This window comes from Euleptes europaea, chromosome 15 (genome assembly GCF_029931775.1).
Source record: "Euleptes europaea isolate rEulEur1 chromosome 15, rEulEur1.hap1, whole genome shotgun sequence".
Taxonomy (NCBI): domain Eukaryota; kingdom Metazoa; phylum Chordata; class Lepidosauria; order Squamata; family Sphaerodactylidae; genus Euleptes; species Euleptes europaea.
This window is the reverse complement of record NC_079326.1, coordinates 15,115,165-15,187,253: the sequence shown is the minus strand read 5'-3', so window position 1 is coordinate 15,187,253 and position 72,089 is coordinate 15,115,165.

The window sequence follows — 72,089 nt, the reverse complement described above, 5'->3', positions numbered from 1 at the left end:
ATGAAATCTGAATGCAGAACCTAAATTGCCTATAATGCACTTCTGATTTAAAATGACTGACTTCCACCATTACCAACATTCATATATGACACATTCCAGACTAAAATAAGACCTTAGCACTACCTGCAAAAAAAAAGAGCATCTGAGCTCAGGTAATGACCTCACGGAACCTTAAAGGATGAATAGTTTTCCTGCAGACTGCATGTTAAGCTTCTACAAATGTATCGTACTCAAACCCCCAAACAATTTAGAAATCTATATGACTTTGAAAATTATGGAAATAATTTGCTCCTATTGAAGATGCTTTTAAAACGAAGCCTATTGTTTGTTTAATAATTTTCATAGATCATTGTAAAACATTTCTTAAGCCCACACATTAGTAGTAATCAAGAATTCGACATTTAAAATAATTGGTTGAGAACAGTAGCAAAAGAAGTATACAGGGTTACTAATATACACCAGGGTTTAAGCTGACATGAATTTTTATCTTAATTATCAGACAAATTTGTACTCCCACTATTTAATTCAATTTGCATGCATCGGTAGGCACTTATTAAAGGTAATATTACATCTGTCATTTTAAGACTGGTGAGAATTTTATCATATGAGCTGCACGAAACAGCCACTCTGTTATGTAATGAACTCCTTTGTAAAGCTTAAAATAATCAGTATTTGCATCCTAATTAACTATTTGGAGGAGGAGAGGAGAAATGTTTTTGCAGCACAATTACAAAGCTTACATTAATTGCTATGCAGATGTTTGTCTCTTGCAAACTATTTGAGTGCAGCACTTTTGTGTAAATAGTCGAGTTTATATTAATATTGCACACCGAAAGAAAATAAATGCAGCCATAAAGGTAAGTAAGTACTTACTTATTTACATAAAGGTGACATAATATCCCATTGTCGTGCACATCTCTCTTTTGGGTAAAAGACATGAGTAAAACAATTGTGTAACAATTCCATTGAATCATACAATAGCTTTACCACATCTTCTAGTGACAAGCCAACACTGGAAAAAGCAGGGTTTCTTTCCGTGGGCAAAATAACAAGATTGTACTCATATTATACTGGCAAAAGATCTGCTAAACGGCATGTAAATATGAGACTACATGGTGTCAAAAATATTAACAATACAGAAAAGTTCCAAGTCAGTGATGTGTACTGGAAAGTGTTTTACAAGGTTGTCAGAAGCAGTTGCAAAAATCGTCTGGAGAAAGCATACCTTTAAAAATATAGCTGTATTGAAAGGAACAGAAAAATCCTAACAGTAAAACAAGCAGAAGAACAGGATCAGGTGAGTTATGTGTGAATGTGTATAATGATTTCCCATTGTGACATTTTGAGCTACCATCATAATCAATGATTGACTTAACAACAGGTAGCTTCCCTGTAAGAAGGCTGATGGGAAGGCAAAAGAGGAAACCTGGTCTGGGCTTAATTCAGTTCAGGTCTCAGCACTACCACTTCTTCTCAGTGCTATGGCTGAATGTGAAAGTTCACAACTGAGATAGTGATAGATGTGTGTGAGGAACTGATGCTAAGGTGGAGCAGTCACCCAGGTTAGTTATACTCAAGCAGTAACCAGTTGGGCTCATGTCCCACTTGTTGATTGCAACCAGGGAACCGATTATTTGCTAAGCCATGCAGATGTATCCAAACAAACTTGGTTTATTCTGTTTGCATGATTAGATGGCCTTCTTGCAGCTGCCACCCTTTTGCTATCACTATTTCCAGTGTTCCATAATTAAAAAGAAACAAAATCCTTTTGAGCATTTGAAGTTGTGCCTTACTATTTAGATGCATCTGTGTGTCTGTGGTGCCTGCCCAAGAACCAGCTAATATTGTGATTTGTTCAGTTCCTATAATCACTTCATAAATATATGATGCTGACCTGGTAGGCACAAAAAGCAGGCAATGTTCATTTAAAGGATGCATCTTACAGTGCAAACACAGCAAAAAGATGTACCTCAAGTTATTCCATGCTTGACAAATAGACAATTGTAATCACCTGACCATGAACGTGTGAAATGCTTGCCTTTTATCTATTAATTGAGAAGATTTAGTCGAATTTGTTATTTGTTCCTTAAAGTTTTTTCCAAGGCATAAGCCAGCTCTGGACCAGAAGGGGCTAATGTATCAGCACTAAGCTGTTTGACATGATGGTGATGATGAATTTTGACAAAAGTCAAAGCTGCAATCCAACCAGGAGTTCACCTCACATGTAGCTGAGGAAGGTAAGTTTGCCAGGGGAATGTACTTATGTTGAAATTCTCAGCATATATAACCCATCACTTTTGGGGTTTTTTTTTCCAAAGGCATTGCTATTTCTCATCTTCCTGACACTTCTGTTGCACTGTGGCCACTCCATAAAGAGCATTTCTTGTTTGCCTCCATGTTGCAGCAAAAAGATATTGCCAGGAACAGGCTAGGGCAGAGCAGCAGAGGTGGGGGGTTCAGAGAAATCAAATTCCAGGTCACTAGGAGGTCCAGAAAGCCCGTCAAGATACCAATAGTGTGTTGCTTTAAAGTCAATGCCCCACTACTGATAGGGAGGGATGGGGAGGAAATGGGACCTTGGGCAAATCACTACCTGTCACATTGACCAATGACAGAATTATTGTGGGGATAAAATGAGAGGACCATATCCACTGCCCTGAGCTCTTTGAGGGAAGGCTGGGATATAAATGTGAGGAAAGGAATGAGATAAAATGTATGGCACAATAGAGACAACCAATTTCTAGCCCACTCATGCTTACAGCAAGTCATTTCATTTGTTTGGATTAGGTCTAGGTGGTATGAGATAAGCCCTAATGGAAATCTTGTTTGAGACCCATAGTGGCTTTCAGAAGCCCTGGCTTTGGCGAAATATAATACAGTAGTTATCAATCAGTGCAGTGAGACAAAATATATACAATGGGAATGGATCATATATAAGGAGTTCCATTCATAGTTCAGAAAAACTCTGCTGAGCTGGCAGTACTTGTATGTACATGGAACTGGGTGACCTATCTTCAGGGCTCCCCCTTTCCAGCACATCCTAGCTTCCATCCAGCAGGAGCTGTAGCAAATACTTTGCATGTGTGTTCAACAAGGAACTGGATCGGCATCTCCAGATCACAGCCAGAGAACTGAAGGAGGAAGAGAGCCGCATGAGGGAGAAAACACACACACAGAGTCCAGATTCCTCCCAGCAAGGCCTCAGTTTTATCTTGCATAAGAATGGCACTATTAAAACACATGAACTGTGGTAGCAGCCCGGTTCCCAAGCATTGCCAAACCTTAGCTGCTTGTACTGATCATGGAAGACCTTACACATTGCACCCTTACTGAACAAAAAACTATAGGAATTTTTCTAGATTTCTAGAACTGACTGCCACAAGATGTAGCAAGGGCACGAGCTGTGGAAAGGGATTAGAAGGTTTCATGTAGGTTTGCCAGGACCCTCTTTGCCCCTGGTGGGAGGTTTTAGGGGCGGAGCCTGAGGAGGGTGGGGTTTGGGGAGGGGCTTCAATGCCATAGAGTCCAATGGCCAAAGTGGCCATTTTCTCCAGGTGAACTGATTTCTATTGGCTGGAGATCAGTTGTAATAGCAGGAGATCTCCAGCTAGTACCTGGAGGTTGGCAACCCTAGTTTCATGGAAGATAGATTTATCAGTTTTCATTAGCCATGATGGTTACATGGAACATCCATATTCAGAGGCAGAAAAGCTGAACATCTCAGGAATGAGGGATGAATTTGTTTTATTTTATATACTTCATTTATAGTCTGCCTTTCTGGTTGAGGCTCAAAGCAGAGGTTGACTTCTTGTGCATGTATGTTTCCAAGAGGCATCTACTGGCCAGTGTGGAAAACAGGATGCTGCATTGAGATAAACCCTTGGTCTGATTCAGCGGGCTCTTTTCTTTTATATACGAATGATAATGTGCGTTTTGAATGGTGGTGGAAAGTTCCGTCACGTTGCAGCGGACTTATGGCCACCCCAGTAGGGTTTTCAAGGCAAGAGACATTCAGAGGTGGTTTGCCATTGTCTGCCTCTGCATTGCGACCCTGGACATCCTCAGTGGTCTCCCATCCAAATACTAACCAGAGCCGACCTTGCTTAGCTTCCAAGATCTGACGAGATCAGGCTAGCCTGGGCTATCCAGGTCAGGGTTTTGTTTGTGTGTGTTAAGTGCCGTCAAGTCGCTTCCGACTCATGGCGACCCTATAAAAGAAAGTCCTCCAAAATATCCTGTCTTTGACAGCCTTGCTCAGATCTTGCAAATTGAAGGCTGTGGCTTCCTTTATTGAGTCCATCCATCTCTTGTTGGGTCTTCCTCTTTTCCTGCTGCCCTCAACTTTTCCTAGCATGACTGTCTTTTCCAGTCTCTTGTCATCTCATGACGTGACCAAAATATGAGGTTTTAGAATGCAAGTATTAAATATACCAAACAGAAGATGGGGGGAGGGGAATCACAAAGCCGAATGCTCATACTTTTATTAACAAAGATGTGCATTGGGAGAGAAGAAGAGTCTGACCCACTTCTAGTGTTGTTTTAAAAAGCTGAGTTAAGATCTTTAATATCTGTTTGTCACTTTCCTCAAGTTTTGGGAAATCTCTCCAAAACTGTTTCCACTCAGTTCAATGGGCAAACATATTTCTGGCTGCAGCTTCTTCTGCCCTCACCAAATTCAAATGAAAGTCGCAGGGGCCAAAATAAAATAAGCTCACACAAAGGGTCCTTCCTCAGATTTCAGGAAGACAGAAGGCATATCTATTCAGAGGAGGCCTAAGGAGGCAAGAATTTGCCTTCTTTCCTAGGTTCCTCAAGAGTCAGTTGAAGTAAGGTGAAGGAGGTTTGAACTGGCTAAGCTCTTTCTCTCCCAACCATCCAAAGCTGCTTTGCCCTGCTTTGCTCCATTTCTCCCAGCATAGTGGAACCTGCCCAGGAGAAGATATGCTTTAAGCAAAATACTGTGAGGTAAAATGTGGTGGGGGAGCAGGGTTAGCTCTCCTTGCCTACATCCTATGTTTATATTTTGAAATACCCTGCTTCTTGAAACATGAACCTGTGAAAATAGAGTCAATTAAAATATAATTTTAAAGTCCAAAAGATCTCCAGTTACAAAACAGCAGTTCTCTCTTGCACTGAGAGGTGATTTGATTCTTTATCATCACTAGGGTTGCCAACCTCCTTTCCTTTCCTTTCCTTTCCTTTCCTTTCCTTTCCTTTCCTTTCCTTTCCTTCCTTTTATCCCTTAGAAGCTCCTTGATCAATTGATCTTGAGCAGCATATATCTAGTGTTGGAGGGATATAAGGACTGAAACAAATCTTGCCACTGACAATGTAGCCTTGGGGTCCCTATCGCTTAGTAAAAAAGGCATTACGTTGGTCACAGAGGCATTGGATTTGTATGTTAAAAGGGGGGAAATATAGTGCGATCGAAGTTCCTCGTAAAAGCGGCATTCCAAAAGGGCATGGGCTAATGAGTCAATGGAGCCAGAAGAGCAAGGGCAGATCCTGTCTGAGTATGGTATATTCAAGTTGCCAACCTCCAGGTGGTGGTTGGAGATCGCCAGCTATTACAACTGATCTCCAGTGACAGAGATCAGTTCCCCTGGAGAAAAATGGCCACTTTGCCAATTGAATTCTATGGCATTGAAGTTCCTCCCCTCTCCAAACCCCACCCTCCTCAGGCTCCACCCCCAAATCTCCAGGTATTTCCCATCCTGGAACTGGCAACCCTAATCATCGCATCTCTCTCTTACATTCCTCTGTGTGGTTGTGTGTGTGTGTGTTTGCTATTTACTATCATGGGAGATAAATATGTTTCTGCTCCCCTCCACACACACACATCGGCCTTACAAGCCTGCTGGAAGGTATAGACAAAGCTTTGTGTGTGTAAAGTGCCGTCAAGTCGCAGCCGACTTATGACAACCCCTTTTGGGGTTTTCATGGCAAGAGACTAACAGAGGTGGTTTGCCAGTGCCTTCCTCTGCACAGCAACCCTGGACTTCCTTGGTGGTCTCCCATCCAAATACTAACCAGGGCTGACCCTGCTTAGCTTCTGAGATCTGACAAGATCAGGCTAGCCTGGGCCATCCAGGTCAGGGCATAGACAAAGCTTTACCCCTAACTAACATGGATTCAAATAGAGACAAATAAAGGGCCAGAGTTTTTATAGAATCAGAGAGCCCTCTCAAAGCCAGCAAGAAGGTGCAACGATTGGTGGATAACTGAAATGCTGTTGTGCACAGAAATGCCAATTGGGAGAATCCTTTTTGGCAGGACAATTGGCTAATTCTCTTGTGGGACTATGTCCCTATCAGGCATATATCTGCTGAGTCATTATATCCCGGTGCTTTGGAAACTGAAGCCAAAATAACAGTCAGATGAGAAAGTTCACTGCTACCCCAAATGTCACAAATAATTCTGTTTGGATTTGGAGCATTTACTGTGTTTATGAACAGGCAGGGTTCAGGTCAGATCTTGACTAGTAAATTTCCTACTGCACTTTGCTACTATTTACCAACGGTGCAGAAAAGGCTTAAACGTTCCCCAACTGAATATGGATGCAGATGGATCTCTCCCTTTCTTTCCTCCATCGGTCTAATGTTCTCATAACCCATTCACTCCTCAATCTCCCTGGAGGATTGATTGCATTAATAAAATGCGGCAATTATCATATGCGACTCTTAAAAATTATGCTAGATGCTGACTCTGTACAGAAGTAGAAGCTGGAAAATAATACCTATGCCATTCTTTTGTGATTCATGCTTACCACTCGGAGAGACAATTACTCTGAGATTCTTTACTATGCACTGGCTGGTAAAATGTAGGCCTTAAAGCATTTGGCTCTAAAAGATCAGTTTTAATGCAGTGACTGCTGAAGTTTTAATCTGATCAAGAAAAGGGACAAAAGAATGAATGATTTGCCTGGTATCTAGGAAGTCTTGGAGAAAATGCTGAACAATATGACAAAGGAAAGGGGGACTGAACAGTCACTCGATGTTTTGTCAAAGAGCAGTCCATCAATCTCAACCCCCCCCCAATTGTGAAGAGAACAGGTTTTTCATGCCTGTGCATTGGGAGGATGCCAAATGTGTGTTGCCATTTGATGGTAAGAATCAGTGTACACCTGTTCCTACCAGCTGCCAACATAACCTATGTCAGAAGGATATGTCATCGCCGCGCTAATTCCAAACTGCTCGCTCCTTCTATGTGACAGACAGCAAAGACAGAAAGAGGAACTTGGGGACCAAAAGAGGAGGAGTTTACACTGCCATTTTAGGGACACAGATGTGTGAGGAGTGTGATAAAAAGGAGGAAACATCTGAGGGAATACGCTCAAACAAAAAAGCAAATGTCATTTGCATTATGTAATTACGGACAACCATTGAGTGCATTGTAATAACACTCAGTAGGGCAATGTTAAACCTACTGCGAGTGCTAAAAGGGCTTCAGCTTGGAAAAAGGTCAGTGTGAATTAGTATATATTTGCAGATTAATTCTCAGTGTTCCTTCATAAATTTTGTAGGTTAATGGGAGTGGAGTGGAGCAGGGCTGACACTAATTCAATTCAAATAGCACCAATTCAGAGCGGACTATCTACTAATTTGTTGCAATAATTTGTGGCTTGGAACATAGAAATATATGTGGAAATATACATGGGTGTGCATGTTTATTGGTGGTGTCTTTGTCGAGCACATTAAAGTCATTTTTCTCCCTTTTTAGCCACTGTCCAAAGCGAGAACATAAAGCCCTTAAAAACAAAGACAATTGTTCTAGTAGTCCGTAACAGAACTATGAACTATTTATTTATTCAAAATCATACTATCAAATGCTCAGGTGTACACATATAGGTAAGGCCTTTAGTTCCCACCTTGCTACCAGTCTCCTTGTGCAAATAAATGACTTGCTTTGTGACATGGAAGTAAATGATGCTGTAATGCACTGTAAAAACAACAGTTATAAGAGTGGTGCAGCTTAGCTCAATCAAAATGGTTTTCTGCCCCTCCTCTTGCCCCTGCTGTATGGCAGCAGCAGAAAGTCCAAGACTTTGCACCTTGTTTAAAAGAACAATATTATTAGAAGAGATTATCAAACATCAGACAGTTTGGCTCTGCTCCTGTTTGCCAGTCATGAATCTGATTTTCCAATGATTGGTTTGACTGTCCATTGACCAGTTTGTGGCTGTTCAGCAGATTGTTTCTCTGTATTCTTTCCTCACCATGCGATACAGAGGAGGAGGAGGAGGCAGAGGAGGAGGAGGAGAAGAAGAAGAAGAGTTGGTTTTTATGCTCCACTTTTCTCTGCCTTTAAGGAGTCTCAAAGCGAGTTACAATCACCTTCCTTTCCTCTCCCCACAACAGACACCTTGTGAGGTAGGTGGGGCTGAGAGAGTTCTGTGAAAGAACTGTGACTGGCCCAAGGTCACCCAGCAGGCTTCAAGTGGAGGAGTGGGACATCAAACCTGGCTCTCCCGATTAGAGTCCACCACTCATGTGGAAGAGCAGGGAATCAAGCCTGGTTCTCCAGATTGTTGTCTTCCGCTCTTAACCACTACACCACACATTTGCTTTTCACACATGCACACAGTCTCACACAGTCTGATTGAATTTTACTTTAAAAAAAAAACATCCTTGCTGTTTAATTGCTCCACTCATCAGGCAATCATTTATAAACAGACAATAAATAATCTAATCCTGAAGGGGGGTGGGTCAAATGTGCATAGTGAGCCAACCCAGCCACTATGCCTGCATACCCTGGATATATGCAAGCATACCTTGGAGATATGCTGGCATAACACCCTGTCAGCCCTGTGCCATGGCCAGCTGCCATCATGCCAACAGCGTAGGGCAGGCTCAGAGGCAGAGAAAAGTGGAGTATAAAAACCAACTCTTCTTCTTCTTCTCCTCCTCCTCCTCCACGCTCCAATCTGCCAAGCTCTGCGCCATTGCTATTAAAATACGCAGAGCTTTATTAGAAAATGATTGCTAGAATATTTTACAATTTTATCAATTTTAAGATGATAATTTTAACCAGGGGTTGCTTTTATTGATCTTATACCTTTATATGTATGTGATTCTGTGGTGCAAAACTATTGAGTCTGGACATTTTGATGTGTTGGCACTTGATTGTTCAGTTGACCGTATTAGTAAATTAATAATTTATTAATTTATAAATTTGATTTGAGGAGGCTGAAGCATGGAATATGAAGGAAACAAAATCACTGCTCACCCCTCTTCCATCAGCACATCAGCAACCCCAGAAATAAAGTTTCCAGGGTTTGGAAATGGTTAAAATTATCATCTTAAAATTGATAAAATTGTAAAATATTCTAGCAATCATTTTCTAATAAAGCTCTGCGTATTTTAATAGCAACGGCGCAGAGCTTGGCAGTTTGGAGCGTAAGCTGAGGCCCCAGCAGGAAGTGGTGGCACCCCACCGAAGGAAATGGCCAGTGTGGATAGGAGAATGCAGGAAAGATCCATTATCTTTGATCTATGGATCTCCAGAGCCAACCCATTGTGCTGGATCTGGTAAACTCTCTTACATGCTGCTCAATCCAATGACTTCCTTCCATTATAGCTAGGGTTGCCAGGTCCCTCTTTGCCACCGGTGGGAGGTTTTTGGGGAGGAGCCTGAAGAGGGTGGGGTTTGGGGAGGAAAGATACTTCAATGGCATAGAGTCCAATTGCCAAAGCAGCCATTTTCTCCAGGTGAACTAATCCCTATTGGCTGGAGATCAGTTGTGATAGTAGGAGATCTCCAGCTAGTATCTGGAGGTTAGGAAAACAGCACCGGAGTGGAGACCAAATATACAAAAGTAGCAAAATTCTTATTAGTGCTTAAACATCAATGACAAAACAAAGTGGAATACATAAACAGGAACATTTCTGGGATTTTTTGATTGTGTACCAAGTATTGGACAATTTGGAAAATTTATTCAAGAAATATATACCAAGAAGATTGCATTATTCTGTTGCACAGAGACTGCATCAAACTCGTGTTGTATATATTGTATATATTTCTGATATGTTTCTGTTTATGTATTCCACTTTATTTTGTCATTGATGTTTAAGCACTAATAAGAATTTTGCTACTTTTGTGTATTTGGTCTCCGGTGCTGTTTTCCTAACCATATTGGTATAAGCACGGAGTTGCCTCTTGCTTCGGATAGTATCTGGAGGTTGGCAACCCTAATTATACCCTGCTTTGTTGGAAAGTCTCTCTGGGTCAGAGGAAGTCTTTATCCGGTACAGGAAGACTTGGTGGAGTAGAGTCATTGAATTCAATTTTAAAGAAGGCAGTTATCCTATCCTGTCATAACCTGAAGCTCAGTTCAGTTTTTCTCCAAAATGTGGGTTGGATCTAATCAGCTGTTTCACTCTATTGCATCCCATTATCCTCCTTTCTATACCCACACCCACATGAATTGTGTACATGCAGATCCCCTGATCGCTTAGCGTAGCCTTTTTAGTGTCCAAAGGGAAACCCCCCTTCCTTTTTTTCTAGCAGAAAAAACAGTTGGATCTAACTGTTACATTCCTGAACTTGGGGGCCAGATGGGCTTAGGAGACGCTGTGACCCCCACGCTGGCATCTGTGCCACTTGTGCCATGCAAACTGGCATGGATTCCAGCAGAGTGCCCCTTGCAGCAGCCCCCCTGGACCACTATGGCAGAGCGGCCTTCAGATGCCCGCTCAGCCTCCTGCTGGCATCCTACCGGCACAAGTCTTCCTGCTGGCATCCTGGGAGGCGTTCCTGGGGCATTCTGGGGGTGGAGCTGCCAATAGGGAGCTTCCTAACCCCTTTCAGCCCGGGGTCGCCCCCTTTACCAACAGCGGTGCTGTGCCAGCTTTTTGTTGGCACTGCATCACTGTTTTTAAATGGAGCTTAAAACCCTTTTTTCCCCCCGGCTGCAGTGGCCAAACCACTTTGGAGGCGCTGTGGCACTGCCGCGGCCAATGCCGTCCCAGGCCGCCGCAGCTCTCAGGAATGAGCTGTAAGACTTCAAGCAGAACTTGGAGTACCACAAAGGCTTGGGATATCACTTTGGGATATCACTTGGAGAAAGGGAGATAATGGGACAGTCTCTCTAGGAGGGTGCTTATCCCCTGAGTAAGCAGATGAGGGGCTTACATAGCTAGGGTTGCCAGCCTCCAGGTACTAGCTGGAGATCTCCTGCTATTACAACTGATCTCCAGCCGATAGAGATCAGTTCACCTGGAGAAAATGGCCGCTTTGACCATTGGTCTCTATGGCATTGAAGTCCCTACCCTCCCCAAACCCTTCCCTCCTTAGGCTCTGCACCAAAAACCTCCTGCTGGTTGGGAAGAGGGACCTGGCAACCCTATACCTAGCTGAAGTGGCCAGAAATGGTTATTTCCTGTAGCTTTTAAATTGCAATAGATACTCTTTTGGAAGAAAAGTCTTTAACAATCAAATCTTATTCTTTCTGACTTCCTGATTCATAGAATAGGCACAAATGCAATAGTGATAGACAGATTTGCATTGATGCAGCTACAACTAGGGCTGTCAATTTGGTTAGTCCCGAACCGAAAAACAGCCGAATTTCCCCAGGTTCGGCAGTTTTCAGTTCGGATGGAACCAAATTCAAAAAAAGGAGGGAAAACAACGAGCCAAATTTGGCGAGTTCGGGGCGCGCTGAATAAATTCGGCAAATTTGGGGGCTCAGAATCAGCAGCATAACAGTTAGTAAGCAGCATTATCCCGTGGCCAATGGTGGCCAAGCTGGGTCTTCTCCTGGCCAATAAGAGCAGGGATTCTCACTTTTGAAATGGCCAGGAGAAAAGTCTAAAAACTCCTGTCCCTCCCCTCCCAACTGTATTCATTGCCTTCCAATTTGGTGGCAGTGCTGCTGAGAGATCTGATTCCTGACTGGGCCGAGCTGCTGGTGCTTACAGGAATAGGATTGGATTTACTTCTCCTCTGTGCTCCTGCTGGAAGACATCAACACAGTTTGATTTTGGGGGTTTTTCTCTATACCTTTTCTCCTGTGTGTGTGTGTGTGTGTGTAGGGGGAAGCAAAGTCTGTGTGTGTGGGGGGGGAGCAGTTTCTGTGGGTGGGGGGAAGCCAAAGGGGGCTTTCGCCCGTTCTGCTGAGGGGTGTGTGCCCGCTCGCGTCTGAGGGAGTGTGTGTTCTGCTTTAAAAGTTTTAAAGTTTAAAGATGAGTCTGTGCAGTGGCTAGCGAGTCTCTCTCCTCTCGGCACCCAGGCTGCACCTCCTTCTTGGTTTTTTTAACTGTTTGGGGTTGAGCCAAGCCATACTGGTTTGAGGGGGGGGCTTTTGCCCGTTCTGCCTGGGGGGGAATGTGCCCGCTCGCCTCTGCAGGAGTGTGTGTTCTGCTTTTAAAGTTTAAAAATTTTAAGTTGAGTCTGTGCTGCGGCTAGCGAGTCTCTCTCCGCTCGGCACCCAGGCCGCGCCTCCTCCTCCTTGGTTTTTTTTTCCATTTGTGGTTGAGCCGAGCCGTACTGGTTTGAGGGAGGGGGCTTTGCCCATTCTGCAGAGGGTGTGTGCCTGCTCGCCTCTGCGTGTGTGCTGTGCTCTGCTTTTGTTTTTTGCCCCCAGCCTGGGGTTGAGTGCGACGGTGCGGCTTGCGTGAGTCTCTCCCTGGCGCCGCTCGGCACCCGCGCCTCCTCCTCCTTGGTTTTTTCCCCGTTTGGGGCCGAGTAGTACTGGTTTGAGAGGGGGGGTTCACCCGTTCTGCCTGGGTGTGTGTGTGTGTGTGCCCGCTCGCATCTCTCTCTCCCTGGTTTGAGGGGGGAGGGCTTCAGTTGTGTGTCCTCAGGTTTTCCCTCATTCATAAGATCGGTTAGGTCTATTGATGCTCGCTCAAAACTGGTTTTCAAATTGTGACTTAAACAATGCATTTGCCCGGTCCTGAGACTCTTGACTCCCGAGTCCGATGCAAAATGGGAAATTCCACCCCACCTGCTCCTTATGCATAGCTAGCGCGCCTCTGTCCCTTTCCATGGTTTGCAAACTCCCAAGGTCGCATCACGGGTTGCTTTGCATGGTTTTGCAAACTCTGAGTCCAAACAGTCAATTTATTTCTATTCATTCCAATGGGCGGAGGGGGAACCCCTTCCAGGCCCCATAGCTTGGGACCCCCTGTCCCAATCATCACCAAATTTGTAGGTTCTTGCAAGAAGGGTCCCCTCAAGATACACTGAATGTTTGGGGCCTCTACCTCCAAAAGCCCCCCCTCAGAGCTGCGGAAAGCCGCGAATGTGTTTGTAATGGCTTTATTGCAATGGGCAGATTGGGGGGGACCCCTTCCGGGGCCCATATCTCAGGGGCCCCTGACCCAATCCACAAAACATGGGGGTTCTTGCAAGAAGGGTCCCCTCAAGCTACACTGAAAGTTTGGGACCTCTACCTCCAAACATGCCTCCCCCCGGAGCCACGGAAAGGCGTGAGTGTGTTTTTAATGGCTTTAAACGGCCAAATTTTCCCCTGAACTCCGAATCTCATGCCGAATTGCACGGATCCGAACTTCGGCATTTCCCAAATCAAAATAGGCCAAATTTTGCCAAATCCTAATTTTACCGATTTTTTTTCAACAGCCCTAGCTACAACATCAACTTGTATAAGGTGACAGATAGCAGCAGTGTATCCTACACTGCTACTCACCTGTTCAAATGCCCTTGTTACAGGTTATTATCCCATATTATTGCACTTAGGTTTGTAGTGATATAAGGGCTTTAAAACTCACATACACATAAGCAAACAAAAGACAGGTGTGTTTGTAGCTTTAGAGATCCAATAGATAATCAGCAGTACACTAGAAGCAGAAATCATGCATACATCATAAACATATAAACATTAATCTATCACTGTATTGTTTAGAAACATGATATTAATGGACAAAACTACATATACAAGATTAGAAACTGCAAATAATGTAAATGCAACTCAAAGCATTTGTGTTATAATAATATTGAATCTCTGAGCACTCAACAGGAGGCTGGTCAATTCACTGTGCATCTTGAATAAACAACTTTTAGCACATCATACCTTCTGTGATATTTCTACCATTGACACAGGAGGAGTGTTAATTTCCTGGTGATCTGTTAGTATCTCTGAACAGAGAGTGTCCTGAACTGAAATGAATTGGAGAGTTCATCAGAATCCCATCACAAGAACAACACAGGAAATCCAAGTGAGTACTGTACACAATTATTACAAGTACTTGGTTCTCACCTCAACAAATGAAGTTTTTAAAAAACCTTACTCGGTAGTCTGGAGTTACAGGATACTAGGGGGAGTTGTGAAGAAAACAGACCTCTCGCTGGCCTTCATTAACAATTAGTTACAACTGTTTTAAGGAGTGAATAGTGGCAATACAAAATAATGAATTAATAGTTGTTTCCCCACCCCCTAAGTGAAGTACAGTATAATGAGACAAAACTCATCATCTTGGGGACATGGATGTAGAAGGGTGATGTCTTCCACTAGACATGATAATCTATCTCTATTCAAAATGTTGGAAACTATTTTGGGCTGCTTAGCACAGGATATGCGGAGCTTAACAATGCATTAAATTAAGGAGGTCAATATATTAAAGCAATGCATATACATAACTAAGGCCATGGGCAAAGTATTGGTCGGGGAAATGAAAGTAATGAAAGGCCTTAGCTACCACATTCAAAGACCATACAAGGCAACTAGCGCTTACTGTACTCCTCATCAAGGCCTACAGAGTCAAAGAATAAAGTGGTGATTTAGCAGCCATAAAGTCAGTCAGCAAACTACAGAAATATTAATTAGGGCCTTTGTAATTTGCAACTAATTCTTTTGTCTGCTTATTTGTATCCTGACGTGTCCTGAAGTGAGGGCCTTGATGAAATGTTTAAATATCTCACAACCGGCCAAGATTCATTTATACCTTGGCTAGTAATTTTCTCTTCCATGGCTTGAAATTGCACTCTAGATAATTTTGCATAGTAGTATATCTGTATGTCAGGATCACTAGCTTGCTATGTTGAATGGCTCTTCGGAGCTGACAACTGGATAATAAGCTTTACTTTCAGCCAGCAGAGGAACTCAAGAGCAAGAATGTAGAGATAATGTGAATATAATTCATTATTCAAATATGCAAGTGATGAACTGAAAACAAAGAGGGAAGAGTAATAATGGTGTCATTATTTTTATTACTCTTGTTTTGCAAACGTAGCGTGAAACATTAAAGTAGATCTGGAAGAGATTTTCAGCTGTACAGTGACAAATTTACTTTCTTGGCAATATTGATAAAAGGAAAGTGGAGCAGACAGCTTTCTGGGTAAGGTATGCTGCGCTGGGGAGATGTACGATTAAATTTTTTTTTCCTCGCTGGTCTTTTTTTGCTCGTTAAAATTCACATCATTACTTACCCTTTTTAAGGCCTGATCAGTGACTGGAAGAAAAGTGCACTCATGTTCTGGTGGTTCATTTTGCTTAAGACAATCTTCAAAGCTTTTTTGACTATGCATGCTATGACTAACAAAGGCCAAAGGAAGCTTTTAGAAACATTTCCCATGCAACAAAAATGTACATGTGGGTGACAAATTAATGTGCTGCTATGACTTGAAAATCAAGAAGGATCGGTGGAACTGAAGACTGTACAGCTTGTGACCCACTAAGCCAAACTCAGTCCTGTCCTGCCAGGAGCTTCTAAATTCTTCGGTCCCTTTTTGCATTTCCAGGTAATCAGCAAAAACTAGGCTCCTAGTCTGCCTGCACTCATGTCAGCCAGTTATGTGTAACAACAGATGGATACTGATGCCCATCTTCACTGACATCAGCTATGAGCACCTAAGACTAGTTTATACTCATGGGGTTGGATCCAACCAACTTTTCTGCTGGTGAATAAGAGAGGAGGGGGTACCTTTTGACCACTGAAAAGGCTATGCTGAGGATCATGGGGCCTGCATAGACAAAAGACTAGTGGGAGGGGACCATAGTAAGGAGGGTAAGTGGCTGAGACTGAGCAGAAAAGCTATTGGATCCAACCCATGGACCTTTCTTGCTGGGTCAGGGTTAGAAAGGTGAGTTGAACTCCTCGGCTTCTTATACAACATACATCCTCCTCGCCCTATTCTAGAATTCTCTGTGCTTTCTCCTTGAAGTGGGTAGGATTGCATCTCCTTAGCCCTTCCTTTAGAAATTTCCTAATGCAAGGAAATACACTATTGCAAAATACTAGTGTAGGAGTATAAAATTAGTAAGAACCTAGTTTCAAAATTGCAGTTGCTAATGAATTTCATAGCCACATTGTTTCAAAAATGTCACTTTCTGACCCAGGTTCTTACCATTCAGAATAAAACTGCAGCTGTCTTTGTTCCCAGCATACTAACAATTTTTGATAGAAATAGCACCATAAAAACTGGTGCTTGTTTTGTGTCAATTGCATAAAAATGGCGTAAGCATATAAAACATAGAAATAATGTCAAATAGTACAAAATTGGAGCATAAATTGCATTAACATGGCTAAAAGAATTTGGAGAAGAAGATTTGGTTTTTATACCCCACTTTTCTCTACCTTTAGGGAGTCTCAAAGTGGCTTAGAATCGCCTTCCCTTCCTCTCCCCACAACAGACACCTTGTAAGGTAGGTGAGGCTGAGAGAGTTTGGAGAGAAGCGTGACTAGCCCAAGGTCACTCAGCAGGCTTCATGTGTAGGAGTGGGGAAACAAAACCAGTTCAACAGGTTAGAGTCCACCGCTCTTAACCACTATACCATGCTGTCTGTCTGGGAAAACAAGCAATGAAAATGGGCAATCTGAAAACTCTCACAACACCATAATGAAAACAAAATGAAATAAAAAGAATATTTGTATATTCGTACATCCCTAATTATGACAAAACTTGGTCCCCAAGATAAAGTAAATGTACAGTACTGCAAGACCAATGGAAGTATTTTATATTATTTCAATGGACAATGAATATTTGCCCCATTATCCCCAAAATAAAGATGCCACATACAAAGTTGGACTCGTTTATGAAAAGGATATGAGCCTAATTAATACCAAATTATCAGTGTGTGCACCTACCTAGCAGGCTGTCAGAGCAATGCCAGCATTAATGAGCAAACACACCCAGCTCCAAGTAGGGTTGCCATCCTCTAGGTGGAGCCTGGAGATCTCCCAGAATCACAACTGATCTCCAGATGACAGCAATCAGTTCCCTTGGAGAAGGTGGAAGGTTTGGTAGGTGGAATCTATGGCAATATACCCCGCTGAGGTCCCTTCCCAAACCCCACCTTCCCCAGGCTCCACCCCCAAATCTCCACAAATTTCACAATCTGGAGCTGGCAACCCTAGCTCCAAGTCAGTGCAAGGCGGCCTTAATCCAGCAATCACTTTTCATGGCTTGCATACGAAGGTATGCTGAGAGGATGTTACTCCACCCCTTCTCCCCACGCAGTCAAACATATGGTCCAAATGGTGAAGCCTGCACTCCAAGGAAACCATGTTGCAGATCCCCCTGACTGGTAAACTATACTGCTGGTTTGGGATGCCTCCTCCATCACAAGATGCCTCAGAGTGCTCACCATAGTCCTTTAATTTAAGCAAATATCCCCATAGTCCCTTAACTTAAGCAAATGCTACTACAATCAGGTGACTGCAAGGTCCAATGATCTAGCTTGCAGGTGTAAAGCTGCTATGTCCAGGATGGTTCCTTCAACTTGTCTGCAGTATGAATATTATGCAGTCTTACCTGATTTACCTCATGCCTTGCCTTTGCCTTTACTGTCTTATAAATTTTGGAGTTCTTGCCTGTGTGGTGTAGTGGTTAAGAGCGGCGGACTCTAATCTGGTGAACTGGGTTTGTTTCTACACTCTTACACATGAGGTCTGCTGGGTGACCTTGGGCTAGTCACAGTTCTCTCAGAATTCGTTCAGCCTCACCTACCTCACAACACGTCTGTTGTGGGAAGGGGAAGGGAAGGCAATTGTAAAATGCTTTGAGGCTCCTTAAGGTAGAGAAAAGGGTCGTATAAAAACCAACTCTTCTTTATTTGCTGTTTGCTCCTATTTTTTTAGAAGTATATGTTTTATGTTGGCAATTGTCTTGAGAACAAAGAAAGACAGGATATAAATCCTTAAATAAATAACTAAAATCAGCATTTGTTTCTAGGTCTTGCAGGCAAGTTTGCCAGATCCCTCTTGGCCACCGATAGGGGATGGAGCGGGATAGGGCTGCCAGATTGGAAAACTCCTGGAGATTCGAGGATGGAGCCTGGGGAGGACAGGGACCTCAATAGGGCACAAAGCCATAGAGTCCACCTTCCAAACTAGCCATTTCTCCAGGGGAGCTGTAATTCCAGGGGGATCCCCAGGTACCACCATGAGGCTGGCATCCCTACTTGCAGGTACGGATCAGGAGACAGCATGAAATAAAACTAACAGGAGTTTTGGTGCTTAAATCAAACCAAATTGAAGTCCTTAGTCCTCCACCCCCCCAGGTCAGTAATTTTTATCACATACTCACTGGAAAGATGCCCCTTTGTTGGCAAGATTTCTGTGTAACTGAGCTGATTGGGAAATATCCCTGGCACTTACATATCTGTTGTTATAGGGTTGCCAGCTCCAGGATGAGAAATTTCTAGAGAATTAGGGCTGGAGCCTGGGGAGGGCAGGCTTTGGATTTAGTGGCTGAGTTGTATCTGATTGTACAAAATCTTTAATGTTTAGAATATTTAGAAGCTATTTTGTTTAATTCTAAGATAAGATACAAAAAAACACACATAAAGATTGAGTTATTTAAAATAATTTTCCATCTGATCACGGCCCCCAAGGTGGCACACATGACAACATGAAAACATTTGAACAATTAAAAACAATATTAAAAATTATAAAATTATTCAAACAAAATGAAAAGTCTTCACCTGTTGGTGGAAGACACCAATAGAGGGAGACAGATGAATCTCCCTGGGGAGTGAGTTCCATAGTTTTGATGCCATGACCAAGAACACCCAGTCTTGGGTTGCCACCCAGCACCCAGAACTGAGCCTGTGATAAAACTGGAAGCCATTGTAGATGGAACAAGACAGGAGTGATAGGGTCCTTACAAGCCACTCCACTCTGGCTGCAGCATTCGATACCAACTGCAGCTTCTGTACAGTCATCAAGGGCAGCCCCACATAGAGCACATTGCTGTAATCTAATCTAGATGATACCTGGGCATGCACCACAGTGGCAATATCTTATCCACTTAGGGCAGGCCATAGCTGGCTCACTAGCCAAAGCTGGTGAAAGGAACCCATGGCCAGTGCTGCCACCTGTTTATCCAGGTCCAGGATAACCCACAAGCTATGAACCTGCTCCTTTAGGTGAAGTGCAACCCCATCCAGAACAGGGGATAACCCATTTTTTTGGTTAGAACTTTCCCCTACCAGTAGCACCTTCATTTTGTCACAGTGGAAGAAACCATGCACAAGATTGAAAAATAGTTGAAGGACTAAGGTAAAGAGTTAAAGAATTACCCAGTATTTCACTGAACAATCTTGAACAGAAGACAGTGTGCTCATTTCAGAGTTGATGCATTCTTAGCTGTAAATGTTGTCAAAGGGCAAGACAAAACTCTCACAAATAATAAAGTATTCTCTTAGAATTAAATACACTCTATAGTAGTAGGTTGAAAGAGACAGTAATGGTTGCAAAAGTGAGATATTTTTACAAGTAAGAGATAACCCCATAACTCACTAAAATATAGAACAGGGTATGCCCTGCAGGCTATGTTTTCCATCAGCTACTTGCCTTTTATAAGTTAATTTATTATTTAGTAGGGAATTTCTGCCCTGACTTGGATAGTCCTGACTAGCCCAATTGCTTCAGCTCTTGGAAGCTAAGCATGGTTGGCCCTGGTCTGTATTTGGATGGGAGCCCACCAAGGAATACCAGGGGCATGAAGTGGAGGCAGGCAGTGGCAAACCACCTCTGAACATCTCTTGCCTTGAAAACTCAATGGGTCACCATAAGTCAGCTGTGACGTGATGGCAAAAAAAAGGGAATTTCTCCATACCAACAAAAAGAAAACCAGTTTTCTGAGTTCAAGCATGAGAACATAAGAAATGCCAAACTGGAATAGATCATTTTAAAAGGTTAATTAAGTCTGCTCTCCAATAATGACTAAACAGCTGCATCAAGGAAACCCCTTACGACATGTGAGAGACCATACCCTTGATGGGTTTGCCGCAGATGCCTTGTCATCAGAAGAGCACTACTTCTCCATATAATGGAAGATCATTTGTTTCAATAGCTAGAACCCACCTTGGGTCCCAGTTGCTTGGGAAAAGAATGAGTTGGAAGATCTTTGAAATAACTAAAAATAAACAGTACCCTTGATTCTCTATTAATCTGCTCGCCCCTCTTCTAAATCCACCTGAACGTAATGACATCACACATCTTTTAGCAATTAATCCCATTTTTTGGGTTATGCCCAAATGTGAAGGAGAGAGCAAAAGTTCTCTCTGTTCATTCTTCTAGTGAGTTTGTGTTTTAAAATTCAGTTGGATAAAGTAGAGCAGTTAATCAATAAAACCTTTAATTGATTGAAAGCTCTACTATTTCGCAAAGTAGTTGGATAACTAGATACCTGACTGACTTCTCTGGCCGACTTAATGACCTATACATACATACATATTTATTTAGAATGTGGGAGTATGCTTGCAGAATATCAGAACAAACATCCTATAATGAACAGATCGTTTTTCTTTCTTTTTTCCCCAAGTAGCAATTTATTTTCATCAGCAGAAAACAATCATGCTGTGAATACATTTTTTTGCTATTAATACTTATTCTTCGGTGCATAAACAATACAATTTGAAATTCTAGCTGGTTTTGTAGCTAATCTTTCGGTGGAAAGAAACTGATCTGCAGAAGAATGAAGGGTCGGTAAGTGGAATGCATTTCATCTATTTGAAATAACTGCAGAACTCATAGCATTAAGAGCAAAAAAAAAATCCTTAATGAGTATCGCAGTACTCAGCACCAAAAATAGTGCAATACAGAATTGCATTTGCTCTGTCACAGGGATGACTGACATTTAATTATTGTCTATTTTTTGTGCTGATAATTTCGTCCTTATCATTCATTGTTAAATCCTTTTCGAACCCCAAGAAAAATGAGATCAAGTGACAAAAATGAGATAATGAGATCATGTGCAATAGAATAAAATTATATCTTGTAAGTAAGAGGCAATTCAGGAAAGCAGGTTATTTTATGGGACTGGAGAAGCTTTGTAAGGGAATGTGAATTAAATATGGTGAGCTCACAGAAAATCTCTGGGAAAGGCTGGGCAGCATAGTAGCTCACTCTCCTTGATTACAATTATCCCATATGTACCTTATGAGATACTATAAACTCACAAGATAAGTGAGACAAGGAATTTAAGTTTTATTAAAAATACTCTCTATCAAGCTCACCATCCCTTTCCACCCCATATTCCTTTTCTACTTCATGAATCTTTTTCAATGCCTGTCATAATGGCAGTAAATCCAGAAGGATTGGGGGGGGGTCATTCTTAGTTTCCAGCATGATTCTGAATTGCCTTTTTGCCAAATCCATTATACCACACCAATCTGAACTAGCCTTTTTCAGATTCAGGGGTCTGCAGGTACTCTACGGAGTGAAGAAATGTGGCTTTGGCACACATGAAAACTGCTGGTACTCGAAGAGTATGCTCTACTCAGTTCTTAGGTATGCTTCCTCCTCTGAAAACTCTATAATGTTTAAGTAATCTAAAAGTCCAGGGTTAAATAAGAGCCTTTATGCTTGCTCGTCTGAACACCGAGCCTTCATCAATGCTAAATGGAAGATATGGCAATTTACCCTACCCAGAAAGACTTTGGTCATGTAATATGAAGAAAATCAGTACGCTTTCTCATATGATGTTGGAGTGCCCCCATTTTAAACTCCAGTGTGACCAATGGATCATTCCTATTTTAACTACACTACCCGCCTCCGTAACAGGTGATAAAATAGTCCCCCTTTTTGCTGGTGGATAGAGATCCAAGTATAAACACTGACAGTGGCCAAGAATCGCTCCACCATATATTCCTTAAAGAAATAGAAAAAAAAAAAACCTCCCCATTAACTGCTCAAGACCTGTGGGTCATGGAGCTTGAAAGGAAAGGAAAACTGCTGGTATCATTGCAAAGAGCAGAGAATCAGCTGAATTGTAGAAATGCTTCTATAGTACCACTGAAATCAAAAGAAGGCCTTTCTACAATAGGAAGATCTGTATCCCTCCCTTGGATTATTACACTAATTCTGTAGGCCAGTCCCTATATAGTGCATGAAAATACTATCTTATGCTCAAGTTTTGAATGAAACTGTTAATTCTCTGTAGCAAAACAATAGGTTTGCTCAAAAGAACTGAGAGAGGAAGGAGTAGGTTTGCCAACGTCCAGGTACTAGCTGGAGATCTCCTGCTATTTCAACTGATCTCCAGCCAACAGAGGTCAGTTCACCTGGAGAAAATGGCCAGTTTGGCAATTGGACTCTATGACATTGAAGTCCCACCCTCCTCAAACCCTGCCCTCCCCAGGCTTCATCCCAAAAACCTCCCGCCAGTGGCAAAGAGGGACCTGGCAACCCTAGGAAGGAGAGTAGATGTTAGCACTTTCAGCAAACAATTGCCCAAGAGTTTGATTAAGAGTGCACACCATGCTGCCATTGGTAGGCTCTGTAGCAGTCCATATACTTACGCTTGCACAAGAGGTCATATACATTCTTATATAAGTGGAAGAACAGCTACGGATATTTAGTTTCATTGTTGTCTTGTACAATATTTTTAGCATGGGATCTAAATGAATCTTCTCATAAACAGAGGTTGTCATCTGTTTGTTGACGGGCAACTTTAGATCCACCCAACCCACTGACTTTCAGTAAAGATCACCAGCACAGAATAAGTTAATATGTTACTAAAGTGGTTATAGCATGAAGCTATGTGAAGCAGCTACTTACCAGCTGGATTTGGGAGGCAAGAGTGTGGTAGTTCTTGTCTAGAATTTTTTAATTCAAACTTTTTACAGTGCTGTCCTGAAAATAGACACACCCTTCCAAGTCTTGGCTGGAATTGGAAGGGTATAACTCTGTTTAGACTTCATGGTGTATTGGTTAAGAGTGGTGGTTTGGAGCGGTGGACTCTAATCTGGAGAACCATGTTTGATTCCCCAAATCCTCCACATGAGCGGTTAGTTGGTTTCCCCACTCCTACACATGAAACAAGCTGGGTGACCTTGGGCTAGTCACAGCTCTCTTGGAGCTCTCTCAGCCACATCTACCTCACAGGGTGTCTGTTGTGAGGAGGGGAAAGAAAGGTGATTGAAAGCTGGTTTTATTCTTTCTTAAGTGATAAAGTCAGCATATAAAAACCAACTCTTCTTCTTCTTCCCCCCTATCTACTTGTGCTTATTGACATCATATAATAGTTATTCTTGGGAACATTCTTATTAATGAAATATTTTATTTATTTAGTTATTTAAAACATTTAATACTTCCTTCCCATACAACTTAGGGCCCCATGGTGGTGAACTATCAAAAACAAGCTTTAAAATACATGCATACATATTTAAATTAAAACCAGTTCAACATACAGACTCATGCACCACATACCTTCATGAATAGAAAGGAGAGTCAATGTCAATGCGGGACAGTGAGGGAACACCTGTTGATAGACCCTTGACACTAAAATTATTACTTTAAAAAAATATCCTTAGTTGATGGTAATCAAATTCGTCTCCAAAAAACATGCATTTGCATATGGTGCTATACATGTGGACTCATTAGTGCAAATGTTTTCGTCTAATCTCTTTTACTAAACTGAGAATCAGGATATAAAAAAGGGAGAGTAAGGCCACTTCCGCACTAATTATTTGTAACATTTAATGAAATGTCTTAACTTCTTGTGTCATAAGAACATAAGAAAGGCCCTGCTGGATCAGACCAAGGCCCATCAAGTCCAGCAGTCTGTTCACACAGTGGCCAACCAGGTGCCTCTAGGTGTCCACACCATTTTCCCTCCGTTTGATCATGGAAACATTTTCCAAGCGTTTAATCTCCATTTGTTCAACAAACACTTACATGACAATGTATTTACTTACTTCGTTCCAAAGACAACTATCCCCCGGGTGCAGACAAGCTGGAGACACCATTCCTTTCTCTGCCCCTCTGTTGGCAACACCCACTCCATTACCTTCCCCTTCCCTATCCCCCCTCCTCTCTCACTAGCTATTTCCTGTGCTTTTTTAAAAAAAATTGTTAAATTCAATTGGTCTAGCAAATGAACGTTGGAATGTTGATCTAAAGGACAACTAAAGCATTGGGCTAACCTCCCCTTGGTTTGCGTGGGGCAAGATTTATGTTTTTCTTGGCCATTTTTTTCTTATGCATTTTGTAGATAGAGGGGGCGGCAGAGGGGGCCACAGAGGAAAGAGAGGTCCTCTCTTGTGTGATGTGTGTGTGTGTGTGTGTTTGCTGTGAGCTCCAAAAAATGTGGTATGATCGAAAACGCGAACGGCTCCCCACTGCTCTCCTCATCTGCGTCTTCTAAGGTGGTCGCTGGGAAGAGTGGCAGTCTGAAGTTGCTGCTGACAGAGAAGAGGGGAGGAAGAATAGGAGCCACACTGTCTGGTGGCTAGAGAGCATGCCCGAAAACCAAAAGGGGGGGGAACAGGGGGAGAATCAACCGCGTCACAAGTGACACGACGCTTGCCTGAGAACACATGTTTTGGTTGTTGTTTTTTAAAGTGCGGACAGGGTGAAACGTTCTCTGGAGGAAGGAAAGAGGCAGCATGCAGACGAAAAAATTGGATTCGCTGCCAAACCTAATAGATCAACAACAAGGATACTCTAGAGTAAGTCATTGGTGCAGAAACGGCCTAAAATTTAAAGGAACAATATGTATGGGCTTGGGAGCCTTTCCACTAAGGGAAATATCTCTGTCTATGGGGCATAACTTATTTGCCTCCTCCTTCCTGCTGCAGTAAAAAATACCACACCCCTCCCATTTTGCTTCTGGGGAACAAACCCTAAACCACAGCATTTTGTATGGCATTTTGACTGCAGTTGTGTGTGGGGGGGGGATGAGACAGCCACACCGTGGACAGAAATCCTTCTGTCCACTGCTGCATTGGATCCTACCCAAGGATTTGCTTCAGGTGTTCCCATGTTTGGGGATTGTGTTTTGTGAGATATTGTGGGTTATCAATATCAGCCAAGCACTGACCTGGATAGCCCCAGGCTTGCCTGATCTCATCAAATCTCTGAAGCTAAGCAGGGGTGGCTCTGGTTAGTATTTGGATGGGAGATCACAAGTTCATGGTGAGGAGGCAGGGAATGGCAAGCCACCTCTGTTAGTCTCTTGCCTTGAAAACCCTACGGGGTCACCATAAGTCAGCTATGACTTGATGGGGGAGAATCAGCCAATACCTCAGAATGATTATGGTAGGGTCATTTTCTGTTAATCTTCTTGAGGCCACCCAGTATGTCTCCTGCTCATCCATAAAGTTGGGGGAAAGAGCATGCTGCACAGGAAATGAATAATACAAGAAATCTATTATTTAGTCTGGTCAATTTTAATTATGCAGAAAATGAACTCAGAAGCTGTGTGTTCTGTATTAACTGCAGGCCTATTGATAATTCTGGAATAATGCGTTATCAAAACTGTCGTTCCCGATCAAGTGAAAATTCTTCAGGGTCATTTGTTTGTCAGACAGAAAGAGAGTTCTTTGTTTTTGTTTAAAATTATACTTGAATGAATTATTTCTTCTTAAAAAAAAATGGGAAAAATCCAGTCATGTGTCCTTGTGTTATCAAAATCCTTGTGGCTCTAAATAGGGCTTTTTAGTGTCTCCCTGTCAGTCTGCAAGCTTAACATGCCTCCCTCAGGCAGAGTTGAGACTTATGACTTGCTAACCTATTGACATCTACAAGCCTGTCAGTGTGAATATGGCCGTATCAGATAGTGGTTTTGACAGAGACCTCCCCACACACGCAGACACACCAGTTTGTTGAGCTACAGATACTAGTCCTTTACTGCACTCTAGAAATAATGCTTTGAAACACAGTTTAGAATAAAACATATACACATAAAACTCAAAAGACATATTTGGTTGCTCCGTTATCTATACCAGAGAAAATTCCTGGACTCATTAGAAGTGGCTGAGTTAAACATGAGACATTTAAATATATTTGTTCCAAGGACACCATGGACAGTGTATATAATGATAGGCATGCATCAACTATATGTGGAGAAACCAGCAGGTACAAAAGCAATTTTACTGACCAATTTTATCTTCTCACATATTTAACAGAATAGCTCTTCTTCACAGAGACTACTTACCATATTGACACTGGCAGCGCTATTCTAAGCAGAGTTATACCCTTCTAAGTCCATTGAAATCAATGGGCTTAGAAGGATGTAACTCTGCTTAGGATTGCACTGTGAGAGCCCAGTCCTATGCAATCTTATTCACACACAAGTCTCCATGTATCTAGCTCACTCTCATGTAAGTCTTCTGATACGCACTTCCTTGGAAGTAAGTCCCATTGAACAAAATGTAACTTACATTGGAGTAACTATATGTAGTGTTAGTATATATTGCTTTCGTATTCATGAAGAACTCCCTGTCACTGCGTTTGTCTAAGGGCCAAAGTATACATGATACTTTTTAAAGAGTTGGGTCCAGGTTTCCCAGACCTGACTCATTTTCCTAACAGCCACCACTGTAGCGGCAGGGAATGTTCTTTTACAACTCGGTGGGAGCCTGATTCCATTTGAAATTGCAGCATGGTGGGATGAGGGGCTCCATTTTCCCAAGCCAGAAAAGTCCCTGGAGGGAGTTACATTTCCCCTGTGCATATGCAGCAGCAAAAAAGGGGAAATAACTAGGGCAGTTGAAAAAAAATTCGGTACAATTCGGATCCGGTAAAATCCGGCCCGTTTTGATCCGGGAAATGCCGATGTCCGAACTCCCCCGCTTCAGTTCCGTGGAATCCGGCGCGATATTTGAGTTCGGGGGAAAATTTCGGCCGAATAACCCGCCCCCCTTCCCGGGGCTCCCAGGAAAGCAGGTGGGTGGCTCTTTGAACTGCTCCACGCTGCCAGTGATGGCAGCGCGGAGCATTTTTAAACACACACCCCATCCCCCTTCCAGGGACCCCCGGGAAGGGGGGCGGTGGGTCTTTAAACTGCTCCCCGCTGCCCGGGCTAGCAGTGTGGAGAAGTTTAAACACCCCCTGTCCCACTTCCAGGGACTCCCTGCAAGGGGGGCGGTGGGTATTTAAACTGCTCCACGCTGCCTGGGCTGGCAGCGCAGAGCAGCTCAAAGCCCCCCCCCCCGTTCCCCTTCCTGGGGCTCCCAGGAAAGCGGGACCAGCCATGGCAGCGTGGAGCACTTCAAAGAGCCAGCCGCTCGCTTTCCTGGGAGCCCCGGGAAGGGGGGCGGGGGGGCTTTGAACTGCTCCGCTGAGATTTGGGGGGAGATTGGGGGGAGGGAAGGTGATCCTGGGGCCAGGATCGCCCTGGAGATTGGGGCAGAGATTGGGGGGGGAAGGGAAGGCGATCCTTGAGCTTGCTTGCCTTCCAGAGAACTCTTTAAAGGTGGGAAAAGGCAGGTTCAGGGGACCCCGAACCTGCCAAATTTTTTCCACGGTCCCGAGTTCGGGACAGCTGTTTCCCCCCTTTTTGCGGTTTGGCTCCATCCGAACTGAAAACCACCGGATCAGGTGAAATTCGGCTGTTTTCCAGTTCGGATGGAACCGAATCGACAGCCCTAGAAATAACCTCCCTGGGCTGTTCTGGAAAACACCCCAGTTTCAAGAAACACCAGAGTCCAGACCTAGATTGAGCTCCTGCCAGTTTTTAAAATGACAGCTGCTGTGTGGCTTCAGGGAAAGAAAGGCATGTCTAGTATGGCTCTAAGACAGGGGTCGCAAAAGCGCGGCTCCCGAGCCGCAAGTGGCTCTTTGGGCCACTGAGTGCGGCTCTTCCCACATGCGGAAGCAGTGCCCTAGGCCAGCCGAAGCAGCGGGAGGGTCTCCGAGAGAGGAAGGAGTGGCCCTTCCTCCTTCTTGCCCCAGCGCCATCCCCGCCTCCCACCATTGCGGTGGCAGCCGGAGAACGACAAGAACCCCTCAGCTGCCACCCGCCTGTCGTTTCTTGCCGCCCGGCTGCGCGCCTTGGTTTGGCAGAGAGGGGGCTCCTCCCTCCCTCCTCCCTTCCTTCTCTCCACTGTGAGGAGTGAGGCATGGCTGTCCGGTCCTCGTTTCGGCCGCTGCCACCTTCCCTCCTCTGTCTCTATGGGCGACCGGAGCTGGGCGACCTCTCACCCCCCACCTCCTTCTCCTCCTGTTGGCTCCGCCTGGCCCCGGGTGGGGAAGGCGACGATGCTTCCTGGGCTTCGCCCTCCCCGCGCCTCAGACTGAGAGTTTGAAGCCGGTCCGGCGCATTGCCTTCCCACCCCCCGCGCAGGCCGCGTCTTGCCCGGCCGGGATCTTGCGGGGGAACTTCCAGGGCGGGGGGTGGATTTCGCGCCTTAATCACTGGCCCACAGGAAGGGGTAAACTCTCCTCTTCGCTGCCTTCCTCCTCCTCATCCCCCTCAGGCGGCTCCCAAAAGTCCAGCTCCAGGCTGCCTTTCTTCCCCAGTTCCTTCCTTCTTTTTCCTTTCCCAGTTCCTTCCTTTCTTTCTGTCCCTCCCCCACTCTTCCTTCCATCCTTCCTCCCTTTCATCCTTTCTTTCCCAGTTCCTTCCTTCTCTTTGCTTTCCCAGTTCCTTCCTTCCTTCCTCTTTCTTTCTCCATCCCTCCCCCCTTTCTTTCTTCCTTCTTTCCTTTCCCAGTTCCTTCCTTCCTTACTCCATTCCTCCCCCCTCCCTTCCTCTACTAGCGTTTGCTGTTCTTTCCCTTTTCGGTCTACATATTCATGCAAACAATCTTTTTCAAGCATGAAACCTTATCAAGAGTAAATTGAGAAGTCGTCTTATTGATGAGAACCTGGAATCATGCCTAAAATTAAAAACAACAACATACAAACCTGATTTACCCAAACTTTCCAAGGAGATGCAAGGCCATTGTTCACATTAAGTGTTTGTCAGTCATTGTCATGATTTAATTTTATGGATACCTTACTTACAATTTAATTTTTATCAATAACTAAGATCATTATTAAGTATGATGTCAAGTTTTATTCAGTGTACCTATAGTTTAATTAAGACTTAAAACTTTAATTAAAGTTTATTAATTTAATGAATAGTGTACCTACCTATATAGTTTATGTTTAAGAAATTTGGCTCTCAAAAGAAATCTCAATGGTTGTACTGTTGATATTTGGCTCTCTTGACTAATGAGTTTGCCGACCACTGCTCTAAGAGATCATACCACTAAAGAACAGGAAGAAACATGATGATAATTATACATCTGTAAACGTATAGGATACTTTTCATAGCTACAGTGAAACCAAACAATCCAGCTCCCTACCTCAAGAAACTTACCTCTAAGTTGTGGCACTGGGGAAGCACTGAGGGAGGGGAGACAAAGGTAAGATTCTTTAAGTGTCCCTGACACTTCTTTCTGGGATTTTTGGAGGACATATCCTTTGGAGCTTATCCTTTCAATTTTTTTATTAGGCCATCAATCTCAGTCCCTAGCCTTTCCTCAAAGGATTCCCCTCTACATCCCTCCATCTTAATCATTGCTATTCGCTTAATGTATGTTTGCCTCTCCTAAGAGGTATGGTGCCTAGATCTTATAATACTTTAAATGAGATCTTACCACTGGTGAATGGTATAATCTGTTACCTTTCAAGATTTGGACTCAATGTTTATGTATTAATTTACTTCATTTATTGCCCTCCATTCTTGCTGAGACTCCAGGCAGGTCACACACTCTGAGACAATCCACTCAAATAGCATAAAGCATCCAACAAACATTGCAATAGAACCAGGATCCCAAAATTTAGAAACAATGCCAAGAAAATGATCAGACATGATATATCATAAACAGTGCACACACAAAAAAGGAATTACAAAAGTGGAAAACAGTGGAGTATGAGCAAGATAATTCATCCAATAAACAATGGATTAAACTACAGTCTTGTTCCTATATAAAAGCACTCACCGTTCCATTATACCAAAGCCTTATTCCTTTTACAGAAATGACCTCCTGAATAGTTCTGTTTTTTACATTATGTAGGCTGCAATCCTGAAAGGGGGGGGGGAGAAGCTCTTTAGGAGCTGGTGTGACCCCACCCTGGCACCAGTGCCACCTTATCATGGAATAAAGTGGCACCTAAACTGGCACGGGGGAAAACACAGGGGCGCTAGAAAGCCATTCCGCTGTGCTGGTCTGTTCCACTGGCAGCTGGAAATTTGTTCTGGAATTCATGATCAGATAGTCTTTGTTTTACTAAATTTTGAATATAGCTCTCACTAGATAAGAGTAGGGAATCCAACTCGATGCCTAGCTGGGCAATTTTCTTTTTGATCTTTGTTGTCTACTGGGAGCGATCGAAACTAGGATCTTCTAATAAATGTTTTAAGAGGGTTGATTCTCCTGCATGATAATGAATTCGAAGCCAAAATTTTATGTGAGAGAACCAAGCTCTGGTTTTTACTAGGTTTTGGTTTGTTTCAGCGCATATGGTAAGATAAGAGACACAGTTTGGTAAACCTACAAGTCGTCTGAGGAACCGTCCTTGGGTCCTTTCCACTACAAATGTGTAGACGTGGATCCAAATTGGCACAGCTTATAACAGTTGTGACATTGTTTTCAGATTGAAAATTCGAAGTGCTGCTGAAATTTGTTGATTCCCTTGATGGTAGTAAGATCTTGCTATGGCCTGTGCCGAGCAGTTAGCTTGGTTTACTGTGCGTGTTTTATGCTGCATCCAGCTTAGGTTATAGGTAAATGTCAGGCCAAGATATTTGAAGCTCTTGACCTGTTCATAAATTGTGCTACCAACTTTCCAGTTGTAATGTTTCCAGGATCTGGCAAAGACCAGAATGAATAAATGAATTATTTATTATTACCAAAGACCAACTCAGAAGTAAATAATGTCATATTGTTGTTTCATATTCAGCATTTTTTCCAGTGTAACCCCTTATTACATCTCCTTTAAAGCCCCAAATTGCTTGGGTTAAAAGTCCCTGAAGGACCACTTCTCCCCACATCAGTCCATCTGAATGAATGAACAGATGGCTCTCCTGTGGGAACCTGCCTTATCTGAAGTCAAGTTGGCTTGTACCCACATCATAGCTTTTTCAGCCACTGCCCCCAAGTTATGGAATTCTCTTCCTCAAGATGTAAGATTTCAGTCCTTCCAGAGTGGAATAAAGATGATTTTATTCTGGAAAGTCTTTGAAGTTTTGTTGCCATTTGTTTTTATTACTTCTATTATTATTTTTAAGTTATGGCTGTTTTCTTGCTTTTATATGTTTCATTCTTGTTTCAATCTGATTACTGATTTTACTGATTTAATTTTTTACATGCTGCTTGTACTAAAATGCTTGCTGCTACTTTCATGGGTTTTGATGGGATTGTTGAATTTTACATGTGATTTTTTTTTGTGAACCACCTTGGGTGTTCTTACAAGGTAGAAAGGCAAGTAAACTCAATTAAACCAGCTAAGGGTTGCTGCCAGCCACTATTCCCCAATTTTTATCCTACCATCTACATTACGATGGGTCAACAGCAGTCATTTAGTTTGGCCCCTGATGACCCTAAAGGTAAAGATCAACCCCTGTGCAAGCACCAGATCATTACTGACCCATGGGGTGACATCACATCACAACGCTTACTAGGCAGACTATGGTGGTTTGCCAGTGCCTTCCTCAGTCATCTACACTTTACCTCCAGCAAGCTGGATACTCATTTTACCAACCTCAGAAGGAAGGAAGGCTGAGTCAACCTTGAGCCGGCTACCTGACCCTGACTTCCGTCTGGACCAAACTCAGGTCATGAGCAAAGCTTTAATTGCAGTACTGCAGTACTCTGTGCCACTGGGCTCCTACTGATGAACCTAGCAAATTTTAATCATTGTACACTTTAAAAAATACCCAGCCAATTTGGTTGAGGGGTGTGGTAAAATATTTAAATGAAATAAGGGAAGGAAAACTCTTTTTAAAGGTTTTAAGCTGTAGAGATGACATCATTATTATTTTGGTGAGGTAGGGAAGGTACTCAGCTTATCTGGCAAAATATACTACTGGTCCCTAGACCACAATCTTGAAAAAATAAACTGACCTCTCCAATTTCCAAATACAAAAAAGAACCATAGGAAATAGTCTTAATCTGTGTAACTCCATAGAGAATAATGAATTATACCTACCTATAATTTCTCCCTTCTTTCTCCCTCAAATAAATACCCCACTTTCTCATAGAATAAGTGTGGTAGGCATTCAAAGGCCATAATATTTGTTATAAACAGAGCACATCTGCCGATAGACAATGAACCAGAGACAGAGATGATCATTCGTACAGGAAGGTACTGGCATTTAATTCATGGACCATTGTTTGCCTATTTCAGTGAATATGCTGAATGAAAACAGGTGATTGCCCAGTGCAGGTATATATACTTATCTTCTGGGAGAAGAGTATGGAGGAACAGAAACTTTTGATCTGCAGCCTGCACAGAAGCAACTCAAGTTAAAAGAGCAGGGTCAGATTTATTATAGCACCGAAAAGCACTGATATTATGTCTGCCATTACTCAGTGACCTCTTTAGATTTTTGCCATTTTGGTGCGAGATTTATTATCTCCAGTATTTTAAATGCAAAAGGATATGTCCGGTTAATATTCCTGTTCTTTGCAGGAGCGATGACTTCCTGTTTTGCCAGGACCATGGGTAAAGAAGACACAAACCACAAGTGCCAACACCATGTAATTTTTTTGGGTCCTGAGCCGCTAATTTCTCAGCCCTTCTATGTGTTCTGTCAAAATGCAGCCTGAAAGTCTAGACCAAGAGATATCTATGAGAGAAAAGGCACATCAGTATTTCAAACCCCCGAAATTTATTCTTGCCATCTGACAGTTGCTTGGAGATACAATCTCAATTTTTTGCAGTAGTCCCTTCAAGGGGATATTTATGGCAGATACAACTGTAATTATTTATCTGTTACAAAGTCCAGGTCTGCCTGCTCCAGGTGATTCAGACAACAGAAGGACACAGGAAAAAAATATTAATCTTTTCCTAGTCCATTTTGTGACCTTTTGCGCCCTGCCTCTTCCACATGCTTCTTGAACTTGCTACTGTGCTCATCGTTTTGCTGGCTTCTTTCAGTTTCTTCTTTTAGACTTTTAACTGAGATATTCATTTATTACTAACAAACTGTTCCTTACATTTTTGCATCTGTTGAATTCAGATGGTGCTGGGAACATATGCACACCTGAAAGTACTTAATGGATTTAAAATTATACTTGCTAAAAACATGCCCAGTACAAATAGCAGTATCCATGGACTATCATCAGGCTGATAATCAAACCATTTCCAAATTTCTTTATGTATAAAATTATAATTGTAACTTGGATTCTATACCGTGCATGTATAACATTCCATGACTTTACAATTGTTTCATTTGCATATTGCATTTCGCAAGTGGATTTTGCATCAGCACTATTTGTTGCAGAAGAGGTTTCACTGCCTATTTTTCTGTGCGAGATGTCTCTTGTGCACATAGGGGGAAAGCTATAGGATACAACATCCACTAGGCTGTTGCATGCAATCGAAAATGGAAATCTGCTTGCACAGCCATCAATGCACAAGCGGAACAATGTCATATGATCCAAGCCAATGATTCCTAATTAAAATGTACAGCCTAAAAACAATATCTGCAACAATAAAATATTAATCACCACAGCAGTCAACACACAACAATATTTCAAAAGTTTCTGTGAAACTTAAACTTCCTGTGAACAGATGACAACTCACACATTCCTACAAGGATCAGGATTTAGAGCGGTTTACCAAGCAGGTTTAGTCAGATTCCTACTTGCATCTATTCAGTCAGGCTTTCTCCTAGGAAGTTGTTCTTATGATTACACTGTTACCTGTTGTACTAGTGGATTCATAAACACATAGACTTTATAGTTACCAGGGGGTTGCCCACTGTATGCCCCCTTCATATGCACAGTAAGGTGTTTGAGTGCTCATACACCACCACATTGAAAGCATATTGTGTGCAGTTGATGAGGCTAATATCCTTCTTCAAAAAAGGGGGAAGTGTGGAAATTAGGGCTGTGCATAGCGATATACCCAAACCGAAAATAAAACCTATATTAGCAGTTTCTGCAATATTTGGGTTTCTGGTCGACCAAATACCAAAACATGGGAATCTGCCTGATTCGGCTTTCCCGGTTTCGGCTATTCACCTTCGGTGGAGTCTCCATTTTGTTGCCCTTGTTGTGTCTAAAGGAGAGCCATCTCCTTTCTTTGTATTCCTGCCCCCTGGCTGGTTTCCAGGCCCACAAGAAGGAGGGAGCAGGAATGCTGGAGTGGCCAATAGGAAAGCTCACTGGAGCGTCCCATGTGGCCAATGGCAGCAAAGCGTTTTGCATTACTGCAAAGCCAGCTGGTGCAATCTACCTGGATTGCAACAGAGGACAATGGAGGGAGGAGGAGGAGGGAGGAGGGCCAGGAATTCTCAGTGGCCAATAGGAAACCAGGTAAGGAAGAACAGTGTTTTTTATCACCAATCACAGAAGATGTTTTTTTTTCGCTGGAATTATTTTCAAACTTTTCTATGCTCGGCCACAGACTATCAAAGCAAGTCTGGTTCCCAGACCAGGCCATTTGAGAGAGTATGGTGGCATAGCTTGGCTTTATCTCCTGCTGCCTGATTCTTCCTCTGCGATCCTTGATCCGAGTGCCTCATCCTAACCTGCTGGATTACAACCTGCTGCTTGGGTTGGATTACTTCCTGGCTGCTGTCTGGAGAAGACTGCTGTCTGGAGAAGACTGTCTGTTGGTTGGCGTGGGTGGGGAGTTGCTAGTTTGAGGGGGTGATTTGATTCAGATCTTGCTGGCTTTTACCTGAAAGGAGGGGGTGATTTGATTGCTTGGGGGAGACACTGCTTTTTTGTTGTTATTGTTCTTATTGTTGAATTTAGAGAGAGGTGGGTTTTTTGGCAGTTTGGTAGGTTTTTGGTAGTCTTCTTGTGTGAACTTTGCAATGTTTTCTTATGGGGAATGAGGGAAACCCCTTTGGGACTCCATAAAATTGGACCCCCTCACCCACTCTTCACCAAACTTCAGCATTCATGCAAGAAGAGTTCCTTCAAGCTACCCTGAAAATTTGGGAACTCTGCCTCCAAAAACACCCCCACAGGAGCTTCGACATTTCCCCCCCCCCATAGACTATAACGGGCTTGGTTTTTTTCCAGTAAACCCAGAAATAAGCTGAATGCCAATTTTACTAGTATGGGTATTCAGCTTATTTTGGGTTTACCAAAAGAACCAGGCCCAATAAACACAAACTCACAATTTACTTTTTTTTTTTTGCACAACCCTAGAGGAGATCACGCAAATGTGCATATATATAATCTGTGTCATATATTATATTTCACATGTATTATGAGTGTTCATATACATCACATGTACGGAGTCTGAGTGAGGTGTTTAAAAGGTCCTCTAGAAGTCCAATTTTAAAAAGATAAGAAAATGTTCATAATTTTTTAAATATTTTTTAATTTTTATTCTAATTGGGGGATACAGAAGAAAAAGGCAAGGGATGGGGGGAAACCATCCAATATAAAAAAGAATTGTTTTGGTCATATAAATTCAAAAACATAGTCGATATTTGAACTGTTATTTGACAATCATATTCATTAGTCAGGTATGTTTACATTTATCTAAATATATATTTGTATTTCTTAAAGTTTATATATCAATCAATTTGCTAACATATGGATATAAAATGATTACCATTTCTCATTAAACTATTCATCATAAAAATCACCATAGGAATCATGACCAAACATTTCGTTAATCTAAAATATTTACATTTGCCTAGATGTGTATTGTAATTTCTTAGAGTATGTTTGTCAGTCAGCCTACTAGCATGTAAGCGTAAAATGGTTGCCATCTCTCGTTAAATTGTTCTATTGATTCATTGTAAGTAGGATTCATCATAAAAGTCATTCTGGCCATGTTTGCATAGTCAAGCATTTTGTTTTTCCATTCTTCTATGTCGGGTATTAACATTTGTTTCCAGGTTCTTGCCAATACTACTCTTGCAGCGGTTGTGGTTAGGGCTGTCAACAAAAAAAAAAATTCGGTACAGTTCGGATTCGGCCGAATTCGGCCCTTGTGGGTTCGGTACGTGCCGAAGTCCGAACTCCCCCACTTCGGATCCGTTCAATTCGGCGGGAATTCAAAGTTCGGAAACAAATTTGGCTGAATAAAGCCATTAAAAACACAACCGCGCCTTTCTGCGGCTCTGGGGGGGCATTTTTGGGGTTAGAGGTCCCAAACGTTTGGCAGAGCTTCAAAGGACGTTTATTGAAAGACTCCCCAAGTTTTGTAAAGATTGGGTCAGGGGGGGCTGAGATATGGGCTCTGAAAGGGGTCCCCCCCACCCTTAATGTGCATCTCTCAGCAGAGCTTGCCGCCCACGCACAAAGCTCCCAGCCCCAACAACAACTGAGAAATTAGCAAAACAACTGCAAACACAACCTTGTTAAACAACACCTTTGCAACACACAACTGAAACCTCCCCCTCAAACCAGGGAGAGACTCGAGGGGGAACATACACCCCAGGCAGAACCAACGAAAGCCCCCTTTGGCTTCCCCCCCACCCACAGAAACTGCTCCCTCCCCACACACACACAGACTCTGCTTTCCCCCACACACACACCCATACACAGGAGAAAAATTATAGATTAAAGCCCCCAAAGGGGTCTTACTGGGGCTGTCTTCTGTTCCATCAAGAGGGGCTGAAGAGCGGACTTGTAAATAATCCAAGATGATTCCAATTAGGCACGGAACGTTTTGCTCTGGAGAAGATGCACAGGATCGGATCCATTCATCCCAATAGGGAAAAGGGGAAAGGGGAAAGCCCATATCTCGGGACCCCCTGACCCAATGTTCACAAAACTTGGGGGGTATCTTAAGAACACTGGTCTGAAACTCCGCTCAAAGTTTGGGATCTGCACCCCCAAAAATGCGCCCCCTGCAGCCATGGAAAGAGAAAAGGGGGAGGCGATATTTCTGCCCCCACTGAACCCATCTTTACAAAACTTGGGTAGTATCTTAAGAATAATTCACTGAAGCTATGCTAAAAGTTTGGGGGCTATATCCCCAAAAAAGTGCCCCCTGCAGCCACATAAATGGAAAAAGGGGGGAGGGAAAAGGGGGAGAGCCTATATCTCGGGACCCCCTGACCCAATGTTTACAAAACTTGGGGGGTACCTTAAGAAGCTTCATCTGAAGCTCCAGTGAAAGTTTTGTGTCTGTACCCCAAAAATACACCCCCTGCAGCCACAGAAAGGAGCGAATGTGCACAAGCACCCCCCACACACACACGAGGATTTTGCTCTCTCTCGCTCTCTCCCTGGCCGGGCCGCACATCAGCTGATTCCTCCAGTACTCAATCCTGACTGATTGGCCAGAAGAAGACCCAGCTTGCCCACTGATTGGCCGGGGGAGGAGAATGCTGCTTACTGACGGTTATGCTGCTTACTGACGGCCGAATTTGCCAAATTTATTCGCGAACTCCCGAACTCGCTGAATTCGGCCCCCCCGGTTGCCCGTCAGTTTTGAGTTCGGTTCCTCAAGAACTAAAAACCACCGAATCAGGGGAAATTCGGCTGATTTTCAGTTCGGGCCGAACCGAATTGACAGCCCTAGTTGTGGTGTATTTAAAGACATCTCTAAATTTCATAGGCAAATCAGATGGTATTATACTAAGTAGAAAATATTTAGGGTCCAGTGTTATTTTTGTTTTGGTTATATTCTGTAGTTCTCACTGAATCTCCTTCCAATACCTTTCTAATCTAGGACAAGTCCACCAGACATGAAAGTAGGAACCATCCGTCTCTTGACATTTCCAACAAGCTCCTTTTTTCCAGAGATGTTCATCTGGGAGATCCTGTTGGGCGTCAAATACCATCTGTAAAACGTTCTGTACCAATTTTCTTTCACTTCTTGGCTCACAGTGTATTTTAGTTCAGAGGTACAAAGTTGTTCCCATGTTTCCATCGTAACCATGTTCATAATCATGCTATATTATGTGAAGATTTTTTTAAAAAAAAAGACAAGCAAGAAAACTTCTGATATGAAACAGGAGTTACTTCTTAAATAAGGGAAGGTATGATTTTCCAGATTTTTACTTGGGAGTTAAGACATTAGCTAATTGCCCCAATTGTTAAAACAAAGAGATATTTAAGTCATGTTAAGGGGGTTAACTAACACATTTTAAGCAGAGTGAAGTACATGCCTTAATCTAAAGAGTGGACGATCTAATTCATGCAGTTCAACAATTGTGATCATTTTGCCAACAACTAAACACTGTCTAGCACTGTGAAGAACTGCAAGGTGTTTAAAGTTAAACAGGCATTCACCCTGAAAGCTTTAAATTAAGAATGAGTAGCTATTAGTGGAAATTGGTTGTTTATGTGTAATTCACTAACCCCCATGTCAGCCTCAAAGTAATGATGTTGATGACATCCCAACATCTGTAATCCAGCTGGATTTCAATTTGGCCACAATTCAACACAAAGCCTGGAACGCTTATGTCTACTGATTTCAGTTAGGAATGAGAGTACTGAGGGAAAGGAAGTAATCTAGGGCTTGTGGAGTAGGTGGGCATCTTTGCCATGTCAGTTTATATGAATGCCATGGTCTGGAATCTTTCCTTCTGCTAGTGTCTCCAAATCGACTCATCCTTTTCCAGCTTCCTATACAAAGGGATCCAAAACAGGTTAAGGCTCCTCTCTTGGTAGCTTGCAAGAAACTGGAGAGATGCTTGCTGAGACCATTTGTTTAGATAAATAGATGACATAATAGTAGGTAAAGGTAAAGGTCCCCTGTGTAAGCACCGAGTCATTCCTGACCCATGGGGTGACATCACATTCCGGCGTTTCCTAGGCAGACTTTGTTTACGGGGTTGTTTGCCAGTGCCTTCCCCAGTCATCTTCCCTTTACCCCCAGCAAGCTGGGTACTCATTTTACCAACCTCGGAAGGATGGAAGGCTGAGTCGACCTTGAGCAGGCTACCTGAAACCAACTTTCATTGGGATCGAACTCAGGTCGTGAGCAAAGCTTTTGACTGCAGAACTGCAGCTTACCACTCTGCGCCACGGGGCTCCTGACATAATAGTAGCTATTCCAAAAACTGGAAGGTCTGGATGTGGATTAGGGATGCTCAAACACCCACTGGTTCAGCTCATGCCCTGTTTGTTGGTCACGAACATAGACCTGATTTTTTGATGACTGGTTTGACCCATTTGTGACTGTTCAGCGGGTTGCTCCACTGTATTCCTTTCTCACCTGCACTACCTTGCCGTTGACCTTTTGAGCATGTTTTCTCACACACTTTGACTGAACTCTACTATATCTCACCCTTGATTTGTCATAAATATTAAATGCTGCATTTTAATAAAATTCAATCATTTGGTGTTCATCTAAGTCAGTGGTTCCCAAAGTGGGCAATACCACCCCCTGGGGGGGATTACCTAGTGGGTCACTAAGAGGCAAGGGGCAGCAGGGGGCACTAGAGGAGGCCCCTTCAACTATGTTGTTCACCAATTTACAATAGATCAAGCTGTGGCACCATGCTGGCAAATTTGGTCAAAACTATCAGAATTTCCCCCCCACACTTTGGAGAGCTGGTACCACTGGATCAAGTTCATCAGTTTTGTTGAATAAATTTCAACTAAAAAGTTTTAATTTGATTTTGAATAGATGTGCAATTAATTGTTACTGTTTTGAAATTTTATTGTTCTAATCTTTATAATAATAATAATTTATTATTAGGTCTATGATCGCGGTCTTGGACCAAGGGAGGAGGAAAGGAAGGGAAGGGAAGACGAGGGAGGGTAGGAAGCATAATACATAGTAAACATAATAAGGATAATATAATCTTAAGTTAACAGTGCTAAAAATTAGGCGTCAGCCCAATAAGTAAAATTCCTAACTAAAATAAACTGGGGGCAGAGCGAACTGACTAAAAGTTGCCAGAGGAAGGTGTTGGGAGTTCTTTCTTCTTAAGAGCAGCCACTCTGGCCAAAAAGCGGGCAACATTCAATGTAGCTGCACCATTGGTTGAGTCGCCAAGCAAAAAAGGCAACACCCAGGCATGTGGAGGGCGGTTCAAGCTGGTAAGGATTGGAGCAATAAGAGCATCTCTATCTTGAGACCAGCGAGGACAGCGGAGCATCAGATGGTCCAACGTTTCAATTTCGCCTGTGTTACATGGGCAGAGACGGTCCGGAAAAGGTATCCCGGTGTATCTGCCCAACATGTCCATGGATGGAAAAGCATTTAAACGTGCTAAAAGGAGAGCCCTACGATGTGAGAAGATTGAAACAGTAAAGTGGAACTCTGGAAGCTTCTCTGGTGGAGGGTGTCCCAAGACCAGATCGGAGCAAGTACGTCTGGCCCTCCCAACCATACTGGCCCAATCTTCAAGATTGCCGCTAAATGAGATGGAACCAGGTTGTAAGAGGGAGTAGAGATTGGGAGTCCCAGTACTTTTAGTTTTTCCGCTAACAGATTCAGCCAGGGGTTGGGGGCCGGGTCCTTAAGAGTAGGATGGAGAAACCCTGCCTGGGATGGGAGATTGTCATCAGGCAACTTAAACCTAAGCTTAATTGCTCTCCTCCACGCACGTGCCTCAAGCGAGGGTTGGGCCAATTCCATACGGAGGGCAGGCCCAGCAACACACCTCGGAGTTCCAGTAATTCTCCTGAGAAAATTGTTCAAAAGGCAATCTAGCTTCTCATCCATGCCGGAATTCCAAATGTCTGCTCCATACAGAATCTGGGAAACCACCTTTGCATTGAAGACATCAATGGCAGACGGGATGTGCTTGGCCCCCTTGGTTCGAAAAAACCTCTCTACCATTACAGTGGTGGGTCTTGCTGTCTTCTTCACATGGTCCAGATGGGCAGACCAAGATAGGTTGTAACTGAAGACAATGCCCAAGTAGCGGAAGGTGGAAACCCATTCGAGTTGTCCGTTTTTGACCTTGAAAAACTGGGAGCCTCTTCTCTTGGTGGCAGAAAAGTGAAGCACCTTTGGTTTGGCGTAATTCACAGTGAGTGCTTCTTGGTCACAATATTCCAAGAAGAGATTGATAGTGGACCTCAGCCCCACTTCTGATGTCGCCAACAAAACCGCATCGTCCGCATATAATAAAAGTGGTATGGGCTGACCAGCCAGATACGGGGGGTGTTTTGCTCCCTCTTTGATATGCGGCACCAAATTGTTGATAAAGATGTTAAACTGAGAGGGAGCAAGCAGGCATCCCTGTCTTACCCCCTTTTGAACTGGGAAAGAATCTGTCAGTGTACCACTGGGATCGACCCGCACTGAGGCAGTTGTTCTAGAGTAAAGGGCCAAAACCAGGAGTCTGCGGTCTATACTGGTGTTCATCAGTTTCTTCCAAAGTCTATGTCGGGAGATAGAATCAAATGCAGCCCTTAGGTCCATAAAGGCCGCATATAAACATCCCCTCGGGCGACTTGAATACTTGGAGGCCAACTGAAGGTGGGTCAGACAATGGTCTGTGGTAGAGGTACCTCGATGGAACAGGTGGAGATAGGCCTCTTCGTCAAGCCAATCCTGTTGCCTCTCCAAGAGGAGTGCAGAATAGATCTTACACGGGATGGCAATAAGACTAATTGGCCTATAATTCCCAGGGTTGCTGGCATCACCACTTTTGTGCATTGGCACGATTGTAGCTGTCCTCCAAATCTCCGGAATGATAGCTGTTTGGTTAATATCCGAGAAGAAGGAGGCCAAACGAGCAGCCCTCCATTCAGGGTTTACTAGAAAAAGCTCCAAGGGAATCAGATCTGGACCCGCTGCTTTTCCTCGCTTCATTCGGTTAAGTTGCTCCAACACGGTCTTTGGGGAGACGTGTGGCCAGTCTGGTGTTAAGGCCAGCAATTCCTTAGTTTCCTTCTCCTCCGCTGGGCACTCAGAGGTCCAGTACAGGGCTGAAAAATGTTCCATCCATCTCATTGGGGGGATAGCCATAGATAAATCAAATTGGCGAACCGGTCTAACAAGTTTCCAAAAGGCGTTCACGTCTCCAACCTTCACAATGGCCGCAAGCTTTTCCCAGTTCTGGGTGATCTCAATCTCCTTTTTCCTCTTAATTAGGTCTTTGTAGGCTTTTTTACGGCGGAGTTCTTATCTTTATGCATCATGCAAACCCCTATTTTGAATAACGCTTTTATAGGATAGGGTAGGGGGCGCTGGGGTTGAGTTTGTTGAACCAAGGGGGCAGTGTCCTGAAAAGTTTGGGAACCACTGATCTAAGTAGACCTTAGTGATGCTGATAGCTGCTGACTGGTTTGAATGGTCAGTGACTTTGTGCATGTGCAGTTTTGCAAAAACCCAATGTATGCTTGTTTAGCAGCCATTCACAGCTGTTCCACATAAACCTAACAGGCTGGGTGATCAGCTCATGTCTGACTGGCCCCTTTGAACACCGTAACTTTGACTGACCAACACATTTGTGGCAAAATTCACAGCATCCCTAATGAGGGCTAAGGCTAGGAGACCAGGTACAAAGGAGAACAGGGCTCGTGTGTCTCCAATAGTTTTGTAGCAGAGAGAATTTTGGCAGGTGCACCTTCTTGGGCAGGGATGAGAAAAGTTGCAACTATGAACTTTCTTCTCCTGCGTCAGTATTAGAAAACCCATCAGAGGATACCAGAGAGATACCAGAGAGATCACAGAGAGAGATTCAATCTATTCCCCTCCTCTAGCTTAGCCTGGTTCTCTCTTTTCTACATCTGTAAAACCCAATCTACTGTATGTTGGTGACTTCAGCAGTCCAACTTTATACAGAATTTTCCTACCTTTCCTTATAACCCCTGACCATTGCCATGTCTTGATTTTCATGGCTTCTTGGCTCCTTCTTCCCCAACAGGTATTGCTGCCTCTTGATGCCCCAGGGTACCTCATTGCATCCATGCCCTTACCCTTCCTTCCTCAACTGTCTCTGCCCCCTTGTAGCCAGTGGGCATACATTGTGCATATGCCCTTCCCATTCTACAAGTCATTCCTGATATTATTACCACAAGATGTCCCTTCTCCTACATCTCACCCACAAATTCTGCCCACAGCCTGCTGAAAGTACTCAAATACCCCACTAACACATTTGAGGGTATCTATTATATCAGGGGTTTCCTTAAAAAGCCTGCCAAATGAGAATGAAAAGCAAATTCTCTGAAGTCCATTATAACAAAGACTGATAACCAAAAGATATTCCTCATTCACGAATCCATACTTGTTCTTCATTGGCACATGAGTACATCTGTATATCTTCCCAGCCAATCTCTAATGCCCTAAATGAGGTAGAGTCAATACAGAGAAAAAGGATCACCACCATACATCCCATTGAAACAGCAGGGTGATTTCAAAATGAGTGATAGTCAGTTAGCATGCTTGAAATAACTTCTTGTAAGTTCAAATATCAAGTATCTGTTTCCTTGGTACCAGAGGGCACATCATTCCTTTAATGTCACTCACCATGCACCCCAAGTGTCAATTGACATATTCTTATTAATACCAGTACAAAATTTTGGTTCTGATTACCACATACTGAAATGGACTTCCAAATCCTCCATTGGTCCCAATGTTATTTTTAATAGAAATCGCTCAAAATACTTTTATTCCTGAAAAGAATGTCTGCTGCCAGAATGGGATCATCACACAAAATCTTTTTCACTCTCCAATTTGTGAAGTCCCCAGCTGAAGTGCCCCTAAAGGACACCAAACAAGTACATTTAGACTATGTGGTGGCTGCAAGCAGCATGCATTTTCAATGGGGAATGGGCCCACACTGGCAATTTTCTGGCACCCTTAGATGAATGGTCAAATCCCTTTGCCCTGGATTCCCTTTCACAGCAAGCACAGTGGGCTGGGCCAGCACTTTTGAACAAGCACAATGAACAAGAGCATCCAAAAATATGGTATCTGTCATCAGGTTGACTACAGAGCACATTGATTGATCAATATCTTTGCTGCCTCATTCTGATCTATAGATGGGTAGAAATCAAACAGCTCAGAAAAGAAACCAAGGATACTCTGGATCACAGAGGCCACAGAAGACAATGCCTTTGTGCGGCTCCAAAATTGCTCTCTGCCCCCTTGCTTCTTTTAAGCCCTCTCTCCCACTCTCTGAAAGGGAAGGTGGCCAGGCTCAGCAATAGAGCATCTGAATATGCATGCAGAAGATAACAGGTTCAATTCCGGGCATCTCCAGTTAAATGGAGCAGCTGGTAGTGAGGTGAAAGGCCTGAGACCCCAGAAAGCTGCTGCCAGTCAATACAGAACTTGATAGACCATTGGTCTGAATGGGTATAGGGCAGCTTCAAGTGTTTAGATACTTCAGAAGCTTGGCTCAAATAGCCAAGAAGCCATTCTGTTCTGTAACAGTCATCACAGAAGACTGATTCTGATAATTCTCTGCAAAGAATGGAAAAGGAGAAATCTAGATGTGAGCTACAGGGGTGCTTGCCATTTCTGCTACTTGCTCCTTCAGCAATCCTTCTTTCTTCCAATAGAGAAGACAAGGGTCCACAGGAGAAGGAGTAGAAAAACTTTAATCATTGTAGCCTGGCCTACAGATGTTCTTTGACATTGTCATCAGAAAGAGGAAAAGAAGATCTATTCCTAAATATTGTCGAAGGCTTTCATGGTCAGAGTTCATTGGTTCTTGTAGGTTATCCGGGCTGTGTGACCGTGGTCTTGGTATTTTCTTTCCTGGCGTTTCGCCAGCAGCTGTGGCAGGCATCTTCAGAGGAGTAACTGAAGGACAGATCTATTCCTGTTTCCCAAAAACTTCCCAGAACTTCAGCTGCCCAAAGTTTTGCATAGCTGACACTTCTATAGTTCACACAGCAATACGGACAACTCCACAATAAGAGGTCTCTTTTCAGCAAAGAAGGCATGGGAAAGCTCGTCTAGACCTTGTGTGGGGAATCCTGGTCCCATACCCCATGCATTCTGGAATCCTGAGACGGTGCTTTGCCTTTCCCATCGTCAATTACAAGGATCCTTGTTGAGACGCTCACTCAGAAAACAATGGTCCTCAGTAGAAGCGTACACTCCTTGCTACCTTGAAAGCTCCATTACCCAGAGCTGCAAGTCAGGTAGGTCCTACCAATACTCCCCCCCATTGTTTACATCTCAGGATAGGGCTTTCCTGGGATCAGTTGACAGATACCTCTGAATAGGACAAAGAAGTGACCAACTAATTTCAAGCAACCATAATAGATTCAGATTAATTTGCATCTATTGGTCCAGGCAAGGTCAACATGCCTACTGCTGATTCAGCTGGCTTACTGTTTGTTTGTTTTTTATTATAATTTTGGGCACTGCCCCTCTTATTCTTATTCTTTTGGATTCCAGCTGCTTCAGAGGAGGGTAATCACTTGCCTGTAATTCTGCTGCTGCAGCGGTAGACAGTAGAGTGCAAAGACCGCCAAATAGCAAGTCGTGATTAAAAGCATAGTTTCAAGAACAAGCTAGCAAAGAAGCCTAACTTGGAAGTAGAGTCTATCAGCACCTCCAAGAACATACAAATGTTGCTGAGTAAGTTATAGAGAGGAGATAGTAGTGACCACTTCTGTGTTTCTTATAGTAAGTTGGTCAGAGAGCTCTTTACTGATGAACAGCCCATTCCTGAGCCGCCCTGATGGCCTCGCCCAAAGGCCTTTAGAGGCCAGTGAAGGCCCACGCCGGTGCAAGGGCCCACAGTGCCGGCGTCCGGGAGGTGCACGCCAGCATTTGTGGCTCCAGCACCGGCGTGCTGAGCTGGATGCAGGTCTCCAGCCACTGGCGCGGCAGCACCAGGCCTGAATGCTTGCGGAGCCTGTCGCCGGCGTCCTCACACCGGCAAAGGCCGCGGCAGTGACCCGGGAGGCGTTCCTGGGACGTAAAGGCATCCTGGGAGGTGTTCCTGGGATGTTACGGAGCCAGCCAGGGGGCACCATTAGGTGGCCTCCTGAGCTATTTCACTTAGGAACCCCCCTTCCCCCCCCCGAGATACACCACCTTTTGGGTGGCATATCGCCCGTGCAACCCTATGAGGGTTACATGGGTTTTTTTGCGCTGGGTGGAGGTTTCGGCCAGGCCGTTACCTCCTAAGCCCGGTGCAAGCATTCCAGTCAGGAATGCGCTGGAAAGGTTACAAGTCTCCAAGTATGAAAAGGTACTAAAATAGAAACACAGCAATAAAGACATACTACAAATAAGTCACCACTACCTTTCCCCCAGTTTCAGCAATCTTCTTCTCCTCACAGTCCTTTCTTTTGCCTCCTCCCTTCTCCCTCTTTTAGTTCTCTGGCTTCTTCCCTTTTCTGAGTCTCCCAACTTTTCCTGGCTGGCCACCTTTCCCTTCCCTTGGCATTCAGTTATCTGTACCTCCTCTGCTAGACCACCTGATTCTGCCACACATCTTTACCTAAAGCCAGTGTGGTGTAGTTGTTAACAGTGGTGGTTTGGAGTGGTGGACTCTGATCCGGAGAACTGGGTTTGATTCCCCACTCCTCCACATGAGTGGTGGAGGCTAATCTGGTGAACTGGATTTGTTTCCCCACTCCTACACACAAAGCCAGCTGGGTGACCTTGGGCTAGTCACACTCTCTCGGCCTCACCTACCTCACAAGGTACCTGTTGTGGGGAGAGGAAGGGAAGGTGATTGTAAGCTGCTTTAAGACTCCTTAATGGTGGAGAAAAACAAGGTATAAAAATCAACTCTTGTTCTTCTTCTTCCCTGTTCTCTTTTCCTTTCAGTTTAGCCTGTCCCGATGGGGAGAAAAATGCTTGAAGCAATGGGGTGCACCTAGGTAAGGTGGGAGAAGGGGAGGTTGTCAGTCACTTCCCTCATATCTGCTCCTTTCATATAAAATATAGATTTCCCCCTCTACCTTGATTTACATGTAAATGGAGCAGGCACCTAAGTACAGATGGTTTTCCCACTGCATTTAATGTGGCCCTCTGCCAGTCACTGAAACACGATAGGAAGCCAGAACATCAGCAAAGGAATCAAGTTTATACCATTCATCACAAAATTCACCTCTTCACAGGACAGGGAGGTAACTCCCTCTCAAGGTCAAAACAGATGTGGTCCTAATCAGTGAACAGTGATTAGACAGTTCAATTATGGAACTCCCTGCCCCAGGATGTGGTGATGGCTGCCAGCTTGGAAGGCTGTAAGAGGGGAGTGGACATGTTCATGGAGGAGAGGGCTATCCATGGCTACCAGTCAAAATGAACACTAGTCATCAATATGCATACCTATTCTCTCCAGTATCAGAGGAGCATGCCTATTATATTAGGTGATGTGGAACACAGGCAGGATGGTGCTGCTGCAGTCATCTTGTTGGTGGGCTTCCTAGAGGCACTTGCTTGGCCACTGTGTGAACAGACTGCTGGACTTGATGGACCTTGGTCTGATCTAGCATGGCTTTTCTTATATTCTTATGTTCTTAACCTTTCCAATGTTTTAAAAGAATAATAGCAGCTAAGTAGAACACCCACTCAGATTGCAGCCACTGTGCAAGGTAAGGCAGTGTTTAATTTCTCCTTCTGTAGTTCCATTGAACAAAAGCAAGATGCCTACGTGGGCTATTAACTCTAGAAGGAAAAAGAAGGATAACTTGTCCTTTTTCCCACCCAAGTTTAATAACAGCATGGAGGTATTTATTTCAGGGAATGGCATAGGAGAAAAAGAATTAACCCCCACTTACACACACACACACACACACACCAAGACCCTACTTTGTATCTGGGCCTTTTCCAGCCACTATAACACTTTTAAAAACTGCTGAGAGGACCCTCAGTTTTCAAGTAGGCTTTCCTCAGTCCTGCTATTTGTCCTGCTCTACAGTGCTGTGGAATGGAATTATACAAATAGGTGTGAGAAGAAGGATGGGATTTGAGTATTGGCTAGTGGAATTCCAAAGGCACTGAAGACTTCTCTTTACAAAGGGATGGCATTTGTCAGGTTATTTCAATAAAGAAACATCACACATTCTGCAAACTCAGCCAACAACCTACAGCTCCCTTGTAGCTAATTGGTGGCACCTTTGGCTCCATTGCAAGTAAAGAAAGAAGTCAGATAACTAAAATTTGCTACAGAAGTGCGAGAGATGTGAAACTAAGCACTGGCTTGGCGATAGATCCTGGAAGTAAAGGGACACAATCCTGAGATAATGAACTTGTTCTCATATGATACCTTGTTGATACCACGTACCGCTCTGTAAGTTGCTGTATAATCTTTAATTTAAAACAAAACTCCCCCACAGCCCTGCAAAGTTGACTGTTATCTTTTTGAAATTCTGTTGAAGTGCATTGATATATAGCTCAATTTTGCCTGAACAGCTTTGGGCTGTAGCATGTTAAGTAGCAGTGAAAAATTATTTAAATCCGGAAATCTAGCAAAATCAGTGCAGCGCAGAAGTACATATGGTCAGCAGAACTGCAGAAGAAGAACTAGCGCTACTTTGATATATTTGTAATCACCCTTTGGCATAAGAGAAGGCAACGATAGCAGAGAGATGGAATCCTTGGACTGTGAGAATGGGATAAGCCATAACTCATGGAATTTGCCCTTCTGTGCCACATTAGTTGGCTAGTCAGTTAATTTATAGACTGCCTGTCAACTCAAAGTCCCCAATGTGCTTTACAACACAATAAAACCAATAAAGGGCTAGTAAGAGGCAATAAAAATTCAGCAGCAATCAATAAAAGCAATGTAAATCAATGTAATACCATAAAAGATCAATACATGTTTACTGAGTCCAATTTGATCATACAAATCAGTATGATTAAGATGACAGCATTAAAATACAGGGATCTCCCAGACATTCCAGGCTAGAGTCCTCGTCCTACTGTGCCTTCCAGTGCTCCAGTTTCCAAAGCCCTTTGCTTCAGTGGGTGTGGGTTCAATTCAACCCGGATCATTTCCCCCTTATCCTCTTCTTTTTTCACCTCTGCCTCTACTTCAATGGTCTTCCATCTTGCCAGACGCACTAAGCATGGGGCCCAATGAGCTGCAAGCAAGTGACAGAAAGTCATGTGACAGGAAGAGAGCTAAGATTATGTCCTCTTCAGTGTCAAGGCCAGGCCAGCGAACAGCTGATCAAGAGAGGGCAGGAAATACAAGCCAAGTTCTAACATAGCAAGGAACGAGCCAAAAGTCAGAGCCATGGAAGAAGCCTCTTCAGCTGTCAAGTGACCTTACCTTACCATCCTGTGTAGGGTTGCCAGGTCTCTCTTTGCCACCAGCAGGAGGTTTTTGTGGTGGAGCCTGAGGAGGGCGTGGTTTGGGGAGGGGAGGGACTTCAATGCCATAGAGTCCAGTTACCAAAGCAGCCATTTCCTCCAGGTGAACTGATCTCTATCAGATGGAGATCAGTTGTAATAGCAGGAGATCTCCAGCCACCCCCTGGAGGTTGGCAACCCTACCCATATATGAGTTTTGCCCACAGCCTCCCTTTCATTAGACCTTTCTTTCCTTAGCTGCTTTTCTTCTCTGCCATTCTTTTCTTTAGGCAGCTGGCTCCAAGCCTCCAACTCTCACAATTCATCCAGGACAGCCTCAGATTTCTGGCTCCTGTCCCAGGTGAATCACTGAGTTGGGAAAGCACTGGATTTTCTCCTCTTGCTATGAGCTGGTGGTTCTGTATGAGTGGTGTATCTGTATAACTCACTGAGCTGCTGGGGAGGGGGGGCTTACTCCCAGCACCTCCTCAGAGAGTTGTCTGCACAGTGCTGATTCCTTTTTGCATTTTGCTTTTCCCTTTATCCCCTTCCAACATATGACCCCTCCACGTACCTTAATAGAGGCTGCTGGCAAAATGTTCCCCTTCACCTTCATTCTAGGAAGGGAGGGCTTTGTGCGTGAAACAATTTGCACTAGCAGCTGTGCTTCCCACTCCAGCATGAGTGTTTGGTGGCTGCAGCAGAAGTCCTTTGCAACAACCAGGTACACAGGCTTCCATTAAAACCAACATTTACAAAGTTGCTGCCAATGGCTTGAGTCCATGATCAGAAGGTTTCCATGGTTGGGAGGGATTTCTGTCTGTGAGGCATGACTTCCCTACCTGCCCTCTCCCACTTCCCAGTTTTCTAGACACTCTTCCCAACCAACTAGCCCTTAGCATTGTTTTGTCCATAGGACTCAAAAAATTTTATCCCAGAGAAACAAACAATTTTGTCTTACCTCATAGAAACTTAACATTTTGCCGATGGTAGCATAATTCATATCTAAGGGGCTGCTGATATGCCCTACTGCAACATCTGTGCTCATCTGCACAATGTCTGCTAAAGGTTCCATCCTGTAAATGAGTGAGATCAGCAACTGCTCATACCTAAGCATTCTCTGTTGTGGCTCCCACTTTATGGAACAGCTAGCCTGAAGAGGTCAGGAAGGCGCCCACATTTCGATCACTCCACAGAATGTGTAAAATGGAATCTAGGAAATCAGGCTGTAGTAAAATAGAACTGTCCAAGAGGATGCTTTTACAAAGGGAGAAGTCTTAATTACAGTGTTTATTATAAGTATGTAATATGATATTAATATTGTTCCTTTTGCATTGCTAAATTTTGTACTACGCCCTGAGTCTGAGCAAAAAAGGTAAAAAAAGTAAGTAAATAAATTCCATGGCATCATCAAATTTTTGCCAGCTACAAAATTCCTTGAGTTTTACTGTAGACTGGGCATATGATACCAGAAGTCTGTTGCATATCCTGATTGAAGATCCAGTTGAAATCTGGTGTCACATTAGGAAGCAGTCATGAGCAGCCCATAGGAAGGGCAAACTCCAATTCAGTACATCATGGTTCAAACCCATTATAGAGTGGTTTGCAGTGATGGAGTGAGTTGCAATTTGTGCCTCCTAAGGAAGACTCGGAGGGTTTAGCTCGATCTTGTCAGAACACGGAAGCTAAGCACTTTGAAGGGAGACCACCAAGAAAAACTTTGCAGAGGAAGGCAGTGGCAAACCACCCCTGCTTCTCACTTGTCTTGAAAGCCCCTTGTCACCATAAATTGGCTGTGACTTGATGGCATTTTACACACACACACAAAAGCAGTGTTCAAACTAGAAAACTAGCCCACATGGAAAACAACTCTATCCACATGCCAGTGAACTGTGTGTAACTGTTCTCAACCTACGCCTTTGCATTGTCATATAGGTTGTGAGCTGAGTGCTGACTCATTCACATAATTGCTTCCCTATGTGATAAACTGAACAGATCTAGTTCACCTACATGATTTCAAATGTGCCAAATTGTCTGTGTGAACTGGACCATTTTGTCCATGATGGAGATTGGAAAATTGATGCTATTAATAGTCATTTGTTGATGGAGGTCCAATGTGATGCAGGAAATGAATCTAGGATTGGTTTGGGTTTGGCTGTGGGAATAGCCATGCTCAAATCTGTACTTTTTGTGTGGCCTTGGGCAAGTTACTATCTCTTAGCCTAGGGGCTGTGTGTCAGTGGTACAGCCTCTGCTCGGCATGCAGAAGGTCTCAAATTCAATCCCTGGCTTCTCCATATAAAAGGGTCAAGCGATAGGTGATGTGAAAGACCTCAACCTGACACCCTGGAAAGCCTCTGCAAAACTGAGCAAACAATACTGAACTTGCTGGACCAATGGTCTGATTCAATATAAGGCAGCTTCATGTGTTCACAGAGCAGTTGGGAGGCTAAGCAAGTGGCATGAGCTCAATGAAAGAAGGTGAGAAATAAATCTTGTGATCTGTGATTCTAAATCTCTTTAACAAACTGCCACAGAAGGCATGCTATTTTCAATGTGTATCTCTACACAGTGAATCTCTTTACACATAATGAGTATTCTGAGGATCTGTTCTTGTGCTTGTGTATAGGGTTATCCATGTGCATTTTTTATCACTGCTGAGTTAATCACCAAATTCTTCCTGTCCCTCTAGCATTTGATGGGCTCTCAACTGGGCATATAAATGATGCATTGTCCATTGTCATATGTTCCATACTTGCCATGCTTTTTGAAGAGCATCAGAACAGAATAGAACAGGATAGAATAGAATAGAAAATGTGTAAAATCTTCATTAAGCTCTTGTACACAAGATAGAGGGTGACTTCTGGCTCTCTGCTGAAATGAGAGGAAAGTCTTTTAGCTCCCACTCCTTCTGTTTGCAGTCTTTGCACACAGTTGTATTGGAGCTATGCATGATGATGCGCAGAAGGCTGGCAAATGGAAGGGGTGAAACTGACCATTCTTTCTCCTCCTTTGCAGCAGAGGCATTCTCCAGATTCCACAGACGCCATTCTGAATAACTGAGCAAAATGTTTCACATCCAACCAATGCTATTTTTTCCTCTGTCCATAATGAGCAAAATTTTGTTTATCCAGATCCCAGCAATACGTTTTCCTTATAAGAGAGTTCCATAAGTAGAAGAGGAAATAAGACAAATGAAGATTTTATAATAAAACATGTTTTATTAAGTCAAAAACAACACATTGCATAACACAAAAGTTAAAGCAGCTTATCCGTACAATACCACCAGGAGGGAGGGAGGCGCATAGTTGCACCCCCACATGTCCCTGCTGCCATTTTATTGGCAATGGTTCAAGAAGATGCTAAAGAAACAAAGTCCTCCAAAGGATGTTGGGATGTGCTCACAGATATTAAGTAAAAGCAAACCAAAGCAAATGATGATTGAAAGAGAAAGAGGAGGGCAAAATCATACAGCCCACTGGTAGAACATATTAGGACAAAAACATAAATGCCCGCCATATCAGAAGGACTGGTATAGAATCCATGTGCATGATTTACTAACCGTAAGGCAGATGAACCTACTGTGTTTGCAATACGCACACAGAAAGCTCTTGCCCATGAAAAACAATAATATACACTTATTGATAAACCTCATTTGTATGACATTTTAGCTTTATGAAAACCTTTATGTCCCTCTTAGTTTTGAATTGGGTTGCCACAGAGAATTTCACATACCAAATCACCACATCTACCCCATGTTCCTTTTTTTAAAAAATTGCTTGGCAGCCTTAGAGAAAGACACTATGGCTTGTTTTCCCATGCATGCTGACACAATTCTTTTTAATGTCTCTCATTCACACATGCATGCCCTTTGCCTTTGTTACACATGCAGGTTTGCTTTGGTAAAGGCAGAAGTTGATGAAAAGAAGAAGAATCCTTTTGCTCAGGGTTAGTTAAGCATTGGGGTATCCCAAGAAGTGCCATCATTCCCAATGGAAATGGATGGTTTCTGGTTGAGAACTTCTGCCTCCTAAGATGATGCTGTATGGCTATTCCTTCTCCACATCCATCCTGCTCCCATTGCTCCCCTTATGCTAGCAGGTAAGCCCCCAGTTTGGAAACCTCTGACCTAATGTATCATTAGTCATGTGAACATCTATAATTTCTATCTTGGCTGTGTCCCTTTTAATCAGGGTTACTAATTAGAGACTTCTGTCATGAAAGACAAGGTGCTGCTGAATTTAAACATACAGTATACAGCTAGTTCAACTGTTGGTTTTGGTGGAGTTTCCACCACTCCCACTTGAAAAAAAAAACTCTTATCTGATTCTAGGCCTGAAGGGTACCACTTGTTCTATACTATTCTTTAGCTCTGACAGCAAAAGCTTGTAAAGCAATTGCTTGTCCCACTAATTGTAATAGCAATAATTTATCTCAAGTACTAGCTAAATATTTGAAAGGATGCCAACAACATGTTAGCTCTTGTGTGTGTGTGTGTGTTTAATCAACACAGAGTAAGATAAGAAAAGAAATTTTTAGGGAAGCGTTGGTTTTGTTTGGAATGTGCTAAAGTAAACAGTGATGTATCATTTGCTATTGGATCTGTTTGATGGGAAGTTCCTTTCTCTAAATATATGAGCATAAACCACCACTGGCACTTCAATCTCTGGTCAACCATGTACTCAGTCAGGCCAATATTGTCAATAACAGGTATCTTTCCCATGTAGCTGATATCTTTCCCATGTAGGATCACTACATTGAACTGAAATCATATGCATTTAGCACACGTGCTGGGTAAATTGTTTTTGTAAGGCATTGTTGTCCAGCACCTATCAGCACATTCTCACTGGGACAAAAATACATCTAAAAATAGAAGTTCTGCTACTAAACTGCAGATTCCTTTATGCAGTTCAGAATATTCAGCTCAGAAATTCTGTACCACAATTTGCTGTATTTTCAGAATACAAGTCAAAGCATCTTACAGAGGAGCCATATCAGTCCAAGCTAGGGGTTACATGTCAGTGTCCACACTTAACTTCTTTTCATTACACCTAAGGGTCAACTTATGGCAACCCTAGAGGGTTTTCAAGGCAAGAGATGAACAGAGGTGGTTTCCTATTGCCTGCCTCTGCATAGTAATCCTGGACTTCTTTTGCAGTCTCCCAGCCAGGTACTAGGCAGGGCCAACCCTGTTTAGCTTTTGAGATCTGATGGGATCGGGCTAGCTAGATCCCCCACCCAGCCGCTATCTAATCCTGCCCCCAAACCATTGAAAGCCACTGTGGTATGTTCATATTTGAATGTATCTCACTGTGAATGTTGGCCCGAGATGGTGGCCTGTATTTTTTCCCCTCTGCTTAGCAAATGTTGATCCTTCCTCCAGGCTAAGGAATCTTCCTCCAGTGGAAGAGCCACTTCATTTGTGAGGCATTTCAGGCCAGATGAAGCCTTCAGACTTAGTTGTGGAGTGGAAGGATACCCCATCCGGGGAAATTTTGGGCAGATGTACAGCTGTGGGCCATAATGTAGTAGTGTTGGAATTCCAGTGTATGTATAGTGCTTACCTGCCCAGACTTGCTATCTCAGCAATTTCAATGAAGTAAGAAAGATTTCGTTCAAAGAAATCTCTGAATTGGGTTATAGTTTTCAAGGGGGAGAGAGGAATTAAGGGAGTGCTTCTGGATAAACAGGGTCCTGAAAGTTAAAATGAATGGTTCCTAAGTGCCTTTGCCTAACTCTAGTAATTTGAAAATACGACTTGCATTTCTTCACATTTATCATTCTGTGAAGGAAATATACACACACACCAATGAAATGCAGTCAAGATTTTCATTAGGAAGGATACTTTGAAAGGTTTAGGATTTGCCCCTGAAAAAAACCGTTTCAGGAGACAAATTTGACAGAGTCAAAGGATCAGAAAAACCCAGCTGCAGCAAGACTGAAGTTGGGGCAGAACCCATCCATAAATAGTTTACTGTGACCTTCAGAATCATTAGATATCTGTGGGCCACAGCACATGAGCCACCCCTTAAGCATGCATAAGGCTACTTGGCTGAGTTACAGAAAGGAGCTACATAGCATTGGCAGCTTCAACAATGTTGACAGTGTTACTTGCTAAAGTATGCGATGGAGTTCGAACATGCCACCTCATAGTTGATGTAACCCACCAGCCCCAAAGCCTGTGTCAAAACTCCCGCTGAGTTTTTATGGAACTGGATTGCAAACTATGGGCTCCCTATATATACACAGTTCCAGTACCGGTGGAAAAATGCTGGCTAAAATGCCTTCTTAATCTCAGTACTTTTCTAATTCCCCCGTTGTGTCTTGTATCAGTTTACTGAGTTATCCACACTCACCTACAGAACATTTACTTCACTTCATTACTCCCTGGCCAAAATATCTTCTGAAATCCGTCATGACAGATTTATATTCTGACCATAAGACAGGAATGAAGTTCTCTGCTTTTTCTTTACCTATACTACATAAACATGTCTACTGTAGTGTGTGCAGGGTTTCTCAAACTGAGCCACAGTGCAATCCTAACCAGAGTTACACCCTTCTAAATCCAATTGACATTAATGGGCTTAGAACGGTGTAATTCTGTTTAGGGTTGCACTGTTAGTGTATAGTATTCTTAAACTGAGGACTAAGGTGACATAGACCCCTAGAGAGCTAGACTTTGTGTGAATAGGAAAACAGCTCCTTCTCTTCCAAAAGATGTCAGAGTTGATGTGTTTAATGGATGTTACAAGCCAGGGCATTTTAAAAACAGACAGATTTAACAGTTATGGTATGATCCAAATTTTATTATCAGGCTGTCTTGCTATCTAGAAAAGATTTAATTTACCAGTGTAGGTTGCAGGGTACATATTACTTTATATTCCAGAGGATACACTGTAGAGATGTTTTAGTGCTGAAAGGAAGTGGATTTAAAGTACTGATATGCCTACTGCTTGCATAGTGAAAAGATTAGGTAAAGTTCAGTGCACTAGTGAAGTTAAGACATGAATGTTTTTATGGACTACAGTGCATTTCTTTTGTACACAGCTCAATGAAACAGATACTCATCCAAGAAGACTGAATGAACTGGTATGAGAATAAATCGATGTTGTATTAAACACAGAGGTAGGGGTATAATCTCATTTGCCATGAGGTCTTGTCAAGCAGGCGGACCTCTGTTTCTTCAACATGGTCTATCTTCTCTGATGAACTTGTCAAAAATGTGGTTGGCAGCTTTCACATTAGATGTCTTAAAATGAATGAAGAATAGACTTACCATACTCAGAGGCAGCTATTCTTCACAATACTACTGACCAATCATCACTATATTGCCTGGCTTGTGGGCTTCCCATGGGCATTGGAGTGGCCACTGCTGGACTTCTTTTTTTCCAGCAAGCTAAGACACACCCTAGGAGAATGACTCATAATCAGAACTTTGTGGGAAGGTTCTAAAGTGCATGGACATTTATATACTATTTCCCAAGTGTGCCCCCTATCTGTAGATATGCAAATCCATGGATTGGGTCCATACTTACACTAAACAGATGCTTCTGCAAACTTGAGGGACCCCTTAGGTTTGCAGAAAAATCTGATGTTAAAAAAAAAACATTGGGGGGTTTAAATTCTCCTCAAAATTACCCTCCCTCAGGCAGTGCAGCCTGGAAGCTGTGGCAGGCCAGCTGAGAAAGCAGAGTGGGAGATGGGATTTCCCCTCCTGTGAGTCTCACAGGGGCCCCCTGAGCCAAAATGGAAGTCCTCACCGCTGCCCCCTGCCGAGCCAGCAACTTTACCACCGATCAGCTGGAAGGAAGGTAGGAAGAGCAGCAAGGGAGTGGGGATTAGAGGACCACCAACAATGGGAGAGAGCTGCAAAGGTAGGGGTGGGTGGAGTATTAAGGGTGGGTGGTAGGTGAGAAGAGTAGCAAGAGTGGGGTAGATTGATGGACAAAAGGTGGGGGCAAAAGAGATAGGGGTAGGTTGACAAATAAGGGGAATGGGAGAAAGGGGAAAATGAGGGATGGGTTGACAGAAAAGGGGAGGGGAGAATTAGGGGGTAGGTTGACAGATAAGGGTGAAGAGAAAGGGGAAATAGGGCTAAATTTACAGAGAAGGGGGATGAGTAGATTGACAGGGAAGGGCTGGAGGCAAAAGTGATGGGGGTAGGTTGACAGGCAAGGGGAGAGGGAGAACAAGGGGGAAGATTGTTAGAGAAGGGGGAAGAGGGAAGGAAGCAAAAGGGGGAAGGGTTGTACTCTCTCTGCAAGTTTCTTGGAAAGGTGGGGCATGAGAATTTTAAATTAATAAATAATAAATCTCATTATGTTCCATGTACATTGCAATAGATCTTCTTCCTCATTCTCCAGATAACCATGCTGCTTATTCTTCACCTTTTTATTAGCAAGAACTATATCTCATTTAAAGAAAGTCTCAAAACAGGATTTTTTTAATGGATGATGAAATGGTGAGAGACATCTGAAGAAGCTTGATATGCCTCTGATTGCTACTTTTTCAAAAAATATAACTAATGAAGCCCTCCATCTATGGTGAAATTGTACCGTATCTAAATAATCAGAGAACTGTTTTATTAAATGTTTCATCAAATGATACACAGAAGGTGAAAGTCTCTCTGGTCACTATTCACATCGCAGGCAATATCTTGTAGGTACCTGACATTTGCTCGACCAGATTCCACACCAAAATCACAATAGCACTGAATGAGCTATTGGCGTTAGAAAACATAATATTCTGAATGCTTGCAAAATGTGATATCTCTGCTGCACAAATACAGCCCCAAGGGTCTATCTGAAATGAATGAAAAACAAGGCAACCCCCCTCGCACTCACACACACGCACACCTTCCTAAAACATATCTTGCAGAAAAGTCTTAGCCATGGCACTTGGATGATATGTGGTTTGCAAATGGCAATAGTGTTTGTAAATAGCTGAAATACAAGTGGAGGTGTTCATCTTCTACTTATAGCAATCAGCAAAGAGCAGCATGTCTCTCCCTTGCACCAGAACCTGTGGCCCTGATGGAGCCAGACTTAAAATTGTGTTTTCATTTCAGTTTCCCAGTAAAGCACTCATTTTGGATGATAATTTCGACACACAAATTCATTCTTGCATGGGAATGACTACAGCTTCAGAAGTCTGCAACAGCAAACATTTGGGTCTTTAGCTTCTCACAATGGTTGGCTGGGTTTGAACCAATAAGCTAGAAAATACTTTTTCATGCCCATCATCCATCATATCCCATTACTCCTAGGGATCCAAATGAGGAATATAAATAGAGTTGGGCTTGTATTCATCTAGTGTTTGGTTGGGAAAGTGGATTTACAATTTCATAAACCAACAGCTGTGCAAATGTCCTTTCTCCTTCTTTTTAGGCTCTGTGTAGATGTTCGTTGGTGATCGATATCGAGATGGCAACCCCACCAGCCTCCACGTCCACATGTGCAGCAGAATTTTTTCACCAGGGCAGATGGATCTGTGTGGTCTGCACATTGCATTTTACAGTATGCAAGATGACATGAATTGTGTCTATGTGTGTAGGCCCTGTGCAAACATTTAACTGAGTGCAAGGACACTTTGCATATAACTAGTCTTGGTTTCTTAATCCAGCAGAGTCTAGTGAGCTTCAGTATAAAAGAAATGGATCCATGACTGGTTTGCATGAACAAAGTCCCAGTTTCACCCTGGCATCTCTAGCTAAAAGGATCTGGTTGGAGGGGATTTGAAAGACCTCTGCCCGAGACCCTGGAAAACTGCTGCTGGTTGGAATAGACATTGACAATACAGAACTTGATTGACCAGTGGTCTGACTCAGTAGTTCACCATGCTGCATACAACAAAGTTGCTATAAATTGTGCAAAAGCAAAGGATTACTCAAATATATATTTCAGAGGCACCAGCCTTTAAACACTAAGGATTAAGGAACTGAAGGGTTCCAATGCAAAATGGTAAGGATGGAAGGTGAGAGGGCTTTCTCTTATTAAGTATTACGGCTCAGCTTGTCAGTTTGGTATTTGAAAGGAGTGGGGTCAGGTGAGTGGTGCTGGATAAATCACAGCAATTTGAGATATCACTTTGCTCTCCTACAGCGCCTGAATTTCTTCCATATTATAACAGCTCCTCTTTTCTCACACTGAGTGAAATCCTTCATTCTGGGTTGCTCTTGAAAGACTTCAGACAGCTAATTTTGGATGGTTCCCAGATCTATATTCCCCAAACATTGCTTCAATTGTGCAGTAAGGGAACTCAGAGTCCCTCCCCCACTCCCAGCCCAGCCACCAACCCTATGCAAAGGACATCTGCTTTTACTATTTGGTTTAGTGCGGGGTTGAGATTAAAAGAGGAAGGAGTGAGCTGATTGGCCCCAGAGGATTGATTACACTTGATACATTGGATGTCTGATTTTTGTATCCCTTGTTCTTATTTGTTCACAGCCTGTATGTCAAGGTACACTGTGGCTGCAGCTGTTTCCATCTAGAAATAAAGTTAATCTTGTTGGAGGAACTTGGCAGTGCAGGATAATCTACAAGTAGAGCTTGTTTTGGAGGGTTAGACTGGGTTCTGAGTCAGGCTTTAGCAAATGGAAGTCTGAGGATGGGGGCTTTGGCTTACTAAAGTATGCTAACATGGACCAACGTATATCAAGCATTCATGACCTCTAGTCGTACTCTGTTTTTTTTCCCCCAACTGGATCAAATTCATCTAAGAATGTCCAACACATCAGAAATCAGAAGCATATCTCACATATGAAAAAAAAATCTCCATGATTCATACCTATAACATGCCCTTATCCCTCTATTAATAACTGTCTGTGCAAAAATAGTTGCCATTTGTTTCACTGGATTTGTGACTGGTGTCCACCAATTGCAAATTACTCATAGAATGCTTAATTGGTTTTTCAAAATACTCATTTTTTGGGGGGGGGGACTTCTTTGTGAGTAGCATTGAAACCAACAAACAGCATCCTTGGTGACTCAGAGAAAAATAATGTGCTATGTAAAATGAAATGTTGAATACTGTGTAGCATTTTGCACCTATTTGAAACAAAAATTTACTAGCTTTCAAAGGATCTAAAACAATATAGAAAGCTGCAATTTTTGCTGCTTGTCTGAAAAGGGCAGATAAAATATGTTTCTGTTTCTCAATTATTGTGCCATTACTCTTGCACGGTCACTTTAATTTTAAACGGTACTTAGCAGAGTTTAAATCAGTATATCTTCACTGACCTCAGTTGCGTTATGCCTGCATCTGCCTATTCTGGGTCAATATTGACACCTGCTACTTTAGGATATTAAAATCATAATCTTGTCAGTTTTCCTTTGGGCAACATTTTGTACCATTCCTTTCCATTTTCTCGCATTCTCTTCCCATTATGAGGGTAAATCTGCTTTCATGCAAGCCATTCTTGATGTGGAGACCAAATTTATGCAGCATTGGATTTTTGCTCATGATGGGAAATAATAATTACCCAGACAGAAGCCATCCCCTGAAAAGTCAAAATGCTCATCCAGTTTATTCAACAGCATTTAAAGAAAAACATGACAAATATCATCAGGGTCAATGACATATAAAAAAGTGAGCAAAACGGCAAGATGAAGATATCTTCTATATAGCCCAAGAAATATTGTGCAGTAGTAGGAAGCAAAACAGACTGTGCTGTAAACAGAGAGAGCCTAGAATCAGCTGAGCTTGCAAACGATGCTGGCAACCACAAGCATACCAAAAGCAAGAAAAATAGAATAATTTACCAATCATTCTTGTTGAAGATAGGCCTGGACTAAGACCTCCAGATCTATGCCCATGTGTGCAAATGTTCTCTCACTCACACAGACACACACTGACGCTGTGCATTAAACATACAATCGTACAAAGCATACAGTGTGTGATAAATGGTTCAATGGATCCACTAAATAACGTCTTCAGGTGGCTCCCTACTGTTCTCTGCTATGGGTAAAAACAAAGGCTTGCATTTATGGACACCACTACAATACTAGGGGGAAAATCCTGTTTATGTTCCTTGAATGGTTGAATAGCAGGTGCAGTTTGATATTCAGAGGTGGTGGGGGGAGAGAGAGAGATTTCCTCTTATAAACTTTTCAAGCTGGCAAGTGGAAAGTGAAATGAGATTTGCTGTACCTCAGCATTGATGTTATGACACAGTTTACACTCAACTAGAAGAGCTGCTGACATTTTTTTACTACCAAGTATACAAACCTAAATCTTCCATAACACTATGAACATTAGAACTCCTCTTGCTGAGAGCTCAGGGTCAGGGCATATGGAGTTATTATTGTCCCAGCTTTGTTCAGTAAGCTTTGTGGTTGAGCTAAGATTTGAACATGGGTCTCCCCAGTCTAAGTAGCAAGGCTAGAAACTTGGGAGGGGGTAGATTTTTAAGACGAGAGAACCTATTCCACTTGTGGAATACCTCAATAATATATTTTTTTATAAGTCATGTGAGAGGCAGGGAGGCAGAGAGAGATGTGGTAAACATAACAGATAGTCAGAGACACAGCAACCCTGGTTTGATTTCACCTGGAGACATGTCCGGTCAAGAATTCAACAGAATAGGAGGTGCTACAGATACAGGTTCTTGACTGTCCAAGGAATAGGAGAAAAGATTCTTAAAGTAGGTTACCCAGACCGATGAAGGGATACAAGCACGGACTTTGACATAGCCATTGCTTGAAGAATTTACAATCCTCCAGAAGGTTGAATTGTCATTGTTGTTATGGCTGTAATCAAGCTCTTCCAACTTTTATATAAGGCCTCCTTTTTCCTCCAATTGATCAAATTCTTATAATTCTTTTTAAGAGTTAGCAACTCCTTCAAGACAGAAAAAGTGTGAATGGGTGTTCAAACCTGCAACCCTCAGATCCTAGTCCAACACTTTAACCACTGCACCACACTGAATGAGGCTATTAACCCATATGATAGTCCCCTTGACTTGCAATCACACTATACACTAGCATTACAGGACCAAACTTCGCACAATAGAGAAAGATAGCTGCTGACAGAATATGCAAGGTATGTGGGTGTTGCCAGGATAAACTGCTATTTGTGAACATGTGCCACCAACATATCTTGGCCCGAAGGTACAATGCATCATCAATCAGGGTTATTGTGTTGGTTTGTTGAGTGCACGCCCATCCTTTCTTCCATCACAAAATCCAACGTGGATCATGTGAGGTTTAGAAGTGGTCACCCTGCAGGCATTGACTGGAGCCAGGCTTGCTTAGCTTAAGTATGGTTGGTGTATCATGAGCCTTTAGAATATCCCCTAGGACTCAGCATTTAGATATCCCAATTACCTGGGTCCAAGTTATCTTGGAGAAAGGCTGTCTCATAAATACTGTGGATAAATAAGATATGTCATTCTCAAATTGGCAGTGTTCCCTCTCCCACTATCCTAGTAGGATATGTATGGTGAATAGGGTTGTTCAAAAAATTCAGTAAATTTCAGGTTTATTGGGCCCAGAACCCAGAATAAGCTGAATGCCCATACCGGTAAAGGGATATTTCACCGTTATTTCCAGGTTTTCAAAAAAAAAAAAAATTGGTCCATTATAGTCTATGGGGATTATTTTCGAAGCTTCTGTGGGGGCATTTTTGGAGGCAGAGTCACCAAATTTGCAGCATGGCTGCAACGGACTCTCCTTAGATGGTCACCAAAGTTTAGTGAACTTTGGGACAAGGGATCCAATTTTATGGGCCAGCAAAGGAGTTACCCCATCCTCCAGGCATTTGCAAGCCAAGCTGTCCATCGGTTTTCAGGTTCAGAAGTTCAGTGTTGCCAAGGACTGGTGGAAAGAGCTGATTGACAGGCTGGTGCCTCAAAGTCTGGGGCTCCCTTCGTATTTGGGGTGCATAGCATGATGTCCATGCAAATTAGCTTCTAAACTGAAGAAAAGGGCTTAAATGCAAGAAAAATAAGGCACGGAAAACATTTCTTTTGGTGGCAAATGCATCCTGTGAGCAGTCCTTTATTATCATCAAAAATCTGATTTCAAGAGATGGTCATGGTGCTGGGGAAATGAAGCCACTACTCGGGGTGACCTTTTTGAAGCAGGTTTTCATGGGGGGGTTGGGATATCGGAGCCAGACGAAGTCTCAACCACAGGGGCTTTTCTGAAGGAGATTGCTCATTTGCGCGGGTGAGGAAGTCTCCTTCGGAAGCCTGGAGCTGTGAGCAGCTGTCGAAGTTGGTTGTTTTTAGTTGGAGACGCGACTGGGTGAGCCCCATTTTTTAAATAACCCTTATGCTTGATGCAGATCAACCCGCTGAATGGTGACGGTTGGTCAGACCAAGTTGGCTCCGATTACATGACCCTTACCTCAAAAGGGCCCAAACTATGGAGGCTTAACAAAAACAGTCAAAACAGAAAAATGGGAGAATGCACTGAGCTGTGCATCTGAGCAAATAGCTGACCCTGAAAAAGCCAAATAATTATTCAGCTTTTTCAGGAATCGCCTGTTCGGCTTCGGGCAGATTCCCAGGTTTTGGTATTGGGTGTACCCAAAACCAGAATATTGCTGAAATGGCTAATTTTGGGTTTATTTTTGGTTTGGGTATATCAATATGCACAACCCTAATAGTGAGTGTCAAAAGGTTTACTTGTAAACCTTACAAGTGGGTCTTTTTTGCCACCATCTTCAACCTTTTCCTCACCAAATTCCACATTTTCTTTACCAACTTCCACATTTCCCACACCATCTTCTCCCAGTGTAACAAGTATTTTGCATGTAGAGAAGCTCCCAATATAACTTCACAAATTTCAGCATACCCCAAAACTCTTTTAGGGTTTTTAAACATGTAAATGCCATGAGATGACTCCGAAACCATGATAGCCTGTAGAGAAAGTTTTCAATATGGATTCAATCACTGCAAGTGCTTTATATTCACTACCATAAATCTTAACCTTACAACATTTATGAAGTCTTAACTGATTTTAACCCAAAACGGAGACATTCAAGGCCCTCTTATTCCATTTCATTGGCTAGTGTGGATTGCAGCCATACTGCAGGCATGAGCCTCTGGTGGCAACTTCTGTGTGAAAGCACAATAGAGGCCTGTTTTGGATCAGGACCTCAGGATGGGGGGGGGAGTCCTGCCTTCCCCCCAACACCAGCTGTAGGAGCTGAAACACCCTGGAGGCCACGGGCGGGTGGTTTTTTTTCCCCTGTAGGGTGTTTGCTTGTGCAAGCATTCAGGAAATGTGCAGCCTCCCAATGGGACAAATAAATGGTGCAGGATGGGGGCAGGAACCCTTCCTCCCCGACACCATGGTCTCAATCTAAACCAGCCCCCTGCTGCACTTTTACACAAGAGTTGCCACAGGGAACTTGGAGCTACAGGGTAGCTGCCAGTCCCCATTGGCAACTCATGCAAAGTGTAATTTGGCCCTAAGCTTGCCTGCTGGCCAATCCTTTTTAATCTGGGTAAGGTACTGTTCATTTAAGGTATTTTAGATTTCTTTTACCTGACCACTAGCATAAAGGAAATACTTTCCTTATAGCCTACATTATAGAGTTGCTAAGATGCAAAAGCTGTTATTGATTTTGAATATAATAATTTATCAGTGCAATTCTATGCAGTGTCGCTACAGTCTAAATGCACTGAAGTCTATGTGCTTAGATTGGAGTAATGCTGCATAGGATTGCACTGTCAGTTTCTTATTTCAATAATTAAGCAAGGTAGAGAATACATTTTTCCGTTACACAATAAAAATCCTCTTCCAGGGAGAGCCGATGAAATTTTTTTTGTTTATTAAAAAATCAAAACTGATAATACATTCTCAACTTGATGAAATTAACAGGGAAGAAACATGAATTTTTTGCCTGTGGGATTCTGGAATCAGATCCTGGTGTTTGGCCTGAATATTTTCCCTTCTCATTCCCCAGTCACTGACAAGCATTATATAAAACACTGCATTGACTGAAGACAAAACAAAAGCTGGCAAAGGGAGCAAAGAGTGCAGTAAACACTCTGTCTTCTGTGCCAATAATTCTATTGGGGGGGCGGTTTGACGGGAAAGTATCTCCTGGTCCTTTTTAATGTTTGAACTACCCCGAAAAGGATATTAGTTGTGCATTTTTTTAAAAAAGAAACTTAGCTTTACAACTTTAAGCAAGGCTGATGGCAAAATGCCTAGATAATATTGCTAGCAGCTTGTTCTTCTGTGTCACCCACCCTTCATCTGGATGTAATATCTCAATATTGCTCCAGAAGATTGAATTTTATTTAGGCTTTAAGCATGATAATAAAAAAGAGCAAACCAAATACTTCAATGGCAGGAGCTTTGTCAATTAAAGGAGTTGGGTTTACAGGGAGGCTGCTGCATAGCTGACTTTATCGCGTGCAGCCTATTAAAGAATGCTACCACTTGTCAATGGAAAAGAGAGGTCATCAGAAGAATATTCCATTTGTTTTTGCAATGGTTTTTTAAGGTGCAAGTTATGATTGCTTTGTGCTCAAAACAATATCCGCTTGCCAAAGGACCAATGCTATACAACAGCATGCAGTACAGTTGACTCTTTGTCATACTTATTTGAGCACAAGCCATGTCCTAGATAGCCCCAGGCTAGCCTGATCTCATCAGATCTCAGAAGCTAAGCAGGGCCAGTCCTGATTAATATTTGAATTGGCAACCTCCAAGAAACATCAGTGTCGTGACATGGAGGCAGGCAATGGAAAACCACCTCCGAACATCTCTTGACTTGAAACCCCTAAAGGGTTGCCATGAGTAATTTATCTGAATTTTCCTAACCCAAAACATTATAAAAATGTCGCTATTATGTAAGTCCTTCTCAGTTAATGTTACTGGAGGAAAGATGAAGAAAAGAGCTCCCAAGAAGCTTCAGGATTGCAGCCATGGATGCTCCTGATCCCGCCCTCAAGTCAGAACGGCACAAAGAGGACTGTAGACTTCACTGTTTAGTACTAGCCCAAAGCATATGACCCCTCCATGCATTCAGTCAATGCACAAAGATGGACAGCAGGCACCCTGGCCCCACTCCCTGCTTCCATACCACTGCTGGGTCATCTGTAGTGTGCAAAGGAAGTGGTGTCGGAGCTAGTGTGCTTGTGCCATCTCTCCCTTTCCATGTGTTGACATAACTTGTGGTTGGGATTGTGTGCTCAGGGCTATAGCGTTGGGTCTTTGTAGCAGCACTTTCACTGGCTCTGTCTTCATTGTCCCAGCTTGCCACTTCCTCTGTCCCATTTACTTCTACTTAAGGATGATGATGAGGTTAACCAAGGAAACATTTTTTCTTGTGGTGCAGTTGTTCTGTTCATGTTTCTGGCTACCTGTGCTTTGATGACCTGGCAAGTTGGGGGAAACCTTCAGATGAAAACTTTTTTAAAATAGGTACATACTGCAGCAGGCCCCAAATAACAACTAACAAGCAGGATGCCCCATTTTGCACCAGTTGAGGTTTCTCAATTGCCTTCCAGAGCAGCCCCCAGTAAACAGTATTACAACAGTCCCACCTCAAGTTTACTGTCGAATGAATTAGTGTGCCCAAACAGACTGAGTCCAAGTGAGGGGTCACGTTCTGGGCCAGATAAAGATGAAAGCAAGAACACATTTCTTCCAAATTGATTTGATTTTCTAATAACCCACCAGGGTCCAACAGAACTCACAGATTCATGACTGAATCAGTCAAGGCTAGGGATGCTGACAACTTCCCAGTGACTATGTGCAGCAAGCAAGCATATTGTTTTCAGTAGCTGTGATCCCTCATGAGCTGACCATACAAGTGCCTCACCTCACCATGTGACTGGAAAATCAGGCTCAGCAGTTTTTGCTGCTGCACAATAGCTTTGGAGGTGGAGTTTCAACCAGCCTTACCTCCATCTTATCTAGATTCAGTTCTGCCTCACCTGTTTGACTAGCTGACAGATGCTGGCCTAGGACAGAGAAGGCAACTTTTGGTGGAATCATTAAGGAGATATAGAGCATGGTGGCATTAGCATACTGATGACACTGATTTCCAAAGCCATGCACAATCTCATCTACAGATAATTACATACAGATTAGAATGCACCGAACAGACTACTGATCCCTGGGGAACCCCACAGGACACTTCCCATACTGCTGATTCTGCTGCTGATGCTGCACCCCAATAGCAGCTCTCGGGACACCATCAATAATGAATGATACAATATCATTCCATTTCTTTTATCCCTACTCTTTTTTTTCTAGATGCTATAATAATATTGCATGCTCAACCATACCAAAGGATGTTGACAAATCTAACAGGAGCAACAAGGATGCACAACATCCACATACAAAGATATTTATCCACATACAACGATATTTATCCACACACAAAGATATTTTCCACAAGGTGACCAAAGCAGCCTTCATCCCAATATTGAGAAGAAGAAGGAGGAGGAGTTGGTTTTTATATGCTGACTTTCTCTACCACTTAAGGAAGAATCAAACCGGCTTATAGTCACCTTCCTTTCCCCTCCCCACAACAGACACCCTATGAGGTAGGTGGGGCTAAGACAGCTCTAAGAGAGCTGTGACTACCCCAAGGTCACCCAGCTGGCTCCCTGTGTAGGAGTGGGGAAACCAACCTGGTTCACCAGATTAGAGTCTGCTGCTCATGTGGAGGAGAGCGGAATCTAATCCGGTTCTCCAAATTAGAGTCCACCGCTGAGGCATACATCATTTTTTTATTTAGTACATTTTTATACTGCAGGAGTTCAGGGCATCATACATCATTTCCCCTTCCTCCATTTTATCCTCACAACAACACTATGAAATGGGTTACACAAACAGAGATTGACTAACCCAAGGTCAATCAGCAAAATTTAGGGCGGTGTGAGAATCTGAACCCAGGTTCAGCACTCCAACCACTAAACCACACTGCCTCAAGTGGGCAGTTGTGCTGTGTATTTCACAATAGGCACCCAGTTTACCCCCTCCATCACCACTGAATATCAACATGGAACAGGTCTCCAGTGGGCTTCTTCAAGGATGCCTATTCCCTGCCCTTCAATGAATGTGGGGGATGTTTTTTGCCCCCACCCGTTTTGAATGGTGCACAGTGCTTCAAGGAGGCAGGAGTGGGTGCCTTATGTAATCCAGTAAAGAACAGATGATCAGGGAGCATCATCTCATCATGGAAGTTTCCTACCCTCCTGCCCTGGCGCAGGCAGTATTGAGTAGCCTACCCCCATCAGCAGGAATTATTGGGATCCCTTCAGATTGTCTTGGGAATGGTCCTTTTCCACCTACATGGTCTGATGTAGTTAGGACTTCAGATAATTAGCTCTAATTCTTAGGGATTCGGTTGACACGAACCAGGATGGCAGGAACAGTGTGGATTGCTGTGAATGGGTAGGATAATTGGAAAGCACACTGAGGCATCTAAAGGTAGTTTACTAACCAAGCTGATCATTGGTTGTGCTGCTGGGGTCAGGTCACCCTTGGTGCTGGACAGCATCAGCTGAATCCTACTTGCTGTACAGCATGGGGTGAGCTGGAGTTTAGACTTGACACCCCTTAGCACAAGTCTGCATGCAGGGAAAAATAAACTGGTATGGCAGAGATACCAGCTGAGTCTGGAGCTAGGGTGGAGTTGCCAAAATGCTGGCTGTCATCAACAGCTGGCCATTAGTGGTAATCTAAACTACAAGGGAGGGGACTGTTAAATAATCATGAAGATTGGCCCAATATAAAAACTAGTTTACATCACATGATGGAGCCTCATATCTTCATTCCTGGTGCAGGGGTGATATGCTGTTGTTACACCTTCCCTATTTATCTAACAGGTTATCTGTCTTTATTCTTGTTCTGATTCCTGTTGCTTACAGTGTATTTTCCTTTGGTCTTATATCTAAACTCTGCTGGAATATATGGACTAGGGGTGTGCACTGATTTTTTGGTTTCAGGTTTATTAAACCTGAATTTTTTTGAAAAATACAGAAAACCTGTATTTTATGGTATTTTTCAGGTTTAATAAACCCGAACTTGGAAAATGCCAAAAAAAAAATCGGCAAGGGGGGCCATTCCTAGCCCCGCTGCCTGCTGGCTCCGACTCCACGGAGCTGTCACACAGCAGGGCTAGGAACGCTCCCTCCTCCCTCTCCTAGCTGCATGCCAGATTGGACCTCCAGAAAAAGTTCCAAACTGGGGGGGGGGGGTTAAATTTGGCAAATCAATATGCACACTTCTAATCTGGTCAAGGTAAAGGTCCCCTGTCATTCCTGACACATGGGGTGATGTCACATCCCGACATTTACTAGGCAGACTTTTTTTTACGGGGTGGTTTGCCAGTGCCTTCCCCAGTCATCTTCCCTTGACCCCCAGCAAGCCGGGTCCTCATTTTACTTACCTCGGAAGGATGGAAGGCTGAGTCAACCTTGAACCGGCTACCTGAAACTGACTTCCATCAGGATCGAACTCAGGTCGTAAGCAGAGTTTGGACTGCAGTACTGCAGTTTACCACTCTGTGCCACGGGACTGTTATGCTGGATTTATGCTGGGGCTCTAATCTGGACTATTTTTAAAGAAATAAGTTTGTTTCACTTGCCTATCATTCTGTAGATCACCCCCCCCCCCATCACTTTTCCTGGCACCTCTCCTGTTTTTAGAAAGTAGGCAGGGCCAGGTGGAGCTTCTGCCCAACAGGGCTTCTGATTGACCATTGGATATCAGATTGGCTGTGTATATTTTTTTTACGTTTCTTTGGCAGCAGCTGCCACCACAGCACAAGGATCTTCTCTTCATGACTGAAGATAAGCTGTGTGTATGCAAGAAAATATTTTAAACAATATGTTCATTTTAAAAGGCATCCTATTAAATGGAGCTTCTGGCTAAAATGTTGAAAAGTTAGTATTAGAGTTATGCGTGACCTCAATCCCTAACATTTTGTGGTAGGTTCTTGTGACAGACATTTAGTGGTTGTGGCCACCATCCTATGTCAAAATTCCAAAGATGCCTGAAGGCTCAATAATTTTGGGGACCCCTGCTGTAGATTCTGTTCTCTTAAAATCCGTGCATTCTGCTCATGCACCAATATTGATAAGTGCAACAAATGTGAACAATTGTAGAAGGCACAACCCCAACATCCCCTAATTTAAGTCTTGCATTAATCTTGTCTACACTAGGGTCGAGCTTCAACACAAACATTTTCACCTTCATTTTTTCACAGAGAGATTCTGCCAGTGTGGTTCTGTTGGTCTAGGACTGAGTTTGCAGTGGCCCTTCGAAGTTATCTTCATAGCTTGAAGATTAGGAAATTGCCTTCCATAAAACACTCTCAAAACCAAGCTGAAAATAGCGGTTTTCCTGTTTTCAGGTTTTTAAAAAAAACCTTAACTGAAAGTGCAACATTTGATGCAAAAACCAAGCTTCAGCTCAGTCCTGGTCCACATGCATGTTTGTAGTGCAGTAAACAGTGAAAAGGAACCTTTGAATGTCTCTTATATTGATTAGGGATGCTATGACATTGGTCACAAATGTGTTCAACAGTCAAACTTACCATGTTCAAAGGTGTTGGTTAGATGTGTGCCTTTTTGGTTCATGCTGAACAGCCCCGAATGCTTCCTGAACTGGTTTGCATCAGGTTTTCACAAAACTGCATGCATAAAGATGCTGCTAGTTCAAACTGATCAGCCGCCATTAGCATCATTAAGGACTATTTAGATGAACACCAAAAGGCAGGATACACACCACATATTTATGACTGATGTATATGATTTGAGAGTGATCTGATGGTCTGTTTAAACAATTGCCTGCAGATTGGAACAGTAAAGATGAATAGAATTCGACCAGGCTACGTGAGAACCCACATGCATTAATAGCCAATTGTACTTTACTGCATGGTAAGGAAGCAACCTGTCAAACACCAACAAACTATTCATCCAGTCATTAACAAATCAGATCAGTTTGTGACCTCCAAACAAGATGCAAGCCAAGCCACCAGGTATTCAACCATCCCTAATCACTGGTCTATCATACCATCAAACCATCTCTAGATCACTGGTCTATCATACTCAGAGCAGTCTTCTCTGACTGTTAGTGGCTCTTCAGGGTATCAGGTAGAGGTAGGGTTGTTAGCCTCCAGGTGACACCTGGAAATCTCCAGCTATTACAATTGATCTCCAGACAACCAAGATTGGTTCCCTGGAGAGAATGGTTTCTTTGGAGGGTGGACTCTATGGCATTATATCCCAATGAGGTCCTTCTCCTACCCAAACCCTGCCCTCTTCTGGTTCCACCCCCAAAATCTCCAAGTATTTCCCAACCTAGAGCTGGCAACCCTAAGTAGAGGTCTTTCACATCACCTACCACCTTTAAAGTGAGGTGCCAGTTACTGAACTTGAGACCTTCTGCCTCTAAGCAGATGCTCTACCACTGGGTCATGGTCAAAGCTTGCTTCTCTGAAGCTTTAACGACAGATGTTAAATGACGATTCCTGCCATAATTGAAGTCATTGCAGATCAGCCATATACAAAATAATTTTCAAAAAGGCATGCACACTTGTAATTTCTTCCCCTTGGGATGTCTTGTGGGCAGAAAACTCCACCGCTCTTTTGCAAAGAAGACCCATAGAAAGATGTTGAGAATCCAATCACAGCATGTTCTCAGGATATTTATAATCACGTAGGGTGGTTTCTTTTTT